The 72,089-nt window shown below is 41.7% G+C and overlaps 2 protein-coding genes across 3 annotated transcripts; both read left to right on the forward strand.

Moving 5' to 3' along the window:
* The first annotated feature begins 4,888 nt into the window (after window positions 1–4,888).
* LOC126334798 (cuticle protein 18.6-like) lies at window positions 4,889–52,561 on the forward strand. Of its 2 annotated transcripts, none has more exons than XM_049997428.1 (2): window positions 4,889–4,932; window positions 51,876–52,561. In XM_049997428.1, the coding sequence occupies exons 1-2, from the start codon at window positions 4,921–4,923 to the stop codon at window positions 52,464–52,466; spliced, it is 603 nt and encodes a 200-aa protein (XP_049853385.1). In that variant the 5' UTR covers window positions 4,889–4,920; the 3' UTR covers window positions 52,467–52,561. The 2 variants fall into 2 exon arrangements, with proteins under 2 accessions (XP_049853385.1, XP_049853386.1); XM_049997429.1 differs by lacking the exon at window positions 4,889–4,932 and adding an exon at window positions 50,671–50,712.
* A 15,973-nt stretch (window positions 52,562–68,534) lies between these two features.
* Window positions 68,535–70,071, forward strand: LOC126334797 (cuticle protein 18.6). The gene is made up of 2 exons (XM_049997427.1): window positions 68,535–68,577; window positions 69,396–70,071. Exons 1-2 carry the CDS (start codon window positions 68,566–68,568, stop codon window positions 69,984–69,986), a joined length of 603 nt encoding a protein of 200 aa, XP_049853384.1. The 5' UTR covers window positions 68,535–68,565; the 3' UTR covers window positions 69,987–70,071.
* Window positions 70,072–72,089: the final 2,018 nt, after the last annotated feature.

Raw genomic sequence — 72,089 nt, forward strand, 5'->3', positions numbered from 1 at the left:
TGATACGTTGCCATGTTAGTGATTATTACTCCAGAAAGGGACATCCAACACTCAACAAATTATTGGCCACACTTCAGGTAACAAGTCATTTTCCAGACAGTTGTACATTGCTCATTATATTTCAGTATAATGTTGGTTTTCACTCCGAACATTTCTGTAGCTGCAAGCTGTTGAAGGAGAAAGAAACGATGGCTTGCTGACGACGCCAGTAGCATTACTAAGGGCTGAAATTAAAAATGACACTGCCATTAATAATAAAAACCGCTCTTTCTGTAGTCGAAGTGCTGGCGAACGAAGCTGTCAGGAGAGTCGTCACTGAAGACTGGAAGAAAGCCGCCACTCATACATACATACATATCATTGTAAAAAATGGTAGAATAAAGATGTTTTGGAAGATCCAACAGAGGAAATCAGTGTCACTTCAAGGATATGTGATGGCAAAGACAGTAGTGTTAGTGCGGTTCTTCCATTGTCACCACAAAACATGATGCACAGGTGAAGTCAGCTGAACCTTTGGAATTAGCAGTTTAAGTGACTGCATTATATTGTCGTACATCTTAACTCTTAATAACAAGGGTATTGCTCGACATCTGAGTTAAAATAAAGTTTATCACAGAAATTCAGTCGTTGCCATACAGAAGAGCTCTGTCGCAATGTTTACAACATGAGCGCTGCAACAATGAAGTATCGCATTTTGTATCACTATCGTTGTTTTCTACAAACTTATAAGACACGAATTGTCACCTCGATTAGCACTCATAATTTTTGGGTGTTATAAATAAGTACAAAATCTGTTCAGAACAAATAATAATAAGGCTATTGTAAATCTAGCTATCTGCATCTCGTAATGAAATCAGACAGGCTACATTTTGCACAAATTATCTCATTTTGTAGGTATCTGACAGAGTTCTTGATTCAACCAGACGAAAATGTAGGGTCTAAAGTATTTGTAAGATTCTGTTAGCAGAAACGCTCACTGAAATTCAAATGCAAATGAGTTTCTCGCAATTTGAAAATTTGCTAACATCAGCAGGAAATCCATTTTCGTAAAATTTCCATGCATCATCTTAAAAAATATGTTGCCGTACTAGTAAATAAAACAAAAATAAAATACAGTGCAGTTCTTACAGAACACAGGGATGTCAGTTTCATCTTTGTACATTGAATTGTTTGAGAGAGTTAAATGAAATGCATTCTCTGCAGGAGACAACTCTGCTCCGTGCCTCCGTGTTCTCATCCTGATGTATCAGTTCTAAAATGATTTCGAACAGAGTACAGAAGAAACTGTAAACCATTATCAAATATTAGAGCATTTTTAGCAGGTTATATAATTTCACACTGCATTTTCATTTGATCATTCGACCAGAATAAAAAATAAATTTTTTTCATCTTAGGGCATCACATCGCTGCATAATATCGAAATGATCCTTCTATTCAAAAGCTTATAGTAGGCATATAAAAAGGAATCTTTAATAGTTTTATGTTGTGTTTGTCGCCAGCTGCTGTTTTTAAATTGTAACCACTACAGTTGAATCAGTCGTTTTTTAAGATTTAAATGGTAGTGATAACCACGGCACTCAGACAATCATAGCAAATTAAAGAATTCTCAGTCGGCCACCCTCATCTGCCTCATGGCCTTGCAGGCTACAACTGTCCATACAATAGAATTCATTTGAAATGTAAATTCCCAAGACTCCTTCAGGAAGAGTAACTGAGCAGCCTACAGTTTCCACTAAATTCGCTAGTTGGCGGTAATCATGCAAGAAAGTGCAGACTCAGCACTTAACGCTGGGTGCTGCGCTCTTACTGAAATCTCTATTTGCCACCCTGGAACTTGGTTGGCATACTTAGGTATGATGACTGTCTATATTTACAGATAACACACCTTTTTCCCGGGTGGTACTGAGATGAAACAGTATAAAGAATAGTACCAGGCAAAGCCCATCAAGGTGTGCTGCTGAGGTGCTTAAAATGTTTAGTTTGCGATGACCCAGCTTTAAGATATAAATTACAGAAACAAGTTAGCAACCGGTCTATTATGAGACTTAGGAAGAAGACCACAGATGAAAATGATGAAAATCTTAATCTTTTATTGTTGATCATGACGGTTAGAAGCATTCTTCGTACGAATATAAAAGGCTTTTAGACCAAATCCTTATTTAAGGGCCCTAGATGCCACTTTAAATGGCAGCTTGCAGAGTGAAACTCACCCACTTGTTGCTCTGTGACTTATATTCTCTGAATTCATAAACCTAGGGATATATTTTCCTCTGCTTTGAGCTGTCAGCAGTTCTTGTTCTCTTATTCAGTTGTATCCTAAAGCAATAAGTAACACGTGGGTTTTTTGATCCTACGCAAAGAAATACCGAGGCTGACTTCCAAAGATTTCAAAAAAATAATCTGAAGGATTTGTGTGTGGCATGCTTACCACTGGAATGAAGTCAACACTTTATGTGCCATTATGAACCTACCAAGTCTTCCTACAATATTTCAGAAATATAATTGTTTACTGCTTGGTGCTTACAAATCGGTGGCAGTAGAATCTATGACCAATGCGGTGAAAGACACTGTGAATTTAAATGAGTTCAAAGCAGGAAAATATTACAGACACTGTACGTCCAATAAAATTTTAAACTTAATTTCCCGTAACCTCCTCCTTTTCCTAGCCAAATGTGCCTTTTCTCTGAAATAATTTATCCCAGAGCAATGAATTACTACAGTCAGTCGTCTTACTATTCGTGCATGAAGTGAGATCTTTTTAGCTTTCTAGCTCTATTATAAAGGGCCTTTTATTTTAAAAATGTGTCCCAAAACGGGTCACTATTAAATTTTTTTGAAATTATAATTTAATGTATTACTATGTATGTTAAAAAAATTAAGTGTCCTACTATTAACGCTTCCAGAGAACGGATACATTTAAAATGGACAATTTACCAAGGCGGACATAGAAAGTACCTTCTCTCCTTAAAATTTGGAACGACCTCTCCTTTTGCAACTAATATTAAGTATAGCAAATGCTGAACTTTTAAAAAAATATTTCTTTACTTTTAAAATAAAGAAGTTTCAACTTTCCTGGTACACCAGCAAGAGGACGAGGAAAGAAGGGAAGAAGATTCTTAGCTTCGATATGATGAAGAACAGACTGTCGTGTCTTGTGCAGGAGCGCATCTAGGAAACTGCGTAAGTCGGGATGCCCAGTTTAGGATTTTGATCCTGATAATCGGGAACGTCGACACCTGTAGTTTACAGAAATATTTTAGGAATAGTAAATTGCACATTTTGAGTACAGCTAACTTCTGAAGAGTTCCAATAAATAATTTCGGTGCCAGATGAACTATTATGATCTCTGTAGAAAAAGTGTAGATATATTAAGGTTGATATTGTTTCGTCACATTCGGGTATCTTGGGAGTACGTCCGTCCATTATTTACTAATAACCATAGAAGTTAACAAAACGGTGTACAAATTTATTATTGTCCCATGGCTTCTTCTTCGAGGCTGTTGAAGGAGGTAAGAGAAAACGGATTAGCTCCTTGATGGCTTGGGCGGTGTCAAAATGGCCTCTAGCGGATTACGTAAAAATTAAGCGAGTATAATTCTCGCCCTTCTTAAGAGCTTGCAGTATTTAACTTTCCGATTCCACGATCAAAACATAAAAGGGATAATATTTTCTCCAAATCAGCTCATCAGAGAAGCCCTCGCATACTGCATGGCAATCTAAGGAGAAACAGATATTTTTTTCTAGATCGCAAAACTAACTAAAATCAATGAAATATGGCACAAGGGGATAACCCGTTCGTATCTCTATCGCTAAATTAAATACATTTTGTGCACTGTGACTAAAGGTTCTCTCGAGGATTGTCCTCAAATTGCGTGCGTATCTGATTTTCAAAATCATTAAATTATTTTTCTCACACTAAGCAATCAACAATTTTATACCCCTTTCAGTAAACGGAAGTCACACTAGAAACACATACACATATTGGGAAATATTTCACGTTCGTTTTCTTAACGACATTATAAGAATGTGGAAAACAAGAGAATAATTGCACCTGTCAGTGACCACCGTTTACCTCTCCATATTCATATATAACTAGGAAGCAGTGCTGAAACGAAAATTTGCTGTACTCTGAGCCATGAGAATTTATTTATAGAAATGAGTCCACCTTTTATACTCAGTTCTGTCTGTTCTGCGAGGTTCCTCTTAATGTCTAAGGACATGGAATAGCTAGGAGAGAACAGTGTAACTTTCCTTGTGTCAGACCATGCACTGACTGTCGCATCGTCTACGGAACATACTGACAGCAACGAGTCTCATCTGTTGCACTGATGCGGATATCCATAAACACGTGACCACGGTGCTTCGAGCGACTCCACAAGATGCGTTTGCTGTCGGTTTGCAACAGCCATACGATAAATGTGAGAAGTGTGTTGAAGCTAATGGTGATTACTTTTCAAGACCAGTAAAAGTATTCTGTTTGTAACTTTTCGTTCCTTTATTATCTGAGACAGTTCACCGAAGTTATCTGACCAACCATGTAATTTGTGTTCTTTTGAACTAACGTATCAATATATATATATAAAATGTAAAAAGAATGAAAGTGAGTGTAAAATTATTTTTTTTTAAATTTTCGTCCAGCACATTTTGAGCAAATTGCATGGTTTTATTCAAATGTACTCTTAAAAAGTAAACATTAAAGGTAATCTGTACTTTCTTTATGTCTCCTGACACTCGCCACTGACTTTTGCAATGTAGAAAGTATGCACGCGACAAGCGCGACAGGGGTCAGGTTTACCGCGGTGAACGGCAAAAATTTTGCGCCGCGGGGGAGACCAGGCGGCTCCGGCTGTGGGTATATAATCAGAGACCGCCGCCCAAGCAGGCACACAGCAGCGGAACGTAGCAGCAAACAGCAGCAGCATGGCGTGCAAGGTGAGGCAACCGGCAGCACCGCACTCTCGTGTTTACCTGGCGCCGTGGCAGCGGCTTTGCCAAGCATTAATTTGAGTTTACTTTCACCTCTCTTATACTCGTAAACGATTGGCAAGAAATCTGTTCATCACGTATAATGCAGAAGAATTGAACACAACGGACGGTAATGAACGACAGACACACTTTAAACGGCGATTTTTTTCTTGCTTTTCGTAACACAATAATGAGATCGTGTTGTAAAACATCGTCTGTTAAAACATTATTACAAGTTCTCCCATGTCTAATTTTTAGGCTACTTGAGTCAGGACGATTATCAAAGAAACAATGGACATGGCGCTATTCAGAAGAAACAATAATTATTACATTATGCAGAGATATCTGAGAAACGTTTTGAATTGTAAGACATTAGTATACAGCTTTGCATTACCATTTAAATGAGGATACGCGCCTTTGACAAACAGTGTTAACTACCTGTACTTCCTTTCCTATTTTTTGAAAAAAGGGTGAGAGAGACAGGGGGGGGAGGAGGGAGATAATAGAGGGAACGGGAGAAGGTAGAGGAAAATGGAACGGACACATAGGCTAAGGTCAACGATGAGGGTGTTTGTTCCCCACTGTATACTTTCCTGTACAGAAGTTGTTTGTGCCTTTTGGCACTATATAGTATGAATAATTACGGTTAATAGCAATGTGTATGTTTTGAGAATAGGCGTGTCAGGGCAAAATCGGTAACCACTATAGCTGAATTTTATATCAGTGCAACTGAGACGGACGAAATTGAAAAAAATATCCAATTTCCTCTGTACTGAAGAGTTGCGGATCTACCATCTCGTGGCAGAACAAGCCTCGAATAATAAAAATAATAAAAAAAACACTGTAGAATCTCGTAGTATGTCAGCCCAACGGATGCAGATACAATTATAGATTCTATAGAACTGCATCTAAGGCACATGTTCTACTGGCCATTAGCGCTTATCAAAGAGCAGTGTGCCGGCCGCTGTAACCGAGCGGTTCTAGGCGCTTCAGTCCAGGACCACTCTGCTGCCACGGTCGCAGGTTCGACTCCTGCCTCGGGCATGGATGTGTCTGATGTAATTAGGTTAGTTAGGTTAAAGTAGTTCTAAGTCTAGGGGACTGATGATCTCAGATTGTTAAGTCCCATAGTGCTCAGAGCTATTTGAACCAAAGAGCAGTGTCCCTGCGTTAGTTCTTTTGCTTCGAATGGACTCTTCATGCAGTAGATAATGTCCACTTTATTTTGGCCAAAGTTTTCTCCACTTCAGATTCCCACTTACAAATATTGCAGATATCTTCTACCATGCCATACCAATACTGGAAAATATGTTCTACACAGGTAGCAGGTTTTATCTGAGACTGAGACGTCAGCAGGAACGATAACAGTGATCTCTTGCTCTGGCAGTTGATCGTCCTGTCCGTGGTGGTGGCCGTGGCTAGCGCCGGCTACCTGGGCGCCCCCGCCGTCTACGCCCCCGGCGCACCTCTAGCTGCCCGAGGATACGCCGCCCCCGCCTACGCTGCCCCCATCGCACGTTACGCCGCCCCCGTCGCTAGGGCCTACGCCGCCCCAGTAGCCAGGGCCTACGCTCCAGCTGTCGCCGCCGCCCCCGCCGCTGTGGAGTACGACCCGCACCCCGAGTACAGCTTCGCCTACAACGTGCAGGACGCCCACACCGGTGACTCCAAGACGCAGCACGAGAGCCGCAGCGGAGACGTCGTCCAGGGCAGCTACAGCCTGGCCGAGCCCGACGGCTCCATCCGCACCGTCGACTACACCGCCGACCCCGTCAACGGCTTCAACGCCGTCGTGCACAAGGAGACCGGCGCCCACCCCGCAGTCGCCGCCCCCGTAGCCGTCGCCCACGCCCCCGTTGCCGTCGCCGCTCCCGCCAGGGCTTACGCCGCTCCTATCGCCAGGGCTGCCTACGCCGCCCCCATCGCTAGGGCTGCCTACGCTCCCGCCCTGGCCTATGGTGGCGCCTACCATGGTTAACGACTGACGTGGACCAACCAACCAACTACTCATCCTCACTTTGTACAAATTTTTGTATCCATTACAAAACATCAATATAATATTTGTCTAAACTATTAAGTGGTTTCCTTATTACGTATTTTCATTTTCATCCAAATCCCAACACTTCCAATGCACGCTAAAATAGATAGCTCTGCCAAAGGTACGTAATTGAACTACAGTATTATAAATATTTCAGTACTTGGAAAGTAATACTTAGCCAATGTTGTATGCCATGTAGCACATGTTGCAGAATGTCTACACCATAAAGCATTTCCAGCAATTTAACCAATTACAGGAAAATAATGTAAATGTGTCACCATGTAAAGGGTCGTCTGAACACTACTGTGCCTTACTACCACTGGCCCTGAACAGGTCTCGAAAGACCCATAGGTTCCGACCGATCGCCGAGTCATCGACAGCCAATGGGCTTCACTGGATGCGGATACTGAGAGGCATGTAGTCAGCACACCGCTCTTCCGGTCGTTGTCAGTTTCCGTGATCGTAGCCGCTACTTCTCAGTCATGTAGCTCCTCAATTGGAGCCGGTGTTACTGCTGCGACAAGGCCATTGGCACTGTGCTCTACTAGGCATGGTTTTATTGGAAGCGGTACGCTCTGAACGGACTTATCCAACATGTTATACAGAAATTTTTACAGGGTGACTTGGAGTCCGATTCACGGCACGTTGCAGCTCAGCGTTTCCGCATTAACAAACATAGTCAGAGGGGACAGATGTCATAATTGACAGATAGGAATTTGAAGACATTGGTGGGAAGTAGCAGCAGTGTGGTGCGCAAGGTGAGAACCAGTTGGATTGAGCCATCGGGAGAGAACAACACAGTTTATCCATGTTGCAGAAAGAAATTTCAAGTCATGTACCATTATTAGAGAAAGAGCTCAAGGTGACATAGTAATCTGCGTTGTTCTACCATGTAGGTATGTTTTATTTTTTGAAGTAATTGTTTCACAACGGTGCAACCACCGCTGCAGAGTGTAAGATTAATTCTGTATCAGGTCTTGTAGACTGTGACCAAGCCATTTCTCCGCAGTATCATATTTAAGGTTCCGTGACTCATTCGGTGAAACCGAAACTCTTAAAGGACCACTTTGTTGCCTGTCTGTTTGTATATCCGTCTGGTTACCCGACTGTTAAAACCTTTTACCTCAGTAACGAGTACATGTATCAAGTTCAAATTTGTGTGATGTACTAAGGTCTATGGTTCCCTGGTGGTGTAATAAATGTAACCTTCTAAATTAATAGAGTCAAAACATACGGCAATTTTGTAAGTAGGCCGTTTAGGTTTTTTATATTGGTAACACCACGTAGCGCTCTGAAAATCACTGGCTGTGCTGTGTGCAGCCTGTGGCTGGTTTGAATTGTTGTCTGCCATTGTAGTGCTGGGTAGCGGCAGCTGGATGCTAACAGCGCGTAGCGTTGCGCAGTTGGAGGTGAGCCGCCAGCAGTGGTGGACGTGGGGAGAGAGATGGCGGAGTTTTGATATTTGTAAGAATTTGTGTCATGAACTGATATATATATATATATATATATATATATATATATATATATATATATATATATAATGACTATTAAGGTAAATACATTGTTTGTTCTGTATTAAAATCTTTCATTTGCTAACTATGCCTATCAGTAGTTAGTGCCTTCAGTAGTTTAAATATTTTATTTAGCTGGCAGTAGTGGCGCTCGCTGTATTGCAGTAGCTGGAGTAACGAAGATTTTTGTGAGGTAAGTGATTTGTGAAACGTATAGGTTAATGTTAGTCAGGGCCATTCTTTCGTAGGGATTTTTGGAAGTCAGATTACGTTGCGCCAAAAATATTGTGTTTCAGTTTAAGCAGAGTCGTGTATAATTTTTCAAAGGGGATGTTTCAATTTATATCACATATTTTGACACCCGCAAACTTATCAAAACCTTTAGGGTTCTTCCCGTTGACCTAGAATCACAAATTTGGCAAGAAGCACGGCTTCACAGTTCAACTAAAGGAAAAACAGTTTTCGACAGTGTTGAGCCACTTTCAGGCAATAATTTTTGAAAGGTTAAACCGCCATTTGACAGTGTGCCACTATATGTATCCTCCGTAATATCAAGATTTCAGCAGCCTAAATGTAGATATTACGGAAGATAAATGTTGTAATACATGGACAAATGTCGGTTTACTCTTTTAAAAGTGAAGGAAAAACAGCAAAAATTGTGATTTTGTAATTATATCACACGAAAAAAATTTTTATCATTTGTTGTCTGACTGTCTCTCCGTGCGTTAAGAACCATTTTTCTCAGGACCGAGTAGATGTATGAACTTTAAATGAATGTCACATACTACGGTGTGTGTTTCCTTAGTGCAATAAATCTAAGCTTATAAATCAGTGCGATACAAAAATACAACCTATTTATGTCGCATATAGCTATAATCGCAAACTCTCTCATGAAAATCTACAGGGTACTTCCCATTAGCCTAGAATCATGACATTTGGCAGGAAGGAAGGCTTTACAGTATAAGTAAAGGAAAAGTCGGAAATCATTAATTTGTAATTATATCACTCAAAAAAACCTACCGAACCACAACCGCCTTTCTACTCACCTATATGGCGGTCGCAAGACGCAGTTCATAGCGCTCTCCCAGGACTGGCACAACCAAAGGCGTCACAGCACCTTGCCACCGACAGTGCTGTCCGTTAACATAACTTCCAACAGGACACACCTACACTCGAAGTTCACAAGGATAGCCGTGAGAGCCTTATGCAGACTGAAGAGCGAATTATTCCAGCCGCGGCGTTTGTACCGGAACGACGCGAGTCTCTTCTTTCCTCAGATACCGTCACACACTGTCGGAAGAAAAAGTAGCCCAAACGCCGCAAGACATCAGAATCGGCCACTGAGTCAACTTCGCAGGACGAAGAGGTGCCGCAAAAATCTGACTGCGTACACGCGGATATGGAACACAGGCGTAGGACCAGCCTCGTCCGAGAAGATACTGCAATTTCCGATGCCAGAGATCCACCAGCGGTGCCAAATGTGGCCCTGACAGCTGAGGGAACCAGCACCATATAACTGCACACCCCAAAAGGCACGGATAAACAGAGGGATCGCTCCCATTTCCGTGCAAAAGATATCACGCCTTTATTTTGTCGGAAATACAATCTCCTCGTCGTGGGTGGAAATTTCAGATGTGTTCTTAATCGTACAGGCCAATATCCACATTTCACCACATGCCCGGAACCACGCATCTTCGTCCACCGCCTTCACCTCTGACACTTGAAGACTGAGAGTGGTACACAGTAACCCCTGGGGTATACACATTGAAAGTCGCGAGCTTTATCTTCTTATCTCGTGTTTTCTACTGAAAATCTCGTGCTTGTACTCTTGGTAACTTTGCTATTACAGACATCGCCTAAGCTTTATTTATTTTATTGGTCCTGTGCGCAACAAATAACTTACTCGGTCTTTCTGCTGCCACTGCTTGATATGCTACATTCCATTATTTAACAAAAACATTAAAAAAACCTATTACTCATGCTGAGTGCAATGCATGCTCTGTGTGGCGGCTCCTGGTGTTGCTGCTGCTTACTACAACTACATATAATCCAAGAGAAAGGGTTTGGTCAAATCTAAACTCGGTAAATGATAACCCAAACACTTACTTCTTTTTTTTCTAAACTATATTCTGAAAGCGATTCTTTCTCATTCAATTAAAAACAACGCTAGAAGCTCTTTGAACAATCGCTTTGTTTGTAAATCTGCCTCCAGTGGCATTAAAGCAATATTACAAATTAATCAAACTCTTGAGACACACTGAAATACTTCTCAGTTAAATGCATAGTGAAACAATTCCCTGACAATTACAAAAGAAATCAATGACAAAAATCAATACTTAATCTAACACTGGCTTCCCTTAAGAATTCTACTCCTATCATTATCAAAATTACCGTCTGCTGCTACGCACATACACAAACACTTTTCTTTAAATTAATAAGCGCACTGAAAATTATAAAAAATATCAACTAAATACTAAATCCTGTGTCGCTGCTGGCGGACACGGCAGTACGGCAACTCGGCGACGACCCCTCGCCCAACACAAATGCGCACGACAGCAGGCGGGCTCCTACACTGGCCTCCTAACTGCCACGTGCGCTGCGAAGATTCCAGAGCTTGTGTATGCGCGCCGTACCCAACCTTTACATCCTATGAGAGTATTGCCAACTCTCAACATATCACGAGCCACTCCCTCAGCCGACTCGATAGATTATTTATTTCTGACACTCTAACACTCAATCTTCTCGTCGCGGAACGTTGCCTTTCTGGATTATGACATCTACTTCTGTACAATCGACCTTCGTAGATAATCTATATGGCGCAGTGCTATTGTGAGACCCCGAAAGTCGAAAACGGATTACAGAAACGCGACATGCATGTGTGAAAAGCATCATGAGTCATGAGACCTTACTGCAGTGGTGGATCATGAACGCCAAACAGGTCATCCGCCACACCTTGACACAATACGGTAGAGGCAGAGTCAGGTGGAACTACCTCACAACAGATTTCTACTATAGCGCTCAATGCTACCTCATGAACCACCTCCGTCCCCAGATTGTCTAAAAGAAGCTCAATGCATCAAGGTAAAAATTTTAACCTTGACCAGGTGCCGACTGGAAGAATACATTATACGATAACGAGGCCATGACATGTTAAGGGTAAGAACTTCCTATACATCATAACGTTCAAAACGTTTGTCGACGTCGACAGACATTACTGTCAACTTTAGACCTACCTGATGGACGACGGCTGTTATCGAAAGGTGCGTCGCCGATATCTTCACAACGCACAACAGATAGCACCATTAAGAAGTACTGATGGTGCAGATGTTATTGCTGGGGTTCCCCAGGACATCCATCGTACACTGGACGCGGCCCCAACAACCCTCCTTATTGCGGTAGTGATGGCCGACGATATCCTTGGACCTGTGGCCAATGGATCAGTGAATCTGTCTCCCAGCCCGGACGGTTTACCGCTCGAGTTTTACAGAACGTTCCAAGATCTGATGTTGCCACGCTTGAGAGACATGTACTAGGAACTTCCTTTGGCACTGTACTGCCGCCACCAACGTCCTTGAAACGCTTACTCATACCAGTCTATAACCTCCCCCTTCCTAACGGCCTGCTGGATTGCCATGTAATCGACTAGAGCCCCGAGTCGTCTCCAGAGCCACGGATAATTATGGGACAGGCAACAGTTAGACTTGCAGATTCCTCCGCCTGTCCAAGCCTATCGTCCTATAAATACTAGCGGATTAACGAATCAGGCGCGTCTACGCTGGTGCGAGCATAGCTGCACACTGCGTCGGCGTAAACGCCCCACAAACACTCATGAAAGGGTGTTCTGTCTCCTCTCTGCTCGCAACGCGGCAGAGACTCTCCATACGCAAAGATGAACAACGGCACAGCTACTGCCATTTCGTTGTTACGATGGATACATTTAAATAAAGGTGCCTTGGTTATTACTGAGCACTTTACAATATTTTCATTATATTTACAGTCAATTATATACAGTTAGAAATAAATGCACTATTACATCGATTACGTATGAAATATAGTTTTGAAACGTCCCCTTAGAAAAACCATACATGACTGTGCTTAAACTGGCACACAATATTTTTGGCGCAACGTAATCTGACTTCCAAAAATCCCTACAAAAGAATGGCCTTGACTAACATTAACCTATACCTTTCACAAATCACTTACCTCACAAAAATCTTCGTTACTCGAACTACTGCAATAGAGCGAGCGCCACTACTGCCAGCTAAATACAAGATTCAAACTACTAAAGGCACTAACTACTGATAGACATAGTTAGCAAATGAAGGATTTTGATAGAGAACAAAGAATATATTTACCTTAATAGTGTTCAAAAGTGGCTAGTTTGCATTGTTGGCTGCCCAACACTACAATGGCAGACAACAATGCAAACTAGTTGCAGACTGCACACAGCACAGCCAGTGATTTTTATATCGAGCGCTACGTGGCGTTACCAATAAGAAAACGTAAACAGCCTGCTTACATAGCCCCCATGCACCCCACGAAACATTTTACAAATTGTTTTGGGCACTGGCCAATACATATTTGTTAATTTTTTTTCAAAATTACGATAACGAAGAAATCATATGCACACACTTATTGATACAATGTTGGTCAAAAGGTAAAACAGTTCATAAAGACAGTCTTGGTTATTCATCACAGTAATATTGCAGTGCTTTTTTTTTCTCAAAGTCTGAGCAGTAAAAGAGAATGCAGACGGAAGTAGTGGAATTCCATGCAGTCTTGAAGAAGTAGTGTTGTCCTTCCAACGGAAAGACAGTGCTGACTCTTTCAAAGCTGTCATAGTATCACAAAGGTAAAAAAAAAAAAGTTCAGAAAGTACAGAAAAAATACAATTTATCCAACTGTGTAACTGCGTAAACATCTGTCACTGATGTAGTAAAAAAGACATGTTTGTCTCTCTCAGTTTAATGATCAGATAACTGTGTAATTTATGTGTTAGAGAAATATGGTACCGATGTGTAAAGTCGTACAAGCACATACCACATTAGCTAGGGCTCCTTGTGCTTGCCAAACACATGGTACACAAAGTAGGCGTGTACCCCCTGAGGATTAATGTAATTATACCATCAGGTGTTACAGATTACAGCAATGGAATGAAATGTATCGCGGAAAACCTTTGTATCATTGTACTTCAAATATCTTTAAAAAGAAATGTCTTAAGTACAAAATTAATCACTCAAATACGTGTACTGTAGCGCTAAACTGTGCGTCTTGTTGTAAGATAATCTCTGTGGAAGTGTCGTAGTTGTCGTCCTCCGAAAGCTAGGTTCTGCAGAAGTCAATGTAATTACCTCATGATAAACAAAAGTGAAATGCTTTGCGTATAGATATCTTAGTTATTACGCTTATTGCCGTGACGAAGAAAGTACTGTGCTGTAACGTATTGTTGTGCTATGGAAAAGGCTGTCTCGTTGTAGCTGTACCACAAAAGTTACTACTAAAACATGTTTTACTTTCCAAAAGAATTTAGAAAAACTTTGCAGATAGAAAGCAGATACAGCACAAAAGCAACAATGTAAATTGTGTCACGCATAAGTAGTGTCGTGATATAATTGTGTAGCTGCCAAAGAAAAATGCTAAGTCATCTTTAATCCCACAGAAAGTACTTCAAATAAAGAATGTCTTTTCAAGTAAACCAAAATGTTGCATTAAAATCTCGTCAGCAGTACTGGTAAATACTCTGAGTATGTGAACCTTATAGTCGTTACGTAATCATACAACTAACAAGCAAGAATGTACACACACAATAACACTGTGTCATCTGTTCACGATAACAATGCATTTGTAAATACTATCTAAGTATGTTCCCTAGGCAGACTGGATAGCTAACTTCAAAACATTGTTGCATGTTAACAGTTTCTCAGTGTGACAAATTGTACTAGTAGCGTGAAGTGAAAAATTTTATAGCAAAGACTAAGTTAAAAGGCAGATTATCTTTCACTAAAGAGTTTCAACTTGAATACAATTATCATGCGGTATACGTCAGTAAAGAATACTGGAATCTTTCCCAATGTTAGCGTCAATGTTATTTTTCTCTGAGCCAGCCGGCGCACATAGCTGCCTGTGGTGCGAGTCATTGTCTGTTATCTCTTTGTTGGCGTGCGTCGTTATTGGGATTAGGAGACCTAACTTCTACAAATTCACCTCGCCGAGAGGGCCCAGCCATGTTTGAATCCCGCCAGTTCTGATGAAATTCAGGTCTGTCGTTATGATTATATCGTCTGTCGTCATGTCGGTAGTTCCTGTAATTTCTTTCTTGTCGGTTAAGTGGTGGAGAATTTCTCCCTGAATTATCGCTGCACGGTGGACCGTTGTGTCTGAAGTTATTCTGTCTTCCGTGATAATAATAGTTCTTGTTGCCATATTGTCTGTTTCTATGATTGTCTCTGGCATATCCATTACTACGGAAATGCGATCTTTCTCTGTAACTATTACTATGCCAGTGGTTGTCATATGGGTGGTGTCTGTTTTGTTCACGATTTGCGTTGTAGGAATAACCTTGTCGTGTCCAGTTATTATTTCTGTCATCGCGGAACTGTGACAGATGTGGATGAATGTCGTTGCCAGAATTCTTAAATGTTTTGAATTTACGTGTAGTAATGAACAGCTTATAGTCAAAATCATCGTGTCGGCGAGTAGCATATCGGTCATCGTTACGTCGTGTCGGCGATTCCATCTCAAAATTCGGTGCACCTTGCCAATTTCTTTCATAATATCCGAAATGCCCTGTGTCATTATTTTGTGGCTTTTCCGTATTTCTAAGTCCCTCTTCCCGTGTTGGCGCGCGAGTGTCCTCTGAAATATGTAATTTTTGTATTACTTGTGCCAACTGATCTTGTACTTCCCGGATTTCTCTGTTGTGTTACCTATTAATTCGATTCTGATTTTGTTTGAATTTTCTAATTTGTTCATACTCTGTTGTGTCAGTGATGGCTACAGGTCTTGTGTCATTCAGATAATCATCTACCTTTGCAGATAAGTTAGTGAACTGATCCGAAAGTTCGGCTACTTTCTCCGATAGTATACTTATTTCCTCAGTGTGTTTTTCTGAACCAAGTTTCAGAGTGTCCACATGTGTTGAAATCGTATCTACTGTGTCCTTTAAGTTTTCCTAAGTTTTTGCAAGTTGCTTAACCGAATCGGTAGATGCAACTGAGTCAATCTTAGCTTGCAAGGTCTCATGAGTTTCGTGAACAATAGTTTACAGTTCTTTTATGGCTGCTTCGTAACTCTGTAATGTGTTTTCATGCCGCGAAAAAATAGGTTGGAAATGCTCACAAATTTGTGTTTTTACGTTATTACAGACTTTTTGACATTTCGATTCAATGTTATGTAACTCAGTAGTTAAATCTTCAAGTGTTTGTTCAAGCGTGGTGTCTAATTTTTGAAGCTTTTGCTGTGTTTGTCTCTGATTTTGTTCCATTGTGTCTAACTTTTGAAGATTTTGTTCCATTGCGTCTAACTTTTGAAGCTTTTGTCCCATTTGTTGCATTAATTGTAGCCCGCATCTCGTGGTCGCGTGGTAGCGTTCTCGCTTCTCGCGACCGGGTTCGATTCCCGGCGGGGTCAGGGATTTCCTCTGCCTCGTGATGGCTGGGTGTTGTGTGTTGTGCTTAGGTTGGTTAGGTTTAAGTAGTTCTAAGTTCTAGGGGACTGATGACCATAGATGTTAAGTCCCATAGTGCTCAGAGCCATCTGAAGCCATTAATTGTAATAACAATGCACTGGTGTCTGCAACATGTTCCTCAGTGCTATTCGGCAATGCATTTGAACCGGCGATATTCGCATTTTGAAGAGCAGAAAATGCGTCTTGACTTATTTGAGAAAACGGCGAGGACGCAAAACCTGAATCTACAGTATTTGCAAGATTGTGTCCTGTAATTTCGGATTCCTGAGGCAAGCTGTTCCCGACCGATCGAACGATAATGCTTCCCTGTTCACTAATCGCTTCACTGCCTACATCATTATTTGCAGCCCGCTCCATTTCCCTATGCACAATTACCAAATTACTACTTTGAATGCCTGTGGTGCTGATAAGCTACGCTCGTGGTCACTATTATTTCTCAGTTTACTTTGTAGCCTTGTGTTACGTTTTTCACACGCCATAATTATCACGTATTTGACACGATAACACAGAAAAGCACAATTTGAAGAGCAAAATAAGAAAACACATTAAAATAGCACTAAAAATAATATTTAGTTAATCGCAAGCGCAGCTGTGAAATACTTGGACTAACTACTGATAGGCATAGTTAGCATATGAAAGATTTTGATAGAGAACAATGTATTTACCTTAATAGTGTTCAAAAGTCATAATATGTATATCAGTTCATGACATCCTGTCTTACAAATTTCAAAACTCCGCCATTTCTCTCCCCACATCCACCACTGCTGGCGGCTCACCTCCAACTGCGCAACGCTACACGCTGTTAACATCCAGCTGCCCAACACTACAATGGCAGACAACAATGCCACCTAGCCACAGACTGCACACAGCACAGCCAGTGATTTTCATACAGAGCGCTACGTGGCGTTACCAATAAGGAAACCTAAACAGCCTACTTATAGTTTCTGTAGTGAAGTTTACATATCATAAGATATAAAACGGCGAAAAATTTTGCATGGTGCAGGAGGTATTTTATCTACATTTTCGATATTACAAATCCTGAAACCTGCAGGAGGGACACGGCTTGATAGTTACCGGCCGGTCACGTTGCAAAATTACGATTTTAAGACTTCCATGTGCCTTCTAGCTGTGTTATCTGTCCCATGGATAAATCTGCTCAGGTGGCGATAATAACATCCAGACTGCCCTCGCTGAGTATCGAGATGTGATCGCTGTAGAAACACGCTTCCGACTGACACGCGTTTCAGTCCTCGTCGACTTCAATCAAACGTTTGACCGTGTCAGAAACGCATTTCTCAACGCAATGAAGGACTGGATAGTTATTGCCCCGACGTTCACGCACATGTGATCACTCACCTCCTCGAAGGAGAGGTGTCCAGGCTTCTCGTTATTAGACGATCCAGATAATCTATACGGATGGAACGCTCAGTAGGACAGGATTGCCCACTATCGACCTCGCCTTACGCCAAGTCGATGGGACCATTTATCTGCGGACTAGGACGACGCTTGACGGGTATTACACCCTGGGAGCACGTGTTCTGCTGCCGTGCCTACGCGGACGACTTGCCACCCGTTCGTTGCATGTTCAGTGGCCGAAATAGAAGCCACGATGCAGTGGGTTACCCGTTACAGTGCAGGGAGAGGGAGTACCACGAACGTCGAAAAATCACGTGCCCGTAAGAACGGCCGTGGCCTTCCCACAGATAGCGTGGCTCTCTTTCAGCCAAGGCTATCTCACAGCGGTGTACACGTGAAACATTCACCGTACCTCGACGATCAGTTTTCGGGCGCTATTGCAACATATTGCTACATACAGAGCCACCTACTAGGCCTAAGTAATATGTGCCAGAGGATCACCTTTCACAATATACAACTGGCAGTCCGGATATCGCAGATTATGCCCATCACTGCGACAAAGGCAGCCAGACTACAGGCAGCCTTCGGGTATTTTATATGTCCCGGAAACATCTTCAACGTCCAATATGATGTCCTTATCTTACCGAAGCGGGATGGTTGCCTCACTCTTGTTGACATAAGAGCTAGGACCACGGCACTTTACAACAATACTATCCTCCAGTTGTGGAGAAGCCAGGATATTAGTTTCATTGGAATGTTGACCACCGAATTTGCATACATTTGTTGGTACATAGCCCACTTCCAAAGCCACACACCGCACTTTCATTTCTGTAATACTGATATATATGCACCGCGCTCCCCAGGCAGGAAGACGAATACCCCCGCATCTACCGCCTTCTACGACCGTACCCACGCGTAAATCCTGTTGAAGCACGTAGGCCCCTTGTTTTCTGACCTACAGTATGAAAAACGAGCCGTCAGCTATACCACAACACTGACATCACCGCGACGAGGTTCTTTCTCATCAACGGCAAATATACTACAAGGCAGGAAGTGCACCGCATCGCGGTCGTGGGGTCACTCCTGTACCTCAATTACAATGTCGAAGATACGGATTTACACCATTTTCAATGTAGTGCAGCAGCAGCTGTCTGGACCATTGTGCAGAAGATTGTGGCTTTCTACCTCCGACTAACCTCACATCACGTCTCTCCTACCATGCCGATATATCCTGATGCGACTTATTTTCCATCGTCTAAATGGCACGCCATCACACGGATCAGTGGCTTGGCTTTCAAATACCTCTTCTGGGGCGACATCAATACAGCGGACTTATGGTCACGTATCCAAGTACAATACCACACTCTGCGCCGACATCGACACTGTAGGGGCTCTTTCACGAACTATTTAAAACCTGCCCAGAAGCTGGAATCACGACGAAATGTGCCACCAAGACAGGAAACGCCCCCACTCCCTCCAACGATAGAACGGTCTGAGTACTGACCTCGAGACGACGGGAAGCATGGCATAGCAACTCTACCTACTTGGTTCATATTCCTTTTTTTCTTCATCTGCTCAACATTTTTCCTTACACGTGCTGACTTCACGGATGCTTTTGCAACAGCAGGCTCAGTTGTTTTTCTTTCGCATGTGCTCTGCTATTGCAGCCATTTACTAATCATGTAAAACAAGAAAGAAAAAAACATGATTACAGACAAAGATCATATACTCTGTAAAACGTCTCCTCATGACTAGTTTTTTTGCTTCTAAAATATAAGAATACACCGCACTGTGGCGGCTAGAAAGAAAGAAGAGCCATTGTGCCCTGAGGTTTTTAGTTCTTGTACCCTAGCTAATATTTCATTTTCTCGTGAGTTTAGAAAAGAAGACTGGTAAATATTACTTAATTAAAATAACAAATCAATGTAAAAATTGGAAATGTCAACAATTCTTATTTAATTTGGCTTGAAAAAATAAATACCTAGAAAGAAAAGTTGGTAGGAAAGACAGTAAGCAGGAGATCCCTGTTTTCTGGTTCGAGTCATGGTAACAAAAAAAAAAGTACAGCAAAATGCAGGGAATGGTGCATATCCGATGTTACACAGTCGACGCTGTGAAGATATAGCTTAGGATTATTTACATGACATCTGCTGGGACACTTCGAATGTTCACTAATTGCAGATATGTGGACCCTCATATTCAGATTGTCTTTCTTACCGCGTTTTGATTTTATACCAAAACAGTGGGACTGGGCGCGCTGAAATACTCTTGGAGAATTTCAATAATTTCGTAACACTGAAGTGTGCAATATCAAAGGGAGCGGTAAATCAGTTGTGGGATGTGCCGTGAGTAGTTTGACTTCAGTCTCTTCACAAGCTATAAACAGCTCTCTGGATAATAATCTGCTCGATCTTCTTTTACTCTGGACATTTGTTCTTTCTAAGAAGCTCATGTTTGTGTGAGTCACTTACGTAAAGTCACTTTTGAAGTTAAATACGTAGTATACATACCGTTGCGTTCAAACACGTGATCACAGTACTGCCTAAGCTCGGATTTACTAATGCATTCTGCCAGAATGGCATTTGTTGCTTCCACGACAAATGAATGTCTATAGCTTTGAATCAATCGCAGCGGACGCTAGCCTGTAGACTAACCTGTCCAAGTTGTCCACATTGGGTGGAGCAAACTTCTTGCGCTGCTCGTTCCAGACTGCCTTCGAGGCTTCTGTGTTGTTAGACCTACACTGAGTGTTACAACTGAGACCCGCATTCACAGCCATCAACGATAAGGTATATCTACTCATGCCGAAGCTGTACTTCGTCTGAATGTTTAAAAGTTTGTTTGTGATTATGTAATAGACATAGTTTAGTTCTACATTATGAAATTATACTTAAACATTGGATGTTAATTAGCATGCTCACTGTTTCTGCGGGAGACAGGTATATCGTTACACTCACAAGGAACATTCCCAAGAGTCAATGAAAAATTTTGATGAAATCTGGCAGGTGTTTGTATGGAGCAAAATAAATCAATAAGTGTTTTTGATTTTGGCCAGTTTCACGTTTAAGGCGTAAAACACACACCGAAAGCTAATTTGACGTTTTAAGTTTAGAAGGAAAGCTTCGAAACAAAGAAATATAAAAAAGGTTTTTATATACAAGTTGAAGCCTAACTGACGTTCTCGAAAGCTGTATAATCAACTTTTGAAAGAAATCAGAAAATTTAGCAATCACCCCTACACCATTAATGAATGCTGCGAAACAGAAAAACATAAAGAAGCTCGCATTCCATATACATCCATGTTGTAACCTCCCCACAAAATAAAATCATATGAATAATATTCTCATTTAGTGTAACCTCAAAACAGAAAAATTCCTAAACCTCTCAACAGAAAAAAAAAAAATTATGTCGTTCACATTCAGTATAACCTACCAACAGGAAAATTGCGTAACGTATCAATAATAAAATGTGACTAATCTCTCAATAAAAAAATGTGGGTCAGTTATAAACTTTCAATAATTGACAGTCAACTTAACCTGGTAAATTTTGGACGTCAGCAATGGTGCGTCATGGCCCTGATACATCATTCTGAATAAACTGAAAAATCTTACCTTAATTAGATGGTCGGATAACGCGTATATATCTGCTCCTATAAGAAATTTTCCTGGCGCAGCTAAGTGCAATGCTTGCCGATAGATTTGTCTTATATGAAAGGAAATAACTGATTTTTGTTTTCAATAATCGGGATGGTCAAGGATTGGAGAAATTAGTGAATTCTTTAAATTGAGATGAATGTCAAAAGTTACTTTTACTTTTTATGAGAAAGATTATTATTAACAGATTTTTTTTAAACATTTACATGGGACTTGATGTAACAATACTACATATGCGCGAGGCTGCTTTTACCTCATCCTACAACGCTCAGGCTCCGCCATCGCTACACAAGACTGGCCCAGCCAACACGATACACCAGACACGACTGCTCGCTAGCAACAACTTACTGCTACTAACACACAGTTCTTACTGCAGTCAATACTGCTCTTTGGTCTCAGATTCTCTTCTAGCTTACATATCGCAGGCAGCGCGTGAGCAATACATCGAAATTACATCAGTTCGAGTGCGCCAGCACAACAAATTCTTTAATTATGGACCTCTTACATAACCCTCCACTGGGGGGGGGGGGGGGGGCAAAAATTTGGCAGCGATGGTGAGTCAATTGGACTTGCCATGAGTAACAAATTTTTCTATAATCCATTTAGTTTACTAAGGCTACAATCACAGACTATATACATCATTGATAGGTGGAGAACATATTAAGAAATTAAATAAAGTACACACGCACTGAGTACAAAATATATTCAGAAATGACAAAGTATATACGTAATGAGTACAAAATATATTAACAAATGACATAAAGTGCACATGCACTGTATACATGTTTAGCATTTTTACATGAACTGAAAACGATAAGAAATTAAATAAAGTTCGCACGCACTGCATAAGTCTCAATGTTTTACAAAAATTTAAACGCACTGTAGAAGTCTTCACCATATTATAAAAACTAGGAAAGTAATGGGAAGGATTGCATCATGGTTGTAGCACAGTAGGTTGCACGTAGCTGCACTGAAAGTCCATATCTTTCTACAGAAGCACAACACCAAATGAGACAATCTAAAGTTCTCTTCCCTGAAGTATTTATCAGTGTAGTCAAGACACTGAAATGTTGTATTAATATTCAGTGTTATCATTGTGGTAGTACATTAGGTACACCAAACAGTAGGACCATATTAATATCTCCATCGTTCAAGGTGGTGGACAGCTTGATATGTCAACACCATATCCTTGTAGAATCCATACTCTTACAGCAACATTGAATTTGTGCAAAAACCAATATAGTGCTCCATGATCATGAGGATGGACAGAACAAACGGATATTGCAGTAATTGCTGGTAATTAAGTCAGAAGGTGAAGGATACATTACGTCTTATGCTAGTCATCATAGAATTACATTAGTGTATCAACCGATATGAACAATTTTTGGCACTCATTGGCTAGGTACTAAAGATGTAGTACGTATTGAGTATTACAAAACACTATACATAACTCATCTGATTGAATCAGTGGCATTCATTGGCCAGTTACAAAGAATTCATATAGTGTTACAAAACATTATTCAGTGTTATTCACAAGTCGTCATTTAAAACAGGAGCTATTGAGTGTTGCATCAAGCTACTAGTGTTTATATATGATATCATGTAAGTGGCATAAGACATATTTAAAATGTAAGACATCGGAACTATTACTCAAGGTCGGTAGTCCAATAATACATAGACATAATGGAATCAATACACAGAAAATTTGCATTATCTTTAGGTCTAAAAATATATCTTAAACTGGTAGCATTATTTAGTTGTATGCTGGTAATAGTTGGGACTAGTAATAATTTTTTTTAGCAATGTATTGCATTGGGATCGATAGTTGCTGGGGCATGAAAATATTTGCTTTTGACTTATTGCTGGAAATAAGGATTATTAACGTCATTCGTCATGAGTCAGCTGTAGCAAGGTTATGAAACAAGTACAGTATATGTGATCACATTCATAAATGATAGACACAACTGGGTAAAAAAAAATGTAAGTACTAGAACAGGTTTAATTACTAACTACTTATAGCATATTATGTCACGAAAAGCTTCTCCTGGAAAACATACAAAGGGGATTATTGAGCTGAAAGAAGAAATGCATATTATGCTGAAAAATAGTGAACTACGAATTAACAGGTAATGAAACGTGTACTTAATATGTATGTACTCTAGCTGTCTTTTCCAAAACATTCAGTCGTTATACTATGCGACATCAAACATACTGTCAAAAGGAACTGCAACAAATACTTAAATAACTACGTAGCATTTCTTAACTAACAGTAAATACATAAATTTTATCACTATCACCTTCTGCAAAGAAAAACTTCTTTATTCATATTAGAATATTCTTCATATAACTATCCACTATCATTTACTATCATCTGCAAAAATAGACATTTCATTATGCATATTCATTGTTTGTTGTTGTTGTCTTCAGTCCTGAGACTGGTTTGATGCAGCTCTCCATGCTACTCTATCCTGTGCAAGCTGCTTCATCTCCCAGTACCTACTGCAACCTACATCCTTCTGAATCTGCTTGGTGTACTCATCTCTCGGTCTCCCCCTACGATTTTTACCCTCCACGCTGCCCTCCAATGCTAAATTTGTGATCCCTTGATGCCTCAAAACATGTCCTACCAACCGATCCCTTCTTCTAGTCAAGTTGTGCCACAAACTTCTCTTCTCCCCAATCCTATTCAATACCTCCTCATTAGTTACGTGATCTATCCACCTTATCTTCAGTATTCTTCTGTAGCACCACATTTCGAAAGCTTCTATTCTCTTCTTGTCCAAACTAGTTATCGTCCATGTTTCACTTCCATACATGGCTACACTCCAAACAAATACTTTCAGAAAGGACTTCCTGATACATAAATCTATATTCGATGTTAACAAATTTCTCTTCTTCAGAAACGCTTTCCTTGCCATTGCCAGTCTACATTTTATATCCTCTCTACTTCGACCATCATCAGTTATTTTACTTCCTAAATAGCAAAACTCCTTTACTACTTTAAGTGCCTCATTTCCTAATCTAATTCCCTCAGCATCACCCGATTTAATTTGACTACATTCCATTATCCTCGTTTTGCTTTTGTTAATGTTCATCTTATATCCTCCTTTCAAGACACTGTCCATTCCGTTCAACTGCTCTTCCAAGTCCTTTGCCGTCTCTGACAGAATTACAATGTCATCGGCGAACCTCAAAGTTTTTACTTCGTCTCCATGAATTTTAATACCTACTCCAAATTCTTCTTTTGTTTCCTTTACTGCTTGCTCAATATACAGATTGAATAACATCGGGGAGAGGCTACAACCCTGTCTCACTCCTTTCCCAACCACTGCTTCCCTTTCATGCCCCTCGACTCTTATTACTGCCATCTGGTTTCTGTACAAATTATAAATAGCCTTTCGCTCCCTGTATTTTACCCCTGCCACCTTTAGAATTTGAAAAAGAGTATTCCAGTCAACATTGTCAAAAGCTTTCTGTAAGTCTACAAATGCTAGAAACGTAGGTTTGCCTTTTCTTAATCTTTCTTCTAAGATAAGTCGTAAGGTCAGTATTGCCTCACGTGTTCCAACATTTCTACGGAATCCAAACTGATCTTCCCCGAGGTCTGCATCTATCAGTTTTTCCATTCGTCTGTAAAGAATTCGCGTTAGTATTTTGCAGCCGTGGCTTATTAAACTGATAGTTCGGTAATTTTCACATCTGTCAGCACCTGCTTTCTTTGGGATTGGAATTATTATATTCTTCTTGAAGTCTGAGGGTATTTCGCCTGTCTCATACATCTTGCTCACCAGCTGGTAGAGTTTTGTCATTACTGGCTCTCCCAAGGCCGTCAGTAGTTCTAATGGAATGTTGTCTACTCCGGGGGCCTTGTTTCGACTCAGGTCTTTCAGTGCTCTGTCAAACTCTTCACGCAGTATCGTATCTCCCATTTCGTCTTCATCTACATCCTCTTCTATTTCCATAATATTGTCCTCAAGTACATCGCTCTTGTATAAACCTTCTATATACTCCTTCCACCTTTTTGCCTTCCCTTCTTTGCTTAGAACTGGGCTGCCATCTGAGCTCTTGATATTCATACACGTGGTTCTCTTCTCTCCAAAGGTCTCTTTAATTTTCCTGTAGGCAATATCTATCTTACCCCTAGTGAGATAAGCTTCTACATCCTTACATTTGTCCTCTAGCCATCCCTGTTTAGCCATTTTGCACTTCCTGTCGATCTCATTTTTGAGACGTTTGTATTCCTTTTTGCCTGCTTCATTTACTGCATTTTTATATTTTCTCCTTTCATCAATTAAATTCAATATTTCTTCTGTTACCCAAGGATTTCTAGCAGCCCTCGTCTTTGTACCTACTTTATCCTCTGCTGCCTTCACTACTACATCCCTCAGAGCTACCCATTCTTCTTCTACTGTATTTCTTTCCCCTATTCCTGTCAATTGTTCCCTTATGCTCTCTCTGAAACTCTGTACAACCTCTGGTTCTTTCAGTTTATCCAGGTCCCATCTCCTTAATTTCCCACATTTTTGCAGTTTCTTCAGTTTTAATCTACAGGTCATAACCAATAGATTGTGGTCAGAGTCCACATCTGCCCCTGGAAATGTCTTACAACTTAAAACCTGGTTCCTAAATCTCTGTCTTACCATTATATAATCTATCTGATACCTTTTAGTATCTCCAGGGTTCTTCCACGTATACAACCTTCTTTCGTGATTCTTAAACCAAGTGTTAGCTATGATTAATATTAGCATTTATTTCATGCAACTATTCATTATCATTCATTACTTCATATAGTACAGAGTTTCTTACTTCTAGCATATTTCATCACTAAAATTAACATCTGTAGTTCTGTCTGACAGTTTGCATCAATCGCCTTGTATTCTGAAAGAAAAATAATTAGTCAAGACTACTATCATACGATGTGTACAGTATATTCTGGTTAATGCTTGTTAATTCTGATCCATTTACTCTTCGTGACAAGGTATTGCATTTTCTTTCCTTCATTCTGATGGTAAAATTTCCCTTTCATAGTAAACCACTGTGGTTGTTTAATTCATTTCTTTCACACGGTATTGCTTTCTGAAAAATGATGAATAAAGATTAATATCATGCATTTACTTCATATACCCATTAAATAAAAACTTGTTTCTAGTTATATAATTAAGCATACAGCATAGCATGACAGAAAACATATTAGGTCAAAAACATAGACAGTTTTCAAGTGCAAAAAATGTACACACAGTATCATAATGTAGTAGCAAAAAATGTAAAATAGTCAAGATGTTGAGATATCATAATGCAAAATGTCAATGTCAACTGGTCTTTGTTACATCTTAAACATTTCATAGTGCATAGAGACAAAAAATCTACTTTCGATAGGAAAACAATCAAACATACACAAAATCGAAAATGTGCACGGTCTGATATATAACGACAAGAACAGCGACCTGCTAACCTTACCTTGCCGGGAACTTGCCAGGAAAAAAGATGATAATCATCAGTAAGTGTTCATATCAATAACCGGAAAAGGCATTACAATGTGATAAATCATAAAGTATGTTCATTCAATAAAGGGTTTAATATTGGAGACATGGTGATTGCCTTTGCTATTTCTGGTTCTCAAAATTTCAACATGTACCACATTGGGATGAGGAATGATGCGAATTCTGTATGGACCTGCGTATAGAAGTTCAAATTTATTGCATCTACTCTTTCCTCTGTTGGATAAATAGTGTGTGCGTACTAATATCTTCTGTCCAATGTGAAAGTCACGACTTGTACAAACCTGTTTTTGCTGTCTTCTCCGGCGCTCTGCGGCACGTTTCATGTTGTTGACCGCAATCTCAATTATTTCATCGTGGCGTAGTCGACGTGATGTAGGAAAGGATACTAATTCTTTAATTTTGTTAGGTGGTTCAACATTTTTCAATATAACAGTCGGAGATAGCATAGTAGATTCATTTGGCATGGAGTTAATTACATCCTGGAATGAGAGTACGTGTGCGTCCCAATCAATATGTCTTTTATGGCAGTACATTCTACACAGTTTACCAATTTCTTTCATCAGTCGTTCACAAGGGATCGAAGAAGCGTGATACTTGGATATATAGATCGGAGAAATGTTTCTAGCTCGTAACATACGTGTCCATATCGCAGATCGAAATTGTGGTCCATTGTCGGAAATTACTTTCAATACATGCCCTACATGAAATAAAAAATGTTTTACAAATGCATTCGAAATAGATTTCGCAGTAGCTTTGCGCAGTGGAGTGAAGGTAACAGATTTCGAAGTGAGTTCAACAGCGACAAAGATGTAGCAAAAACCTCTATTAGTTCTGGGAATCGGTCCAAAAATGTCTACAGCGGCCATGTGTCTCAATTTAACAGTTACAATGGGATGTAACGGAGGAATTTGTGAAGTCGTGTCTGATTTAGCTTTCTGGCAGATTTTACATGACGATAAAACTCGTCGAATACGTTTCTCCATGTTGGCAAAATAACAGTTCTGTCTCAGTATAAGAAAACATTTTCTGGCTCCGTAATGTGCGTAACTCAAATGAGTATACCAAATTAATTTGTTATAAACTTCGTCAGGAATGCATAATAACCAGTTGTTGCCGTCAGGGTGAGAGCGGCGGAACAGAATATTATTGCGTACTGTGTAATGGTTTCTAATGGTAACGTTATTCTTATTTTTGCCAAAGGTGTTTAATTTCTTTCCATACGTTGTTTTTACTCTGCTCTTGTGCTATGTCTCGTAATGACGATGAAATGAAATTTTCAAATGCGACATGTTGAATATACATGACGCTAGCTAGAATTTGCTTGGCAGAAGTTAGTCGCGATGTTTGCTGATTGTTGCAGAGAGAAAGGGATAGTGCGTCTGCTACAATATTTTGTGTACCGGGAATGTGAACAATTGTAAAATTAAATTGCTGTAAATAAAGTTTCCATCTGCTTAATCTGTCATGTGTAAATTTAGCGGAAAGTAAAAACTGGATAGCTCTGTGGTCTGTGTAAACGGTAGTATGTCTTCCATAAAGAAAATGCCTAAATCGGGTAAATGCCCATACAACACGTAATGTTTCAAGTTCTGTAACAGAGTAATTGCGTTCAGCAGGTGACAGAATGCGACTTGCAAAGGCGATGTTTTTAATTACTGTATTACCGTCTTCTTCAATTTCCTGAAAAATGTGTACGCCTAAAGCTGTGTTAGAACTGTCGGTGGCAATGGAAAAATTTCTAGTGAGATCTGGGTGTGATAAGAGTGGTGCGTTCAACAAAGCTTGTTTCAGATTGACAAATTCAGACTGCGCTTGGCTATCCCAGGATCAAATAGTGTTTTTACCCGTCAGTTGACATAATCTAGGGGTGTCTAAAGCAGAGTAATGAATAAATTTACGGAAAAAGTTAATTAAACCCAGAAAGCTGCGTAATTGTTTCTCCGTCGTTGTAACAGTAATGTCACGTATAGCTTGAAGTTTTTCCGGGTCAGGCGCAATGCCTTCTGCTGAAATTACATGTCCAAGAAATTTTATAGACGTTTTGCCAAAGTGTGATTTGTTAAGATTAACTGTCAGTCCTCGTGCACGAAAAGTTTGCAACAGTTGTTCCAGAATCATATTATGTTCAGACCAGTTAGCTTCTGCAATAAGAATGTCGTCTACATACGTTGTGATTCTGTCTTTGAATTCTGTCGGAAGTATAGTATTCAAACCGCGAATAAACGCTGCTGAAGAAATTGTTAAACCGAACGGTAATTTGCAAAATTGATAACAGTCACCAAAACAGAGAAATGCTGCGTACTTTCTGCAGTTCGGATGGAGGTGAATTTGCCAAAATCCCGATTTCAAATCTAATGTGGAATAAACAGCAGTACCATGAAATTTCTGTAGAAGTTCTTCTAGTGTTTGAGTGCGATCTGTTTCATTAATAATAATGTCATTGATGTGACGCGAATCAAGTACGAGGGGAAGTGAGCCATCCTTTTTCTTAACAATATGGAGCGGGTTTATGTACTGACTAACTGCTGGTTCAATAATACCTTGGTCAAGCATAGCTTGCAATTCTTTCTTAACCTGTTCTCTGTGAATATACGGAATGGGATAATGTTTGGCTTTAAATGTGTCGTGCTGTTTAACTTGAAATTCCTACATGAAACCGGACATAGTACCAGGGATGTTGTCAAAAACTGGAGCTTGCTGTAAAAGAATTTTGCGTAGTTGCATACGTTCGTCGTCTGTAGTTCCACTGCTCTGTTCAACCTTATCCGAAATCATTTATATAACGTCATTGTCGGCTTCTTCTGGTGTATTGTGGTTGTGAACATACGTATCTGTGAACAATGTGAAATGACAGTTTATATTACGTGATGCAGAAATGACCTCTGTCCGATTAATTGCTTGTTCTTCTGCAGATAAAGAGTGCTGAAATTCTAATGCCAGTTGTACATTTTTATCCTTTAACATTAAATAGGAATTTTGAAAGTTAATAATTGGGTCGTGTTGTACCAGAAAATTCGTATCTAAAATAACGTCTGTTGTCAGTAAGGGAACAATCCAAAAATTTGAATGGAACGTATGAGCTGCAATACAAAATGATAAGTTTCTCTGTAATTTTACATCTACTCCTTTACCAGATACTGCTCCTTTTACTTTAGTTTTGCCTAATGCTAACGTAGGATAAGTATTGTCTTCGTTACATTCGTTGAAAGTTTCCTCATTTATAACTGACATAGGTGATCCAGAGTCGATTACTGCTGAAAATGTGGATGATCCAATCTTTACTTCAATGACAGGGTGGGAAATGGTTTTTTGAATAACCGATTTTTAATGCAAAAGAGTGTCTCGGATGTCGTCAAAAGTAATAGCATTCTCGTGAATAACATTCTGCGTGTCAAAAGTAGTCCTTACGTTGTTGGAAGATGCCACCTGTACTGTATCTAGTCAAATTCTTTATGACGTGCTGTTATTTGCGGGAGGATGCTGTGGTGTTTCGACTATTTGTACTGTTCTGTTATTTCTCCCTGACGTATTACGTTCGGGATGATATCTACTGTCTGGTTCATTCATGATGATCTGTTGTTGCCGATGATTCTGCTGCTGGTAAGACCGACTGTTACGCTGAAAACTGTGCTCATTACTTTTACGTCTCTCATAATAATCGTTGCTATACGGCGCATTGCGATATGAGTTGAAATGGTGTGTTTTCTGTACGTAGAGATTTCCTTTTTGCTGTGCGTTACTCTTTGGTGGAGCAGACGCTATATGTGTAGGCGGCGAAACATTAAAGCTTGGTTGACCTTGCAGACTATATTGTTGGTTAGGTATGCTAACCGACTGGTTTTGTTGATGTTGTGGGGAAAAGCCTCTATTGTTGCCATATTGTCTTTGCTGTTGCTGATAACTATGTGGATACTGATAATTAAAATTTTGTCTGTTATTAAAATTACGCTGGTAGTTCTTGTCATTTCGGGAGTGTCTAAAGAAAACTGTCACTTTCGGTAAAATTTGTCATATCAGGTTTTCTTTACACATTCCTAATACTAGACAGATCGATAGTTGAAGAGCTGTTTTGATAGATATAAAGGATAGTAAAAGAGAAGGCAGCAGTGCATAAAACTAAAGAGGAAATAGCACTACTACGGCTCGGGGCCCTGTGCACGCTACGGCACATATTCATCGAAGTGTAATGAATACACTGAGATCACTTACGCGCTGCAAATAAATTTTAGTTCCTGCGTTACAGGCAATACCGGTGAAAATTCAAAAACAAATTGTTGTATCCAGGCCAATTCTAGTTTCTGCATTACAGGCCAAGCTGATGAAAATACAAAAACAAATTGTCGTAAGCAGTCCAAAGCATGTATTTGTGTTCTGTCATTTTTAAATACCTTATATTTTTTTTACGGATAAAAATTGCTTATAATCAACGTTATTGTCTCTGAATGTGTGAACTGGTTCAGGATTGTATGATAATGCGTTTGTCTGTGTGTGATTGGAATCTAAGTCACTTACTCTCTGTAAATTACCTAAATTGTACTGGCTCTGTGAGTGTGAGAAATGTTCGGAATGTGGCGTATGCTCTGCCGTGTTAGAGGCTGAAACATTTTTCATCTCTGTCACTTCTTGCTGTAAAGACGACACTTTTCTACGCAATGTATTATTGGACGAACCTATCTCACTGATTGTCTGCTGTAAATTTTGGAATTCGGGTGTTTGATTGAACGAAACTGGTGACGTATCGTCTGATTTGGTATCATTATTATTTTCGATAACGTCAATACGACTGGCCAATTCATCAAATTTTTCAGTCAGTGCTTTTACCTGATCGTCATTTTTAGTGTCACAAACATTAACTTGTTTTTGGATTTTACGGGTAGTTTTGTTCAATTTCTTAACGTCTGCTTTAATGGCATCGGGATCCTGTATTAATTCCAATTGTTCAAGTCTGTTGGTCACTGTCTGAAAGTCTAATGTGTGTGTGTCTGTTTTTGTTTTAAGATCGGAGATTTCATCATGCAGTTCGGTGTTCAACTGTTTGATTTCGTCTGATACTGTAGCAATGTTGTTGTCTACGTATGTTTTTGCTTACGTAAACAACTTTCGCTTATCTTCTTCTCTCTGTGCAGTAACTGTTTCCGTGACTTGTTTCTTTACTTTGTTCTGTTCCTGTATGAATTTACGGTAATGCGTTTCACTGTTTTGTAGGTGGTGATTAAAACGTTCGTCAATTAGGCTGTTCTGTTGTTCGAATTTCTTGTCTACTTTCGCATCCAGTGTGCGTGAAAGTTCAACTGACATTAATTTAAACTCGTCGTGTAACTGTGTTGCGTTTGCAGAACATTGTTTAGCGACTGCACTAATTTCATCTCTAAGTAATTTAGTTGTAGCTGCATGTGTATTACTTAATTCTTGTGCTACAGATCTAATTTCTTCACTTCTGTTCCTAGCACAAGCCTTAATTTCCTCACGTAATTGTTCTTTAGTATCATGACATTGCCGGCAACGGCTGTAATCTGTTCACTACGTTGTTTGGAATTGTTGTCTAGTTTTTCATTAGGTTGTTTGTAATTGCTGTCTTGTTTTTAATTCGACAGTTTGGAATTGTTGTCCAGTTTTTCATTAAGTTGTAGCAATAACGCCATAACTCGATCCATGGCAAAATTAGCTGCTGTATTCTCTGTGCTGTGTGATGGTATATCTGCATGTGTCACGTTTTGTATAACCATTTGGTCATTGTCTGTTTCACAAAAAGGTTTGCTAATCGGATGTGCTCTGTTGATCACTTCAGCGGAATCAAATAAATCTGACGTGTTTTGTGTATATTGGTCACCTTCGTTAGAAACAATTATCTGTTCGCTACGTAAATTTTGCAAATCAGGTGTTTCAAACTGGACAGCGTTCATTGTAACGGAAAGTGCTGCGTCATCAATTGTCGTTAAATTTACATTGCACAATTGAATTTGTTTGCTCATCATTAGCATCAAAATCATTACTAGTGATCGGCACGCACTGATTATCTGTAATTAGAGGATTATCACTATTACACTGAGTGTCGCTGGTATAATCGGTCAAATTATTCGAATCGGATTTTTCACTCATTGCACATCGCGATGAACTTTTAGCAGTTTTTCGCGGCATTTTCACAGATCAAAGCTAAGCACAAAAACAAACAAGGACAAAACAAAATGGAACAAATACAACTACAACAAAGAGCAATAAATTGCCGAAGATCTGTGAAAGAAAGAATGACAAGTTAGTAAATGCGTTGCGCCAGATGCAAACTACTTTTAATATTAAGTAAAGAAGAGCAGATATATAACTGACTACTTCTCAGAAATTCACAAAAATACGATCCTGGCCGGTTGTTGACAAGTGTAACCTCCCCACAAAATAAAATAATATGAATAATATTCTCATTTAGTGTAACCTCAAAACAGAAAAATTCCTAAACCTCTCAACAGAAAAAAATATAATTATGTCGTTCACATTCAGTATAGCCTACCAACAGGAAAATTGCGTAACGTATCAATAATAAAATGTGACTAATCTCTCAATAAAAAAAATGTGGGTCAGTTATAGCCTTTCAATAATTTAACCTGGTAAATTTTGGACGTCAGCCATGGTGCGTCATGGCCCTGATACATCATTCTGAATAAACTGAAAAATCTTACCTTAATTAGATGACCGGATAACGCGTATATATCTGCTCCTATAAGAAATTTTCCTGGCGCAGCTAAGTGCAATGCTGGCCAATAGATTTGTCTTATATAAAAGGAAAGAACTGATTTTTGTTTTCAATAATCGGGATGGCCAAGGATTGGAGAAATTAGTGAATTCTTTAAATTGAGATGAATGTCAAAAGTTACTTTTACTTTTTATGAGAAAGATTATTATTAACAGATTTTTTTAAACATTTACATGGGACTTGATGTAACAATACTACATATGCGCGAGGCTGCTTTTACCTCATCCTACTACGCTCAGGCTCCGCCATCGCTGCACACGACCGCCCCAGCCAACACGATACACCAGACACGACTGCTCGCTAGCAACAACTTACTGCTACTAACACACAGTTCTTACTGCAGTCAATACTGCTCTTTGGTCTCAGATTCTCTTCTAGCTTACATATCGCAGGCAGCGCGTGAGCAATACATCGAAATTACATCAGCTCGAGTGCGAAGGCAACAAATTCTTTAATTATGGTCCTCTTACAATGTGTGATGAAGATAGTTTCTGCAATACCATTTTTGAAAAATAAATTGTACACAATGTGCTGTTGGAGATGTACCATATATAAGCGGAGCTGAAAAAGAAACGAACGGGAGGCATAATTACAGAAACCAGTAGCTGTATGTTAGAAGTATTGGCCCTGGCTGTTGAGACACTTGTCCCACTGTGAGACAAGGCGGTGAATGGCTGTCTCATAGAATTCCAGGGGCTGCGATGTTAACCAGTTGGACGTCGTCTTCCGATGTGAATCGTTTGCCCCTCAGAGCCTTTTTAAGGGGACCAAAAATGGTCGTAGTCGAAGGAAGAGAGGTCCGGCCTGTATGGAGGGTGGCCGAGAACCTCCCATTTGAATTTCTGCAGGATTGCCGAGACTGTGTTGGCCGTATGAGGTTTTGCATTGTTGTGCAGCAGAATGACCCAACTGGTGTGACTGCCTGGTCGTTTTGATCTGATTGCTTGTCGAAGGGTGGTCAAGGTTTGCGAGTAACGCTGGGCATTCAATGTTGTCCCGTGGTGCAGGAAGTGAATCAGAAGGGGGCCACCTTGGTCAAAGAAGAACGTCCGTACAGCTGTTCTTGCACTCGTGTGGACGGCGACGTCCAGCTGTAAGTGCGGAACTGGTTAACATCGCAGCCCCGGGAATTTTATGAGACATCCGTTCTCCGCCTTTTCTCAGTGGAACAAGTGTCTCAACAGCCAGGGTCAATACTTATAACATACAGGTACTGGTTTCTGTAATTATGCCTTCTGCTCGTTTCTTTTTGAACGCGACTTATACCAAATTAAAATGTTTAAACTTTCATTTTTATTCCAGTTATATGGTGTACATATTTTGTTGTATTATGAAACTGTTATTTCACTCTGTTCGTATTTCTTCTTTTTTTTGGTTTACCCTTTCACATACGTGTTTTTTGTTAACAGAAAATAATGAGCAACCAATTATTATGATACAAAATCGTTGCAGTAATGATTATCGGTAAAGAAATACTTAAAACTTGTTTGTACCAGTCATATTTCAGTACACTGGAAAACCTCGACGAAGAGATCTGCCAATGCACTAGTGACTGCAGCTTAATTATACTATTTCTCATGTCGAGGTCGACCTCATATCATACAGCAGAACTAGATCTCAAAATCTTTTCACAAAGTCCTTCCAATAATGAAAGCCGTATGCCCCGTCGTGCCTTTTGGGATCACCAGATCACTGAGAAACACTTGTTTTGTTGTGTTATTGAACTATGAATGAATGAAATATGTACAAAGACAGAAATCACCTTGTATGAAGCTAATTTGATGAGAGATATGTTATGCGATGTAGTTAGATGCGTTAGAATGATTTTTTGTGTGTCTAGACAGTATTGTGAGTGTTACTACGGATGAAAGAACAGAACGACAGACCATTTGATGTCACTGTAAAAATTTATATTTGAAAGTACCACGTACGAGGTAACCAAACATGAAAGCAACGTAGACAACAATGAATACTAAGATTTTAAAATACCCACGAACAGTCTGGCACAAATGAAAGATAGTATGTGACAAACATTTTGTAAATGGACCCAGCCGTTTGAGAGTGGACTGCACAGACTTCGCCCAAGGGAGCAGTGAAGATTTACACTAAATAATTTCGGTGTCAGATGAAATATTACGATATCTGTAGAAAAATATTAGATATTCTAATGATAAACATGTTTCGTCACATTCGGGTATCTTTACTTTTTAGCGCTGAATGGAACCTTTCCAGTGAATAATGTTGTCCTGTAACTTCTTCTTCGAGGTTGTAACAGGAGGTAAATGAAAACGGATTATTTCCTGGAAGCCTTGGACAGTGTCAAAATGTTCAAATGTGTGAAATCTTATGGGACTTAACTGCTAAGCCATCAGTCCTAAATTATCCTAAGGACCAACACACAAACCCTTACCCAAGGGAGGACTCGAACCTCCGCCGGGACTATCCGCACAGTCCATGACTGCAGCGCATGAGACTGCTCGGATAATCCCGCGCGGCTTGGACACTGTCAAAATGGCCTCTTGCGCAGTACGTAAAAATTATTCGAGTATAATTCTCACCCTTTTTAAGAGCTTGCAGTCTTTAACTTTTCGATTCCACGATCAAAGCGTAAAAGGATTAATAGTTTTCTCCAGGTCAGCTCATCAGAGAAGCCCTCTGCCTCCTAAATCTAAAGCGAGACAGGTATTTAGCGACCGAGGTGGCGCTGTGGTTAGCACACTGGACTCGCATTCGGGAGGACAACGGCTCAATCCGGCGTCCGGCCATCCTCATTTAGGGTTTCTGTGATTTCCTTAAATCTCTCCAGGTCAATTCCGGGATGGCTTCTTTGGAAGGGAAGGGCCGACTTCCTTCCCCGTGTAAGAGGTCCATGACTAAGGAATTTGTTGCTAGCGCACAATTTCGATGGATTGCTCAAGCGCTGCCTGCGATATACAAGCTATAAGAGAATCTCAGACCAAAGAGCAGTGTTGTATGCAGTAGGAACTGTGTGGCAGTAGTAGTAAGTAGTAGCTAGCAGTCTGGTGTATGGAGTTGGCTGCGCCGGTCGTGGGGAGCGATGGCGGTGCCTGAACGATGTAGTATAACGCAAAAGCACATGTACTATTGTTATATCAGGTCCCATGTAAATGTTTTAAAAAATCTCTTGATAATAATCTTTTTTATAAAAATTAACTTTTGACAATCTTTCATCTCAATTTAAAGAATTTACTAATTTCTCCAATCCATGGTCATCCCGATTATTGTAAAGAAAAATCAGTCGTTCCTTTTATACATGACAAATCTATTGGCCAGCATTGCACTGGGTTGTGCCAGAAAACTTTCTTATAGGAGCAGATATACACGCGTTATCCGGCGACTTCATCGAGGAAAGAATTTTCGATTTATTCAGTATGATCTTTCAGGGCCATGACGCAGCACTGCTGACGGCCAAATTTATCAGTTAAAATTCAGTCAGATAATTATTGAAAGGTTATATATGAGTCATAGTTTTTATTGGGAGGTTAGTAACGATATTATTGCGAGGTTACGGAATTTATTTATTGGGAGGTTACGCTAAATGTGAGTGCTAAGCCGGCCGGAGTGGCCGTGCGGTTCTAAGCGCTACAGTCTGGAGCCCAGCGACCGCTACGGTCGCAGGTTCGAATCCTACCTCGGGCATGAATGTGTGTGATGTACTTAGGTTAGTTAGGTTTAAGTAGTTCTAAGTTCTAGGCGACTGATGACCTGAAGTCACATAGAGCTCAGAGCCATTTGTGAATGCTATATATAATTATTTTATCACTTGGGAGGTTACACTTGGCGACAGCCGGCCAGGATCATATTTTTGTGGATTTCTGAGAAGTAGTCAGTTATATATCTGCTCTTATTTACTTATTGTTAAATGTAATTTGCATCTGGCGCAACGCAATTACTAATTTGTCACTCTTTCTTTCACAGATCATCAGCAATATATTGCTCTTTCTTCTTATTGTATTTGTTCGATTTTTGCTTTGCCTTTATTTTGTGCTTATCTTTGACGTGTGAAAATGCCGCGAAAACTGCTAACAGTAAATCGCGATGTGCAATGAGTGAAAAAGGCAACACTCAGTGTCATAGTGATAATCCATAATTACAGATAATCAGTGCGTACCGACCACTAGTAATGATTTTAATCGTAATGATGAGCAAACCAATTCAATTATGTCCACACTAGAGTTAACGACAATTGATGACGCGGCACGTTCCGTTACAATGAACGCTGCCCAGTTTGACACACTTGATTTGTAAAATTTACACAGTGAACAGAAAAATGTTTTTACGAAAATGAACACTATACTCAAAATATGTCAGATTTATTTGATTCCGATGTAGTAATCAACAGTTCACACCCAATTAGCAAACCTTTTCGTAAGTCAGACAATGACCACATGGTTACACAAAACGTGAGACATGCAGATACACCATCACACAGCACAGAAAATACAGTCGCTAATTTTGGCATGGACCAAGCTGTGGCATTATTGCTACAAATTAATGAATCGTGCAAACAACTTAATGAATCCTACAAACAACTTAATGAATCGTGCAAACAACTTTATGAATCCTACAAACAACTTAATGAATCGTGCAAACAACTTAATGAATCGAACAACGATGTAATGAAAATCTGAAACAGTGGAATGAAAAACTAGACAACAATTTCAAACAGCTTAATGAAAAACAAGACAACAATTATAAACAACTTAATGAATCGAACAAACAACTTAATGAAAGTTTCAAACAGTCGAATGAAAAACACGACAACCGTAATGAACAGAACAAACAACTTGGTGAAAAGATTACAGCCGTTGCCGTGCAACGTCATGATACTAAAGGACAATTGCGTGAGGAAGTTAAGGCTTGTGCTAGGAACAGTAATGAAGAAATTAGATCTGTTGCACAAGAATTAAGTAATACACGTGTAGCCACAACGAAATTACTTAGAGATGAAATTATTGTAGCCGCTCAACAATATTCTGAAAACGCAACACAGTTACGCGACGAATTTAAATTAATCTCAGCGGAACTTTCACGCACTCTGGATGCGAAAGTCGATAAGAAATTTGAACAACAGAACAGCCAAATTGACGAACGTTTTAAAGTGACAGAAATGAAAAATGTTTCAGCCTTTAACGCGTCACAGCATACTCCACTTGCGAATATTTCTCACACTCACACAGCCAGTATAACTTAGGTAATTTACAGACAGCACGTGACTTAGATCCCGAACAGACACAGACAAACAGATTATCATACAATCCTGAACCTGCTCAGACATACAGAGACGATAATTTTGATTATAAGCACTTTCTGTCCGAAAGAAAATTTAAGGTATTTAAGAATGACAGAACACAGATTCACCCTTTGGACTGGATACAACAATTTGCTTTCCCATTTCCACCAGCTTGGCCTGTAACGCAGAAACTAAAATTTATTGCAGCGCGTAAGCGACCTCAAGGGATTCATCACACTTCGATGAATATGTGCCGTAGCGTGCACAGAGCTCCGAGCCGTAGTAGTGCTATTTCTTCTTTAGTTTTCTGCACGGTTGCCTATTCTTTTACTATCCTTTACATCTATCAAAACAGCACTTCAACTATCGATCTCTTCTAGGATTAAGAATGAGTAAAGAAAACCTGATACGACAAGTTTTACGTGAAAGTGACATTTTCATTAGACACCCCCGAACTACCAGTAAAACTTTAATAAGTGAGAAAATTTTAATTATCAGCATCGTCAAAATTATCAGCAACAGCAAACACATGTTGGTAACAATAGAGGGTTTTCCCCACAACAGCAAAAAAACCAGCCGGTTAGCATACCTAACCAACAATGTAATGTGCAAGGTCAACCAAGCTTTAATGTTTCGCCACCTACACGTATAGTGTCGGCTCCGACAAATAGTAACGCACCGAAACAAGGAAATCAGTACGTACAGAGAACACATCATTACAATTCCTATCGCAATGCGCCGTATAGCATTTATTATCATGGCAGACGTAAAAGTAATGAGCACAGTTTTCAGCGTACATTTAATAACAGTAGGTCTTATCAGCAGCAGAATCATCCGCAACAACAGATTATCATGAATGAACCAGACAGCCGGTATCATCCCGAACCTAATACGTCAGGACGAAGTAACAGAACAGTACAAATAGTTGAAATGCCACAGCGTACTCCCGCAGATAATAGCACATCAGAAAGAAGTTGACTAGATGCAATACAGGTTGCATCTTCCAACAACGTAAGCAATACTTTTAATACACAGAATATTGTTCACGAAAATGTTATTACTTTTGACGACATCCGAGACACATTTTTACATGAAAAACCAGTTATACTAAAAAACTCATTTCCCACCTTATCATTGAAGTAAAAATTAGATCATCCACATTTTCAGCAGTAATCGAGAAAGAATCAGAAGCTATGCTAGACCAAGGAATTATTGAACCGGCAATTAGTCCGTACATAAACCCGCTCCATATTTTTAACAAAAAGGATGGATCACTTCGGATCGTACTTGATAAGCGTCATGTCAACGACATTATTATTAATGAAACAGATCGCCCACAGACACTAGAAGAGCTTCTACAGAAATTTCATGGTAGAGCTATTTATTCCACATTAGATTTGAAATCGGGATTTTGGCAAATTCAGCTCCATCCGAAGTACAGGAAGTTCACAGCATTTCTCTGTTTTGTTGATTGTTATCAATTTTGCAAATTACCGTTCGGTTTAACAATTTCTTCAGCAGCATTTATTCGCGGTTTGAATACTATACTTCTGACAGAACTTAAAGACAGAATCACCACGTATGTGGACGACATCCTTGTTGCAGAAGCTAATTGGTCTGAACACAATCTGATTCTGGAACAACTGTTGCAAACATTTCGTGCACAAGGATTCACAGTTAATCTTGGCAAATCACACTTTGGCAAAACTTCTATAAAATTTCAGCAGAAGGCATTGCGCCTGACCCGGAAAAACTTCAAGCTATAGTGACATTACTGTTACAACGACGAAAAAACAACTACGCAGCTTTCTGTGTATAGTTAACTTTTTACGTAAATTTATTCATTACTCTGCTTTAAATACACCTAGATTATGCCAGTTGACCGGTAAAAACACTATTTGGTCCTGGGATAGCCAAGCAGTCTGAATTTGTTTATTTGAAACATGCCTTGTTGGATGCACCACTTTTATCACACCCAGATCCTACCAGAAATTTTTCCATTGCCACCGTCAGTTCTAACATCGCTTTAGGCGTATACATGTTTCAGGAAATTGAAGAAGACGGTACTACAGTAGTTAAAAACATCGCCTTTGCAAGTCGCATTCTGTCACCTGCTGAACGCAATTATTCTGTTACAGAACTTGAAACATTATGTGTTGTATGGGCTTTTACCAGATTGAGGCATTTTCTTTATGGAAGACATACTATCGTTTACGCAGATCATGGAGCTATACAGTTTTTCTTTCCGCTAAATTTACACACGACAGGTTAAGCAGATGGAAACTTTATTTACAGGAATTTAGTTTTACAGTTGTTCACATTCCCGGTACACAAAATATTGTAGCTGGCGCACTATCCCGTTCTCTCAGCAACAATCAGCAAGACACCGCGACCAACTTCTGCCAAGCAAATTCTAGCGTCATGTATATTCAACGAGTTGTATTTGAAAATTTCTCATCGTTGTCATTACGAAACATAGCACAAGAGCAGATCAAAGACAACGTGTGGAAAGAAATTAAACATCTCTGGCAAGATAGGAATAACGTTACCATTAGAAACCATTATACTGTACGCAAGAACATTCTGTTTCGCCGCTCTCACCCTGACAGCAACAACTGGTTATTATGTATTTCTGACGAACTTGTTAACAAATTAATTTCGTATCCTCCTTTAAGTTACGCACATTATGGAGACAGAAAATGTTTTCTTATACTGGGACAGAACTGTTATTTTGCCAACATGGAGAAACGTATTCGACGAGTTTTATCGTCATGTAAAATTTGCCAGAAAGCTAAATCAGACACGATTTCACATATTCCTCCATTACATCCCATTGTACCGATGAAATTGAGACATATGGCCGCTGTAGATATTTTTGCACGGATTCCCAGATCTAGTAGAGGTTTTTGTTACATCTTTGTCGCTGTTGAACTCACTTGAAAATTTGTTACCTTCACTCCACTGCGCAAAGCTACTGCTAAATCTAGTTCGAATGCATTTGTAAAACATTTTCTATTTCATATATTGCATGTATTGAAAGTAATTTCCGACAATGGTCCACAATTTCGATCTGTAATATGGACACGTGTGTTACGAGCTGGAAACATTTCTCCGGTCTATATATCGAAGTATCACGCTTCTTCGAACCCTTGTGAACGACTAATCAAAGAAATTGGTAAACTATGTAGAATATACTGCCATAAAAGACATATCGATTGGGATAGACACATACTCTCATTCCAGGATGTAATTGACTCCATACCAAATGAATCTACTATGCTATCTCCGACTGTTATATTGAAAAATGTTGAACCACCTAACAAAATTAAAGAATTAGTATCCTTTCCTACGTCTCGTCGTCTACGCCACCATGAAATAATTGCCATCGCGCTCGACAACATCAAACGTGCCGCAGAGCACCGGAGAAGACAGCAAAAAAAGGTTTGTACAAGTCGTGACTTTCACGTTGGACAGTAGATATTAGTACGCTCACATTATTTATCCAACATAGGAAAGAGCAGATGCAGTAAATATGCGCTTCTATACGCAGGTCCATACAGAATTCGCAGAATTCCTCACCCTAACGTAGTACACGTCGAAACTTTGAGAACCAGAAAAAGCAAGCGCAATCACCATATTTCCAATATTAAACTCTTTATTGAATGAACATACTTTATGATTTATCACACTGTAATGCCATTTCCAGATATTTATATGACCACTTACTGATGACGATCATATTTTTACTTGGCAAGTGCCCGGCAAAGTAAGGTTAGCAGGTCGCTTTTCTTGTCGCTATATATCAGACCGTGCACATTTTCCGTACTTTTTATGTATATATGACGATTTTCCCATTGAAAGTAGAATTTTCTCTGTATCCGATATGAAATCTTTAAGATGTAACAAACAAGTTGTCATTGGCATTTTCGCATATGATAACTCAATATCTTGACTATTTTACATTTTCTGCTACTACATTATGATATTGGGTGTACATTTTTGCACTTGAAAACTGTATATGATTTTGACCTAATACGTTTTCTGTCATGCTATGCTGTATGCTTAATTATATCACTAGAAACAAGTTTTCATTTAACGGGTATATGATTTAAATGCAAGATATTAATCCTTATTCTTCATTTTCAGAAAGCAATACCACGTAAAAGAAATAAATTATACAACCACAGTGGTTTACTACGAAATGGAAACTTCATTATCGGAATGAACGAAAGAAAATGCAATACCTTGTCATGAAGAGTAAATGGATCAGAATTAACAAGCATTTAACAAAATATACTATACACACTGTATAATATCAGTCTTAACTAATTATTTTTCTTTCAGAATACTAGGAGATTGATGCAGGCTGTCAGACAGAACTACACATGGTAATTTTAGTGATAAAATATGCTAGAAGTAAGAAACTCTATAATATATATTAAGTAATGAATGATAATGAATAGTTGTATGAGGAGAATGGTAATATAAATATGAATAACAAAGTGTTTGTTTTTTGCAGATGATAATAAATGATGATGAATAGTTATATGAAGAATATGGTAATATGAATAATGACGTTTTTCTTTGCAGATGATGATAATGATGAAGTTTATGTATTTTCTGTTAGTTAAGAAATGCTATGTAGTTATTTAAATTTTTGTTGCAGTTCCTTTTGACAGTATGTTTGATGTCGCATAGTACAACGACTGAATGTTTTGGGAAAGACAGCTAGAGTACATACATATTGAGTACACGTTTCATTACCTGTTAATTCGAAGTTAACTACTTTTCAGCATAATATACATTTTTTCTTTCAGGTCAATAATCCATTTTGTATTTTTTCCAGGAGAAGCTTTTCATGATATTAATATGCTATAAGCACTTAGTTATTAAACCTGTTCTAGAACTTGCATTTTTAATGCATTTGTGTCTGTTATTTATAAATGTGATCAACAATACTCTACTTGTTTCATAACCTTGCTACAGCTGAATCATGACGAATGACGTTATTAATCCTTATTTCCAGCAATAAGTCAAAAGCAAATATTTTCATGCCCCAGCAATTGGCTATCGATCCCAGTGCAATGCACTGCTAGCACAACTTTTTTTTATTACCAGTCCCAACTATTACCAGTATACAACTAAATAATGCTACCAGTTTAAAACATATTTTTAGTCCTAGATATAAGCATATTTTTCTGATGTATTGATTCCATTATATCTATGTATTATTGGACTAAACACCTTGAATACTAGTTCCGAAGTCTTACATTTTAAATATGTCTTATGTCACTTGCATATCATATATAAACACTAGTAGCTTGATGCTACACACAATAACTCATGTTTCGAATGATGACTTCAAAGTAATACTGAATGATATTTTGTAATACTACATAAATGCTGTGTCAATTATTATTGTATTGAGATGACTTATGAATAATGTTCTGTAATACTCCATATGTGTTACATAAATGTTTAGTAACTGGCCACTGAGTGCCAATAATTACTTCTTAATTACGTTTTGTTATACTCTATAAATGCTATGCCAATGATTATTGTAATGAAATGACTTATACATGAATGCTATGCCAATGATTCCTGTAATGAGATGACTTATGAATAAAGTTCTGTAATACTCCATACATACTACATAAATGTTTAGCAACTGGCCAATGAATGCCAATGATTACTGTAATGAGATGACTTATGCGTAAATGCTACGCCAATGACTACTGTAATGAGATGACTTATGAATAATGTTCTGTAATACTCCATACATACTACATAAATGTTTAGTAACTAGCCAATGAGTGTCAATAATTATTCAAATCGGTTGATACACTAGTGTAATTCTGAATGATTACTAGCATAAGACTTAATGTCCTTCACCTTCTGACCTAATTACCAGAAATTACTGCAATATCTGTATGTCCTGTCCATCGTCATGATCATGGAGCACTATATTTGGTTTGTGCACTAATTGTACATTGATGTAAGAGTATGGATTCTACCAGAATGTGGTGTTGACATCAAACTGTCCACCACTCTGACCAAAGGAGATGTCATTATGGTCCTGCTGTTTAGTATACCTAATGTACTACCAAAATGATAACATACAATATTAATACACTTCAGTGTCTTGGCTACACCGATAAATACTTCAAGGAAGAGAACTTCAGATTGTCTCACTTGGTGTTGTGCTTCTGTAGAAAGATATGGACTTTCAGCGCAGCTACGTGCAACCCACTGTGATACAACCATGATGCTATCCTTCCCATTCCTTTCCTAGTTCATGTAAAAATGCTAAAGACTTTTACAGTGCGAGTGCACTTCATTTCACTCCTTGATATGTTTATTTCATGTAGAAATGCTAAAGACTTTTACAGTGCGTGTGCACTCTGTTTCATTTTTAATATATTCTGTACTTATATTATTTTTCAATAATGTTATATATGTATATACTCTGTGACTATAGACTTAGTAAACTAAATAGATTATAGAAAAAATTGTTGCTCATGGCAAGTCCAATTGGCTCACCATCGCTGCCAAATTTTTGGCCTCCCTCCAGGGTTATGTAAGAGGTCCATGATTAAGGAATTTGATGCTAGCGCACTCGAGCAGATGTAATTTCGATGGATTGCTCACGCGCTGCCTGCGATGTTGTTGTTGTTGTTGTTGTGGTCTTCAGTCCTGAGACTGGTTTGATGCAGCTCTCCATGCTACTCTATCCTGTGCAAGCTTCTTCATCTCCCAGTACCTACTGCAACCTACATCCTTCTGAATCTGCTTAGTGTACTCATCTCTCGGTCTCCCTCTACGATTTTTACCCTCCACACTGCCCTCCAATGCTAAATTTGTGATCCCTTGATGCCTCAAAACATGTCCTACCAACCGATCCCTTCTTCTAGTCAAGTTGTGCCACAAACTTCTCTTCTCCCCAATCCTATTCAATACCTCCTCATTAGTTACGTGATCTATCCACCTTATCTTCAGTATTCTTCTGTAGCACCACATTTCGAAAGCTTCTATTCTCTTCTTGTCCAAACTAGTTATTGTCCATGTTTCACTTCCATACATGGCTACACTCCGCACAAATATTTTCAGAAATGACTTCCTGACACTTAAATCTATATTCGATGTTAACAAATTTCTCTTCTTCAGAAACGCTTTCCTTGCCATTGCCAGTCTACATTTTATATCCTCTCTACTTCGACCATCATCAGTTATTTTACTTCCTAAATAGCAAAACTCCTTTACTACTTTAAGTGTCTCATTTCCTAATCTAATTCCCTCAGCAACACCCGATTTAATTTGACTACATTCCATTATCCTCGTTTTGCTTTTGTTGATGTTCATCTTATATCCTCCTTTCAAGACACTGTCCATTCCGTTCAACTGCTCTTCCAAGTCCTTTGCGGTCTCTGACAGAATTACAATGTCATCGGCGAACCTCAAAGTTTTTACTTCGTCTCCATGAATTTTAATACCTACTCCAAATTCTTCTTTTGTTTCCTTTACTGCTTGCTCAATATACAGATTGAATAACATCGGGGAGAGGCTACAACCCTGTCTCACTCCTTTCCCAACCACTGCTTCCCTTTCATGCCCCTCGACTCTTATGACTGCCATCTGGTTTCTGTACAAATTGTAAATAGCCTTTCGCTCCCTGTATTTTACCCCTGCCACCTTTAGAATTTGAAAAAGAGTATTCCAGTCAACATTGTCAAAAGCTTTCTGTAAGTCTACAAATGCTAGAAACGTAGGTTTGCCTTTTCTTAATCTTTCTTCTAAGATAAGTCGTAAGGTCAGTATTGCCTCACGTGTTCCAACATTTCGACGGAATCCAAACTGATCCTCCCCGAGGTCCGCATCTACCAGTTTTTCCATTCGTCTGTAAAGAATTCGCGTTAGTATTTTGCAGCTGTGACTTATTAAACTGATAGTTCGGTAATTTTCACATCTGTCAGCACCTGCTTTCTTTGGGATTGGAATTATTATATTCTTCTTGAAGTCTGAGGGTATTTGGCATGTGTCATACATCTTGCTCACCAGCTGGTAGAGTTTTCTCAGGACTGGCTCTCCCAAGGCTGTCAGTAGTTCTAATGGAATGTTGTCTACTCCAGGGGCCTTGTTCCGACTCAGGTCTTTCAGTGCTCTGTCAAACACTTCACGCAATATCGTATCACCCATTTCGTCTTCATCTACATCCTCTTCCATTTCCATAATATTGTCCGCAAGTACATCACCCTTGTATAAACCTTCTATATACTCCTTCCACCTTTCTGCCTTCCCTTCTTTGCTTAGCACTGGGTTGCCATCTGAGCTCTTGATATTCATACACGTGGTTCTCTTCTCTCCAAAGGTCTCTTTAATTTTCCTGTAGGCAGTATCTATCTTACCCCTAGTGAGATAAGCCTCTACATCCTTACATTTATCCTCTAGCCATCCCTGTTTAGCCATTTTGCACTTCCTCTCGATCTCATTTTTGAGACGTTTGTATTCCTTTTTGCCTGCTTCATTTACTGCATTTTTATATTTTCTCCTTTCATCAATTAAATTCAATATTTCTTCTGTTACCCAAGGATTTCTAGCAGCCCTCGTCTTTTTACCTACTTTATCCTCTGCTGCCTTCACTACTTCATCCCTCAGAGCTACCCATTCTTCTTCTACTGTATTTCTTTCCCTATTCCTGTCAATTGTTCCCTTATGCTCTCCCTGAAACTCTGTACAACCTCTGGTTCTTTCAGTTTATCCAGGTCCCATCTCCTTAATTTCCCACATTTTTGCAGTTTCTTCAGTTTTAATCTACAGGTCATAACCAATAGATTGTGGTCAGAGTCCACATCTGCCCCTGGAAATGTCTTACAACTTAAAACCTGGTTCCTAAATCTCTGTCTTACCATTATATAATCTATTTGATACCTTTTAGTATCTCCAGGGTTCTTCCACGTATACAACCTTCTTTCATGATTCTTAAACCAAGTGTTACCTATGACTAAGTTGTGCTCTGTACAAAATTCTACTAGGCGGCTTCCTCTTTCATTTCTTAGCCCCAATCCATATTCACCTACTATGTTTCCTTCTCTCCCTTTTCCTACACTCGAATTCCAGTCACCCATTACTATTAAATTTTCGTCTCCCTTCACTGTCTGAATAATTTCTTTTATTTCATCGTACATTTCTTCAATTTCTTCGTCATCTGCAGAGCTAGTTGGCATATAAACTTGTACTACTGTAGTAGGTGTGGGCTTCGTATCTATCTTGGCCACAATAATGCGTTCACTATGCTGTTTGTAGTAGCTTACCCGCATTCCTATTTTCCTATTCATTATTAAACCTACTCCTGCATTACCCCTATTTGATTTTGTGTTTATAACCCTGTAATCACCTGACCAGAAGTCTTGTTCCTCCTGCCACCGAACTTCACTAATTCCCACTATATCTAACTTTAACCTATCCATTTCCCTTTTTAAATTTTCTAACCTACCTGCCCGATTAAGGGATCTGACATTCCACGCTCCGATCCGTAGAACGCCAGTTTTCTTTCTCCTGATAACGACATCCTCCTGAGTAGTCCCCGCCCGGAGATCCGAATGGGGGACTATTTTACCTCCGGAATATTTTACCCAAGAGGATGCCATCATCATTTAATCATACAGTAAAGCTGCATGTCCTCGGGAAAAATTACGGCTGTAGTTTCCCCTTGCTTTCAGCCGTTCGCAGTACCAGCACAGCAACGCCGTTTTGGTTAATGTTGCAAGGCCAGATCAGTCAATCATCCAGACTGTTGCCCCTGCAACTACTGAAAAGGCTGCTGCCCCTCTTCAGGAATCACACGTTTGTCTGGCCTCTCAACAGATACCCCTCCGTTGTGGTTGCACCTACGGTACGGCCATCTGTATCGCTGAGGCACGCAAGCCTCCCCACCAACGGCAAGGTCCATGGTTCATGGGGGGAGCTGCCTGCGATATGTTAGCTATAAGAGAATCTCAGACCAAAGAGCAGTGTTGTATGCAGTAGGAACTGTTTGGGGGTCATCCCGATTGTTGTAAAGAAAAATCAGTTGTTCCTTTTCTACATGACACACTATTGGCCAGTGGGCTGAGCCAGAAAAATTTCTTATAGGAGCAGATATATACGCGTTATCCGGCGACTTCATTGAGGTAAGAATTTTCAATTTATTCAGCATGGTCCTTTAGGGCCATGACGCAACACTGCTGACGTCCAAATTTATCAGTTAAGTTTCACAGTCAGATAATTATTGAAAGGTTATATATGAGTCATAGCTTTTATTGGGAGGTTATCACGTTATTCTTGCGAGGTTACGGAATTTATTTATTGGGAGGTTACTCTAAATGCGAATGCTATGTATAATTATTTTATCACTTGAGAGGTTACACCCGTCCTCCCTAATCCGATGAGACCGATGACCTGGCTGATGGGTCTCTTGCCGCAAACAGCCCCACCCCCGAGACAGATACTTTTTTTTCTAGGTCGTAAAAATAACAATAATCATGAAATATGGCACTAGGATATAACCCGTTCGTAGCTCTTTCGCTAACGTAAATCCAGTTTGAGTGCTGCGGCTAACAATTCTATCGAGAATCATCCTCAAATTGCGTTTGTATCTGATTTTCAGAATTATTATTTTTCTCTCACTAAGCAATCAACAACTTTTCCACCTCCTTCAGTAACGCGAGTCACTAAAAGTAAACTGCGCCCGAACAAGCCATGAAGGCTCAGCGGTACTGATCGGCCGCCGTGTCATCCTCAGCACACAGGCGTCACTGGATGCGGATACGGAGGGGCGTGTGGTCAGCACACCGCTCTCCCGACCGTATGTCAGTTTACTAGACCGGAGCCGCTACTTCTCAATCAAGTAGCTCCTCAGTTTGCATCACAAGGGCGGAGTTCACCACGCTTGCCAACAGCGCTTGGCAGACCGGATGGTCACCCACCGGAGAACTAGGCCAGCCCGACGGCGCTTAATGTTGGTGATCTGACGGGAACAGGTGTAACCACTGCGACAAGGACGTTCGCAAACGGGAGTCACACCGAACATGATTTTACACTACTCTGGAATCCCACACCCATATTGTGAAATAGTCCATATTCCTTTATTAATGACATTAGAAGAATATGCAAAATAAGAGAATAATTGCACCTATCAAAGACCGCTGTTTATCTCTCCATTTCCTTTTATAACACTGCAATGGTGCTGAAACGAAAGATCGCAGTAATCTAAGCAATGGGAATTTATTTAGGCAAATGAGTCTACTTTTTATACACAGCTCGTACTGTTCTGCCAAGTTCCTCTTATTGTCTAAGGATATGGAATACGTGCGTGTGAACAGCGTAATTTTCCTTGTGTCAGACCATGCATTGACTGTCGCATGGTCTACGGAACATACTGACAGCACTAGGTGTCATCTCCTGCAGTGATGCGGATATCCAACAGCACGGGGCCACAGTGCTTCGAGCGACTCCAGAAGATGCGTTTGCTGTCGGTTTGACACAGCCTTGTGGCAAATGTAAGAACTGTGCAGCTAATGGTGATTGCTTTTCAAGACCATTAAAAGTATTTTGTTTGTAACTTTCGTTTCCTTTATTACCTGAGACAATTCGCTTAAGTTTTCAGACCCACCATGTAATCTGTGTTCCTTTGCACTAACGTTTGCAATAACGCATCAATGCATATAATGTCAAAAAAGAAACTGAGAGTAAAATTAATTTTTAAAAATCTACTCTTAAAAAGTAAACATTAAAGCTAATCTGTACTTCCTTTATGTCTCCTGACACTCGCCACTGACTTTTGCAATGTAGAAAGTATGCACGCGACAAGCGCGACAGGGGTCAAGTTTTCCGCGGTGAATGGCAAAAGTTTTGCGCCGCGGGGGGGACCAGGCGGCTCCGGCTGTGGCTATATAATCAGAGACCGCCGCCCAAGCAGGCACACAGCAGCGGAACGTAGCAGCAACAGCAGCAGCATGGCGTGCAAGGTGAGGCAACCGGCAGCACCGCACTCTCGTGTTTACCTGGCGCCGTGGCGACGGCTTTGCCAAGCATTAATTTGAGTTTACTTTCACCTCTCGCATACTCGTAAACGAGGGTCAAGAAATGTCGTAAATGATGAAGAATTGAACACAATTGCCGGTAATGAACGACAGATGTGTCTTACACGGCAATTTTTTTTTGTTATTTTCGTAACACAATAATGAGATCGTCTGTTAAAACATCGTCTGTCAAAACATTATTCCAGGTTCCTCCATGTCTAATTTTTAGGCTAGGTGAGTTAGGATAATTATCAAAGAAACAATGGGCATTCGCACTGTTCAGAAGGAAGATTAATTACTACATTATGCTGAGATATCCTAGATACTTTTGGATTTGGAATACATTAATATAGTGCGTTGCATTGCCATTTGCGCGCCTTTGACAAGCAGTGTCAGCTACATGGACTTCCTTTCTAGCAAAAAAAAAAAAAAAAAGCGGTGTGGGGGCGGTGGGGGGTGAGAGAGGGAGAGAGAGAGAGAGAGAGAGAGAGAGAGAGAGAGACAGAGAGAGAGAGAGAGAGAGAGAAAACAGAGGGAGAAGGTAGAGGAAAATTTAACGAACACATAGGCTAAGATCAATGATGAGGGTGTTTGTTCCCCACTGTATACTTTCCTGTACAGAAGTAGTTTGTGCCTTTTGGCACTATATGCATATTGTGTGAATAATAGCGGTTAATAGCAAGGTGTTTGGCTTGCGAATGGGCGTGTCAGCGTCAAACTGGTAACCTCTACAGTTGAATTTTATATCAGTGCAACTGAGACAGACGAATAAATAAGTAAGAGAAAATAAATTAAAATGATATAATATATTAGTCCAACGGATGCAGATGCAATTAAATATTCCATAGAATTACATCTAAAGCACACGATCTACTGGTCACTAGCGCATATCAAAGAGATATGTCCCTGCGTTAGTTCTTTTGCTTGGAATGGACTCTTCATGCAGCAGAAAAATCTCCACTTTACGTTTGCCAAATTTTTCTTGACTTCAAAGTCCCACTTAGGGAGTATTGAGTACGAAAACTGTTCTACACAAAAGAGGGAGCACTTTTTATCTCGGACTGAGATGTCAGAGCTGGAATGTTAACAGTTTTCTGTTTCTTTGGCAGTTGATCGTCCTGTCCGTGGTGGTGGCCGTGGCAAGCGCCGGCTACCTGGGCGCCCCCGCCGTCTACGCCCCCGGTGCACCTCTGGCTGCCCGAGGATACGCCGCCCCCGCCTACGCTGCCCCCATCGCTCGTTACGCCGCCCCCGTCGCTAGGGCCTACGCCGCCCCCGTAGCCAGGGCCTACGCCCCAGCTGTCGCCGCCGCCCCCGCCGCCGTGGAGTACGACCCGCACCCCGAGTACAGCTTCGCCTACAACGTGCAGGACGCCCACACCGGTGACTCCAAGAGCCAGCACGAGAGCCGCAGCGGAGACGTCGTCCAGGGCAGCTACAGCCTGGCCGAGCCCGACGGCTCCATCCGCACCGTCGACTACACCGCCGACCCCGTCAACGGCTTCAACGCCGTCGTGCACAAGGAGGCCGGCGCCCACCCCGCCGTCGCCGCCCCCGTGGCCGTCGCCCACGCCCCCGTGGCCGTCGCCGCCCCCGCCAGGGCTTACGCGGCTCCCATCGCCAGGGCTGCCTACGCCGCCCCCATCGCTAGGGCTGCCTACGCTCCCGCCCTGGCCTATGGTGGCGCCTACCATGGTTAACGACTGACGTGGACCAACCAACCAACTACTCATCCTCACTTTGTACAAATTTTTGTATCCATTACAAAACATCAATATAATATTTGTCTAAACTATTAAGTGGTTCCTTATTACGTATTTTCATTTTCATCCCAATCCCAACACTTCCAATGTACGCTAAAATAGATAGCTCTCCCAAATGTACGTAATTGAACTACAGTGTTATGAATATTTTCTGTACTTGGAAACTGTAATACTTAGCCACTGTAGTATGCCATGCAGCACATGTTGCAGAATGTCTACGCCATAAAACATTTCCATCAATTTAACGAATAACCAGAAAATATGGTAAATCTGTCACCATCTAAAAGGTTGTTTGAACACTGCTGTGCCTTACAACCACTGGTTCTGAACAGGTTGCGAATGGATCAAAGGTACCGACCGACCACCGAGTCATCCTCAGCCATTAGGCTTCACTGGATGCAGGTATAGAGAGGTATGTAGTCACCACACCCCTCTCCCAGTCGCTGTCGGTTTTGCAGCTGCTACTTCTCAGTCAAGTAGCTCCTCAATTGGAGCCGGTTTTACTACTGCGGCAAGGCCATTGGCACTGTGCTTTGCTAGGCATGATTCTATTGATAGTGGTACGCCTTTGCCTTACCTCTGAGCTTTCATCTCTGAGCGGACTTACCCAACGGGTTATACAGATATACTTAAAGGTTGTCTTGGAGTCCGATTCACGGCACGTTGCAGTTCAGCGTTTCCACATTAACAAACATAGCCAGAGGGGACAGATGTCATAATTGACAGATAGGAAGCTGACGACATTGGTGGGAAGCAGTAGCAGCAGTATACAGTGCAAGGTGAGAACCAGTTGGATCGAGCCATCGGGCGAGAACAACACAGTTTATGCATGTTGCAGAAAGAAATTTCTGGTCATGTGGCACTATTACTGAAAAAGCTCAAGGTGACATATAATTCTGCGTTGTACTGCCATTTAGGTCTGTATTACTTTTTCAAGTAATTGTTGCACAACGGTGCACACGCCTCTGCACAGTGTAAGAGTAATTGCGGATCAGGTCTTGTGGACTGTGACTAAGTCATTTCTCCGCAGTATCATATTTAACGTTCCGTGACTCAATTGGTGAAACCGAAACTCTTAAAGGACCACTTTGATGCACGTCTGTTTGTATATCCGTCTGGTTACCCGACTGTTAAAACCTTTTACCTCAGGAACGAGTACTCGTTATCAAGTTCAGATTTATGTGATGTACTAAGGTCTATGGTTCCTTGGCGGAGTACTAAATGTAACCTTCTAAGTTAATACAGTCAAAACATGCGACCATTTGTGTCACATTTTCTGACACTCGAAAACTCATTAAAAGGTATAGGCTACTTCCCATTGACCTAGAATCATGAAATGTGACAAGAAACAAGCCTTAACAGTCCTACTAAAGGAAAAAATCCAAAAAGTCTTAATTTGAAATTATATCACACGAAAAAAAATTTTTTTTTCATTTGTTATCCGACTTCAAAGTTAAAATTAAAGCATTCTCGAAAATCTTGGAATTATTGCACATCGATAACAAGCAAAAATCGTAGAGATTGGCGATTCCCCGACTGCAGAACTGTCTAGACACATAATTAAATTTGTACAAGTGTGAATCGCACTTGCACCTGGCCAATTTGTTTCCTGGACTGTCAGTCCCGGAAAATATGCAGGAGAACTTCTGTTAACTTTGGATAGCAGAAAAGAGGTACTGCTGGAAGCGTAGTTTCGAGGACGTGTTGTGATCACGCGTGGATAGCTTAACGAGCATCCGCCTCAGGCAATTCTGCAGTGCGGATCGCTCACATTCGTCCCCTCCGCCGCACGGGTGTGGTGTTTGTTTACGTCTGCGTCAGAGCGCCTCTAAGTCGAACAAACTGTCGTGGCCAATTCTTACTGGACGAACGCTCTCAAGTTGACCTCTTCACACGAGGCAAAGGGATCGTTGGGTTGTTTGGGGAAGGAGACCAGACAGGAAGGTTATCGGTCTCATCGGATTAGGGAAGGATGGGGACGGAAGTCGGCCGTGCCCTTTCAAAGGAACCATCCCGGCATTTGCCTGGAGTGATTTAGGGAAATCACGGAAAACCTAAATCAGGATGGCCGGACGCGGGATTGAAACGCCGTCCTCCGGAATGCGAGTCCAGTGTCTAACCACTGCGCCACCTCGCTCGGTCGCACGAGGCAATACAATGGCCGTCGAGCACTTCTTACGTGATGATGTCAAGATTCCTTGTGACGATCTCATCGTCGTTGACGTATCGATGGTCAGCAGCGTCCTTTATGTTCAGATGACTCCCGACGTTGCCTACAACGAGATTATCCAACGAAGGCGACACGTACTCAAATTTCGTTACTCCGGCGACTACATAGGGCCTGTGGTCGTGGGCCATGCCGAACTTGACCTTCCAACGATCCCTGTTCTCTAACTGTCTTTTGAGGTACAGGAAGACGTCATCCCGGCGCTAAGCCCGTAAAGAAGAGTACAAAAACATGTAGCCGAAACACGGGTACATTTTAGTAGGCTGCTGCCGAACAGTGATGAAATACAACGGACAACCCCGAACATGTTTTTGGTTCTGACAAAGAGGGTGACGTCCCTAATGAATGCCTGTAACGCCGCATCACACAACCACGGTACGACGACACGAACGCCGACAGAACCACACGTGAATTTCCACTCACCTACGTGTTGGTACCACACGTCTGCCCCTCACAAGGCGCTGTACATAACGCTCTCTCAGTAATGACACAACCGAAGGCGCCACAGCACCTTGCCACCGACAATACTGCCCGTTAACTTCCAACCGGACCCGCCCACAAATGGTTCAAATTCAAATGGCTCTGAGCACTATGGGACTTAACGTCTGATGTCATCAGTCCCCTAGAACTTAGAACTACTTAAATCTGACTAACCTAAGGACATAACACACATCCATGCCCGAGGCAGGATTCGAACCTGCGACCCTAGCGGTCGCGCAGTTCCTGACTGAAGCGCCTAGAAACCCTCGGCCACACTGGCCGGCGACCCACCCACACTCGAAGATCACAACCATACCCGTGAGGGTATTATGGAGACTGAAGACCGCATTATCCCAGCCTCGGCTTTTGTACCGGGGTCACTTTCTTCCTCAAACACTGACACACATTGCCGGAAGGAAGAGTCGCCCTAACGCCGCAGGAAACGCAGCAAGACATCAGAATCGACCATTGAGTCAACTTCGAAAGACGAAGAATTGCCGTAAAAATCTAACTTCATACACGAAATCTTCTTCTGCTGTCAGAGAGACGCATTCTTCACAAGAATTGCATTCTTGCACCAGAGATTGTCAGCAAGAACCACGCTCGGAAGCAGTGGAAATAGCACTCCCGTCGTCGCCGAAGCGGATGTGCCGACTCGGTCAGCGCCGCCACCTCTCACCAATGTTGAAACCTACGAACCGTTGTTATGGGCAGATGATGGGGATTTGCCACTCCCACCCGATGCAGATATGTTCCTCCATTACACTAGCCCTGAAATGAGAGATCATCCCACGACGACTCCTGCCCTATGAGCTTCCACAATCCTCCAGGACAACGATCAGCAGCCATGAGCATATCGTCAGCACGGATCCCCCCACCAGGCATGCCGAATAGTTATTTTCAACACCAATAATATCGGCTCCCTCGTTAAGATTCAAGTACTGCACGACATGACAGGAGCATCTGACATAGACATAGCCCTTCTACAAGAACTGAGGACAGCAAATTGGTCTTGGTCTCATGGGTACGAGAGGTACGCCGCCCTCATGGATATGGAACACTCTTGTAGGACCATCCTCCTCCGGGAAGGGATTGCAGTTTCTGATGTCGCATATCTACCAGCGGCGTGAAGTGTCGCCTGACAGGTGAGGGAACCAGAATCGTAAAACTACACGCCCTATGGAATCGCTCCTACTCCCATGCAGAAGATATCACGCCTTTATTTCTCGGAAATACAACTGCGACTTTGAGCGTACATACGAATACCCACATTTCACCACATGCTCAGAACTTCGCTTTTTTTGTTGGCCGCCTTCGTCTCGTCGACACTTGAAGATGGAGGGTGGTACACAGTGATCGCCCGGGTGGTGCGGCCTGGCGGTTCTAGGTGCTACAGTCTGGAACCTCGCGACCTCTACGTTCGCAGGTTCGAATCCTGTATCGGGCATGGATGTCTGTGATGTCATTAGGTTAGTTAGGTTTAAGTAGTTCTGTGTTCTAGGGGACTGATGACCTTAGAAGCTAAGTCCCATAGTGCTCAGAGAAATTTGAATCATTTATTCACCCGGGGCATCACACATCACGAGACACTGCGCAAGCCAGCTCGATGGAATATATGTTTCTGACTCTCTAACATTCTATCTTCTCCACGCAGAACATTGGTCATCTGCCTTTTCGGAATATGAAATCTACATCTGTACCATCGACCTTTATAGACAGTCTATATGGGGCAGCACAGATAGTCTATATGGCGCAGCGCAGGACCCTGAAAACTCAAGACTGCACTATTGCGAGACCCCGAATGTCGACAACGGGTCGCATAAGCATGATATGCTTGTATTAAACGCATCATGCGTTACGAGGCCACACTGCAGTGGTGGATACTGTGCGTCAAACCGGCCGTCCGCCTCATCTTGATACAATGCGGTAGAGCCAAAGCCAGGTGGAACCACCTCACAACAGATTTCTACTATAGTGTTCAATGCGACTTTATAGACCATCCCCCATCCCGTGAACCGTCAAAAACAACATCAACGCATCAAGGCGAAACTTTTAAACTTGACCAGGTGGTGCCCTCTGGAAGGAGACATCATACAACGACGTGGCAAAGACAGGATTAATAGTGAAGAACCTTCTATGCATCATACCTTCAAAATGTTTGTCAACGTCAACAGGCTTTATTGTCAACTTCAGACCTACCTGATGGACGACGGCTGACATCCCAAGCTGCCATCGCTGATGCCTTCACAACACACTACAGACACCACCATCAAGAAGTACCGATGGTGCAGATGCTATTGCTGAGGTTCGCCACGAGATCCATCGTACACTGGAAGCCGCTGCGGTAACTTTCCTTACTGCAGAAGTGACCACCGACGATGTCCTTGGAGCTGTGGCCAAAGGATCACTGAATCGGTCTCCCCGCCCAGACGGTTTACCGCTCGAGTTTTGCAGAACCTTTCAAAATGTGATGTTGCCACTATGGAGATACATGTACTGCAAACTTTGTACGGCGCAGCACTCACACCACCAACGTCCGTAGAAGGCTTACTCTTACCAGTCCCGAAACCTGTCTGGGGAACACGGCTTGATAGTTACTGGCCGATCACGTTACTAAATTGCTATTTCAAGATTTCCATGAGCGTTCTTAATATGCAATTCAAACACGTCTTACGACAAGTTGAGTACCGTGAACAAACATCCTTAGCTGGCAATAATAACATTCACACTGCCCTCAGTGGAAATCGAGTTGTGATCGCTGTGGCAACACACTCCAGACTGACAGGCGTTTCTATTTCCATCGACTTCAATCAAACTTTTGATCGTGTGAGTCACGCATCGCTCAACCTAGTGACGTATTGGAGAGTGATATCCCCGACGCAGGTGTGATCATGCACCTCCTTCAAGGGGCGATGTCCAGGCTTCTCGTCAATAGAAGGTACAGAGAATATATACGGATTGGACGCCCCTTAAGGCAGGGTTAATCTCTATCGACGTCGCTTTACGCCATTGCGATGGGACCATTTATCTGCGGACTGCGGCGACGCTTGATGGGTATTACACTCTGGGATCAGGTGTTTCGCTGCCATGTCCACTCGGACGACTTGCCACTTGTCGCAAGTTCAGCGGTCGAAATAATAGCCACAATGGAATGGATTTCCCGTTACAGTGCACGGACAGGGAGAACCATGAACGTCGCCATTAAGAACGGCCGGTGCCTTCCCACAGATAGCGTATCTCTCTTTCAGTCGGTGGACACCCTCCGCTCTCTCAGAGTGGTGTACACGCGAGATCTTCGCCGTACCTCGGCGATCAATCTTCGGGCGCTACTGCAACGCATGCGGGCAAACATAGAGAGCCAACTGTTACACCTGCTGAAAATGTGCCAGAGGGTCTCCTCTGTCAATACACACCTGGTAGCCCGAATACCCCACATGGCCCAATGGCCCAGATTCTGCCCATCACTGCGACAATGACAGACTACAGGCAGCCTTCGGATATTTTATATGTTACGGCCACATCTTAAAAAAAGTCGCGTCTGTTGCCCTTACCTTAGCGAAATGGGGTGGTGGCCTCACGCTTGTTGACGTAAGCACTATGATCACGAGACTTTACACCAATATTATCCTCCAGTTGTGGAAAAGCCAGGCGGGCCGCTGTGGTCTCGCGGTTCTAGGCGCTTCAGTCTGGAACCGCGCGCCCGCTACGGTCGCAGGTTCGAATCCTGCCTCGGGCATGGGTGTGTGTGATGTCCTTAGGTTGGTTGGGTTTAAGTAGTTCTAAGTTCTAGAGGACCGATGACCTCAGAAGTTAAGTCCCACAGTGCTCGGAGCCATTTGAACCATTTGATTTGGAAACGCCAGGATATTAGTTTCACTGGAGTGTTGACCGCCGAATTCGACTTATTTCGAGAACCCTGCCAACGTCATTGGTACATATACAACATCGAATGCCACTGATCGGACTTCTCGTTTTGGAATACAGCTACATATGCACCGCGCAGCCCAGAACCAGGAAGACGTTTACCCGCGCATCTACCTCCTTCTTCGACCGTCCCTACCCCGAGACCCTGCCGAAGCACGTCACCCCAGCTTTCATAGGGAAACGAAGCATCAATCGTACCACAGCATTGACGTCACCGCGACATGGTGCTTTCTCGTCAACAGCAAATATACTACAAGGCAGGAACTGCACCGTACGGCGCTGGTGGATTCATCTCTGTGCCTCAATTGCAATGTCGAAAACACGGATTTACACAGTTTCGAGTATCGCGCTCCAGCAGCTGTCTGGAACCTTGTACAGGAGATTGTGGTTTTGTGCCTGCTAGTGCCCTCTACCACGTCTCTCCTATCATGTTGATATATCCTGATGCGACTTACTTTCCATCATCTAAGGGGCACGTCATCACATGGATCAGTGGCACGCCATCACATCGTCGATCCTGCGGACTTCTGGACACGTCTCCAAGCACAACACCACACCTTGCGCCGACATCGACACTATCTGGAATCGAGACGAAACGCGCTACTAAGGCAGGAAACGCCCCCTTTCTCCTCCGACGATAGAACAGCCGTTGTTCTGACGGCGAGACGACGGGAAGCATGGCGAAGCAAGTCTTCCTACCTTCATTATCTTCCTTTTTCTCTTCATCTTCTCAGCATTTTGCCTTACACGTGTTTAATTCATGGGTGGCTTTTCAACAACAGCCTCATTAGTTTCTCTTTTGCATGTGCTGTGCTATTGCAGCCATTTACGTATAGTAGAAAACAAGTTAGAAAAATGGATCAGAAACAAAGATCGTATATTCTGTATAACGTCTCCTCATGACTAGTTTTTTGTTTGTTTCCGATATATAAGAATACACCGGACTGTGACGGCTGGAAAGAACAGAAAGGCCCTCTGGCAGCCAGAGGGTTTGTTTGTATTGTTTCGTATTGTTTTCTTTACCCAAGTTAATATTTCATTCTGTCGTAGAAAAGAAGACTGATAAATACACTCCTGGAAATTGAAATAAGTACACCGTGAATTCATTGTCCCAGGAAGGGGAAACTTTATTGACACATTCCTGGGGTCAGATACATCACATGATCACACTGACAGAACCACAGGCACATAGACACAGGCAACAGGGCATGCACAATGTCGGCACTAGTACAATGTATATCCACCTTTCGCAGCAATGCAGGCCGCTATTCTCCCATGGAGACGATCGTAGAGATGTTGGATGTAGTCCTGTGGAACGGCTTGCCATGCCATTTCCACCTGGCGCCTCAGTTGGACCAGCGTTCGTGCTGGACATGCAGACCGCGTGAGACGACGCTTCATCCAGTCCCAAACATGCTCAATGGGGGACAGATCTGGAGATCTTGCTGGCCAGGGTAGTTGACTTACAACTTCTAGAGCACGTTGGGTGGCACGGGATACATGCGGACGTGCATTGTCCTGTTGGAACAGCAAGTTCCCTTGCCGGTCTAGGAATGGTAGAACGATGGGTTCGATGACGGTTTGGATGTACCGTGCACTATTCAGTGTCCCCTCGACGATCACCAGAGGTGTACGGCCAGTGTAGGAGATCGCTCCCCACACCATGATGCTGGGTGTTGGCCCTGTGTGCCTCGGTCGTATGCAGTCCTGATTGTGGCGCTCACCTGCACGGCGCCAAACACGCATACGACCATCATTAGCACCAAGGCAGAAGCGACTCCCATCGCTGAAGACGACACGTCTCCATTCGTCCCTCCATTCACGCCTGTCGCGACATCACTGGAGGCGGCGTGCACGATGTTGGGGCGTGAGCGGAAGACGGCCTAACGGTGTGCGGGACCGTAGTCCAGCTTCATGGAGACGGTTGCGAATGGTCCTCGCCGATACCCCAGGGGCAACAGTGTCCCTAATTTGCTTGGAAGTGGCGGTGCGGTCCCCTACGGCACTGCGTAGGATCCTACGGTCTTGGCGTGCATCCGTGCGTCGCTGCGGTCCGGTCCCAGGTCGACGGGCACGTGCACCTTCCGCCGACCACTGGCGACAACATCGATGTACTGTGGAGACCTCACGCCCCACGTGTTGAGCAATTCGGCGGTACGTCCACCGGCCTCCCGCATGCCCACTATACGCCCTCGCTCAAAGTCCGTCAACTGCACATACGGTTCACGTCCACGCTGTCGCGGCATGCTACCAGTGTTAAAGACTGCGATGGAGCTCCGTATGCCACGGCAAACTGGCTGACACTGACGGCGGCGGTGCACAAATGCTGCGCAGCTAGCGCCATTCGACGGCCAACACCGCGGTTCCTGGTGTGTCCGCTGTGCCGTGCGTGTGATCATTGCTTGTACAGCCCTCTCGCAGTGTCCGGAGCAAGTATGGTGGGTCTGACACACCGGTGTCAATGTGTTCTTTTTTCCATTTCCAGGAGTGTACTATTTATTTAAAATAAGAAATTTATGTAAAAATTGGAACGTCAATCTGTTCTTATTTACTTTTGCTTAAAAAATAAATACATAGAAAGAAGATGGTAGGAACAACAGTACGTATGAGTCCTGGGTTTGAGTTACGGTAAAAGAAAAGAAAACCGGCTACACTTTGTCCAGAAAACGTAAAGTTCCGTATTGGATTCCTGGTATGACACATTGTTTTAATTTTGCCATTAAGTTTATAGTGCATCGTAACTGCAAAGGAGCACATTAATATCATATGTAAATAATAGTTTGACGCTTCAAGTAACTGATTGACCAGCACTCATGGTGTACCTTGCCATGAAAATCAGCACATAAACTGGCACTCATTGTATCAGTGGTCATAAATAGATAGATTGTTAATTATATTCATGCTGACATCAGTTCTTCGAAGAATGATTTCAGTTTATCTCAGGGTACCAGAATAGTTGCCTTGCCTCATTTGTTCGATACTACTTTATAAATTTGTTTTCTGTGCTGTATTAGCTGAGAAATGTCATACAGTCGACGCTGTGAAGATATACCTTGGGATTGTTTACATGATATCTGCTGGGAAACTTCGAGTGTGGGATTGAGGTGTTCACTGAATTGATTGTGAAATGCTTGTTGTTTGCAGATATGTGGAGACCCATATTCAGATTTCAATAATTTTCAATAATTTTGTAGCACTGAACTGTGTACAGTATCAAAGGGAGCGGTACAGCAGTTTTGGGTTACAACGCCAGTAACCTGACTTCACAGTCTCCTCACAAGCTGTAAGAAGCTCTCTGAACAACAATCTGCCAGATCTTCTTTTATTCTGGACATTTGCTCGTTCTACGATGCTTAAGATTCTGTGAGTTATAAACAAACTAATATTTTTTTCTTATTGATAAATGTACGGATAATTTTTCGACTATAACACGAAAGATTCATTTGAAAAGTATTTAACTGTGATGGACAAAAGAAGAGATACGCTCTTCGTTTTTTAGGTTTAGTAATAGTTAACTTTCGTTGTTCTTATATCCTGGTGATAAGACGTGCTGTTTAGTTACTAGTGCAATTGTGCTAAATAATGAAATCAACTTCCGAAACAGAACGATTTTCTCACATCGATATCATGGATCCCAGCTCCTGTAACTCTGGGAGATTATTATTATTTTAATTTTGTATGGAGAATTTAGATGGAGGCGACGATCTTCACGACGGCACTGCTCAACAATAGAGGTACTGAATGTGTTCATCTCTTTACCTTCGCAGTTGCCAATGTCAATTGCAATATATAAGTCATATTTGCCACGACATTCAGAGCCTGCAATCTTTATTTGCATTTACTTAAGAAGTCCGATTATTTCTTTCTTACATGGATAAATGCATTTTAACCACAATTCTTTTTACCCAGGTCACAAGGAATGACAGTACTTAGAACGAACGTGCCTCTATACCGATCGTATGTTCGCATACAACCGAGTGTATACAGACGTAACTATACTATATGACCAATTTCCGTTACAGTATTAATTCTTTTTTTGAACCACTCACTCGCGAATGTAGATGCTCTCTTATTTTGTGTTGTCAATCGGGTGTATTCTTTAATAACGTTACTTTTAATATTCAGTGGCTTCGTTTCCACAATTGGCCTTTGCCTGCGTCGCAACGGCGCTTCAAGCGAAATATTTAGTACGCTACATTTATACGAACTCTCTTTTGTGACTAAGATTCTAACAATTTAACAAGACGGTTACAGAGTCAATTACGTAGAAGTCACTTTTGAAGCGTTCTAGACTGTTTTTCGAGGCTTCTTTGTGTTGCGAGATTTACAATGAGTTTTACTACTGATAACTTGCATTCCCAGCCATCAGGGATAAGGTGTCTATTTATGCACGATGTTGTACTCGGTGGAATTTTAAAAGTTTGTAGAAAACAAAGTTTAGTTCTACATTATGATATCAAACTTCAACATGCGATGTTATGTATGCTCACTATGCCAGCAGGAGGCAGGAATATCGTTACATTAACAAGGAATATTCTCTAGAGTCAATAAACGATCTTGATGAAATTTGGCAGGTGTTTGTAGGGATCAAAATAAAGCAATAAGTATTTTTGTTTTTGCCCAATTTCATTTTTAAGGGGTAACACAAACGTTATATGATGTCTTAGGTTTAGAGGGAAGAGCTTCGAAACCATGAAATATAAAAAATATATAAAGGTTGAAGTGTAACTGACGTTCTTGAAAAAAGTATAATCAACTTTTGAAAAAATGAGAAAATTTACAAATCACTCCCACATCGTTAATGAATTTTGCGAAAAAGAAATTTTTATTACAGCATAAATTAAGAATTCACGTTCCACATACGTCCACGTGTGATGAAGCTAGTTTCTGTAATCCCATTTTTGGAAAATAAGTTGTACAGAATGTGCTGTTGAGGCATGTGCAACACACATAATTAAAATATATAAACGTTCATTATTATTCTAGTTATTTGTTGTGCATATTTTGTTGTTTTATGGAAACTGTTATTTTAGTTTTTCAGTTCATACTTCTTTTGTTTTTTTAGCTAACCGTTTCACATACGTGTATTTTCTTAACAAAAAATAATGATAACGAAATATTATCATATAAAATCTTTACAGTAATGATAAGCGGTAAATAAATGCTTAAAACTGATGTGTGCCAGTCATATTTCAGGATATTGGAACACCTCCACCAAGATAACTGTCAATGCACTAGTGACAGCAGCTTCCTTATATTATTGTTCAAATAGAGATTCACATCATAATCATGCAGCAGAATTAAATCTGAAAATCTTCTCACAAAGTTCTTCCAACATTGAAAATCGTATACGTCCAACTCCTGTACTTACTCCGTTGAGCTTTTTGGAATCACCAGACGAACAAGTTCCTCATCCTCAGTTACGACATTCACAACAGTTCTTTCCCACAGACCGTCCCAGGAATCTAACAATAATACAGATTTTTCTCCTGCACTGGGAAAGAAAACTTCTGTCAAGAATCATCTCACATGGTCAGGCGTCACAAGCGCATCTGCGGCTTCAAAATGAAGTTCTCTTCTTCTCTGTGAAAAAGTATGAAAAGGCTGGTAAGCAGTTTGCTAGTTGCAGATACTGCAGGCTGAATAGTTTAACTGTAACTGATTACAATGGCTGCGGTATGAATTCAATTTCCTTTACACCATGTGTCCAGAATGCAACTCCAGGTTGAATCCGGTCTGTTCGAAGTTTTACAAATTTTCAGCTTCCAAAACGCTGTTGTACTCCTTAACTTGCGCCAAAAGTCGTAAAATGACTTCGTCGAGATCATTTTCATCGTTTATACAGCGTATACTCATAAATTTATTGTTTTCCGAGATAAAATTCCGTGTACCTTTTTAAAATTCAGTAGCCATTTGGGGCATGCATTGAAATTGTGTAACTTTACTTCCCTGCTCATTTGCAAGGCCCACTTTCGAATGTCAGTATCTTGGATAAACCGTCGATGGTCCATAGCCTACAGACTTCTTGTAAAATCGAACAGTGTAGTATCATCATCTTATCACTTTGTGTGCCATCACGAAGAATATATTTTTCCTAGATGTTTCGTTGACATAACTTTGTGATATTTAGGCTGCACGGATGAAAGCGATCTTTTTCTCTTCTTTCCGTTTTTTCAAAATTCAACTGCAGATTTCTTATAATGGAAATTTAATTTGGTTTCTGAAGAATGGACTCCTCACGTGTTTTACAATGAGATATACAATCACTGTCAATCATTGCTCTATCATGGAGTTCATCCATCAAACTGTAGACCACTATCTTGTTCAATAATGGTCGAGTGTCCATTGATGCAGTCACAAATCAGTGCAATAATGGCGTCTTTCAGTTTCACTTCAGGCAAGCTGGTAAAACTCTAAGGGAATTCCATACTGCAGAGACGATCATTTAGCATTCGGTAAATATTAATGGGGTTAAGGTTGGCACCTTCCCTATTTGTAAATAGATGCACTTTGTACACAATGCAAAATCTCGCGTCAGTTCAGTAACAAGTTTGTTCGACATCATAGGTCCAGTGCATATGGGGACGTACAGGCAGTCCGAAGCAGAATCCGAAGAAACGTTCGTGTTATGCGAATGTAGGCTTTCCCGGTGTATACTGCTGATGAAATATTCTCGGGCTTCCATCCGCGTAGCTGCGCCGAAAACCCGCGACGTTTCGATGAGTGTCATTCTCGTCATCTTCTGGTGATCATCTTCGCCAGGAGATGAGATCGAAACGTCGCGGGTTTTCGACGCACCTACGCGGATGGAAGCCCGAGAAGATTTCATCAACGTTTGTTTGACGGCCACGTCCAAAAATTCTTGCGATGCGTAGTAATATGAAGAGCGCTCCATGAGAAAGAGCTCCTGAAGAGTGTAGCGAGATCCAGAAGTCGAGTGGCCATGTGCACTTTCTTTCAGATTTTTCGGTTATGTAACCCTGAAGGGGGAACAGCTGGCTTTTCTAGAGCTTTCTAAGTTGCTCTTTGTTCGCTTCTGCGTTACAATTTTAACATTTTTTTTTATCCTTTATTTACAAATGATTGCAAGGAGTGCTTGCTACTCATTTATTTTGATAAAAGGAATTTCCACATCATATAATTGTTTATTTCATTTTAGGACAAGTTAATATAAAGGTATAAAAGATAAAGGATTAAATGAAAAACATAAGTACATGCAAGTGAGAATACAATAAGACGTGAGGTATAAAAACGTGTAATATGAGATGACAGTAAGAATATCGAAAAAGTAAAGATGGAAATAATTTTTCAGAAATTTAGGGGAACATATTGTCTACAATAAATGCTACAGTACGGAGGTTCCCTGTTTTTTGAGTATTGTTAGTTAAGATACAATACTTGCAATAGTTACAGTCTTGGGGGGGTGAGGATGGGAGGGAAGTTGTTTAGGGCTGCGGTGTGTGGGTGACTCTTTGGTTGCGGTGAGGTGTGCTTGTTGTGTCCCGCACACTGTACAGGATGCAAGCTGCTTCGTACGTGCTTTGTCTTCCGGAGTGTCGATACTGTTATTTGGTGTGTGTGTGTGTGTGTGTGTGTGTGTGTGTGTGTGTGTGTGTATTTGGGTCATCTGCTGTCACTGTGTTCGCTAGTTAGATGGTTGAGGTTGCTGTGCATCTTGTATTTAATACAGCCCCACAAAAAGGAATCGCATGCGCTCAGATCCGGAGAATTTGGCGGCCAATCGATACCCAGGCCTGTGGCCCCTGGGTACCCCACAGTCAGAACGCAGTCCCCAAAGTCCTCCTTCCGTACATCAGACACTCTCCTGCTTCGATGGGGTCGATCTCAGTTTTGCATGAACCACGTCTTGTCGAACTCAGGGTCACTCTGGATAATGGGGATGAAATCATCTTCCACAAACGTCACGTACCGTCCGGCAGCCACCGTGACGTCAAGAAATATCGCACTGATTATCCCGTTGAGGGTGAAGAGACTTCCCTATTGGGAAATGCGGATTCTCAGTCCCCCAAATGCCCCAATTTTGCTTATTGACGAACCCATCCAAATGAAACCAAACCATGCTTACACATGCTAATTCCCATCATGCCCCGTGGTTAACAGTGCAGTTTGAATATCCTAACGCTAACCGTTCAGAAGTTATGACGATTTTTTTATATAGTTCAATAATTGTCACCTTGTGAGTGTAACATATGGTGAGGAAAGAACAAATAGGGTATAGGGTGGTGAAGTCACCATTCTTGGGTGTCCCTTTTGACGAGAATTTAAACTGCAAAAGCACAGTTTGTAACTCCCAAAACAACTTACTTAGTTCTGCCACATTTGCATGTGGAATCATTGCAAATCTTGAAGAGAATCAAATCAGTAATTTGCATATTTTGGATATTTTCATTTAATTTTATCATGCGGAATCATTTTCTGCGGTGACTCTTTTTTAAGAAAGAAAGTGTTCATTAGCTCGAAGACGAGTTGTGACAATAATATGTAGTGCACACCCACAGTCATCTTGTCCTCTTCCGTTTGAGTTGTTGGGAGTTGTTTGGAGAAGGAGACGAGACAGCGAGGTCATCGGTCTCATCGGATTAGGGAAGGAAGTCGGCCGTGCCCTTTCAGAGGAACCATCCCGGCATTTGCCTGCAGGGATTGAGGAAAACCACGGAAAACCTAAAGCAGGATGGCCGGAAGTGGGATTGAACCGTCAGCCTCCCGAATGCGAGTCCAGTGTCTAACCACTGCACCACCTCGCTCGGTCTCTTCTGTTTGATGAGTTAGCCATGTCGACTACTCTTTCACAGTGTATATATTGCTTCATGAAGTTAATTTTGTTGTACATTATCAACTGCAGTTTAAAAGGAACAATGATGTAGTTAATTACAGAACTAGAAGAAAGAAAATGATGTTTATTGCGCCACATTAAGCCTATCTTTCGCACAAAAACGAGTGCTCAATGCTGCAACCAAACTTTCTGATCCCTTACCCAGTAATATGAAAGACAGCAAAGTAGAATTCTGTAGAAGAATTTCTATTAAGTTAAGGTGTGAAAGGTAGTAGGAACGAATTAACTAGTCACATCTGTGTTTTTCTCCTATATTTACTAAATAATTTGTGATGTTAATATAAAATGACTCGTTTCATATCATTACAATTTAACGTGCAAAACGACACATGGTATATGTTACTAATTAAGTAAGACACTCATATTGGCCACTGACGTTTTGCAATGTAGGAAGTATGCGGCGAACAAGCGCGACAGGGGTCAGGTTTTGTGCGGTGAATGGCGGAAATTTTGCGCCGTAGGGGGGACCAGGCGGCGACGGCTGTGGCTATATAAGCTGTGACCGCCGCCCAAGCAGGCACACAGCAGCGGAACGTAGCAGCAACAGCAGCATGGCGTGCAAGGTGAGGCAACCGGTAGCAGCGCACTGACGTGTTCGCTTGTCATCGCACCGACGCCATCAGCGCAGCTCTCTGTAGAGCTTAGTTTCATCTGTCGTACATCATAAACGAGGACCGCGGAATCTGTCCATCACTTAAACTGGAACTGAACATAGTGGACGATAGTGCGGAGCAGAAATGTGTTAGACGACACATTTTTGTTCCTTTCTTAATAACTTAAGGAGATAACATATTTCAAACATTACGCCAAATTCCCTCATGTCCTTTTTTTTTTTTTTTTGGTACTTGAGTCAGGACCATTGTCAAAGAAACCAAGTACATTCCTACGATTCAGAAGCCACAACAATTAGTACAGTACGATTCAGATAACGCCGGAACATGTGGAATAGATTAATGTAAAGTGTAGCATTGCGATTTAATTGTGGATGTGCGCCTTTCTCAGGCAGTATTGAACCATCTGAACTTCCTTTACTATTTCATAAAAATTTCGCAGTATGTTGTAGCGTATTAATCCACGGAATGTCGATATAATAGTAAGTTTTGAAAGGAGACACAGAATTAATGCATGTTTTTAAAATTACATTAACGCTAATCTTCTTTTTCTCCGAATTTCAATTAGCGAAAATCTCCCCATTACTTTTTCCAAATTTTTCTTCACTTCAGACTCCCATATGGGAAAGTCACGGATACCTACAAAAGAAGATATCTCCTGCAGAGCGACAGCAGTAAGGGAGAACAATTTCTACATAAAAGATGAAGTATTGTTTAATTAGGATTGTGACGATAGCAAGAACGATAACAGTTTTCTGTTTTTTTGGCAGTTGATCGTCCTGTCCGTGGTGGTGGCCGTGGCAAGCGCCGGCTACCTGGGCGCCCCCGCCGTCTACGCCCCCGGCGCACCTCTGGCTGCCCGAGGATACGCCGCCCCAGCCTATGCTGCCCCCATCGCTCGTTACGCTGCCCCCGTCGCTAGGGCCTACGCCGCCCCCGTAGCCAGGGCCTACGCCCCAGCTGTCGCCGCCGCCCCCGCCGCCGTAGAGTACGACCCGCACCCCGAGTACAGCTTCGCCTACAACGTGCAGGACGCCCACACTGGTGACTCCAAGACGCAGCACGAGAGCCGCAGCGGAGACGTCGTCCAGGGCAGCTACAGCCTGGCCGAGCCCGACGGCTCCATCCGCACCGTCGACTACACCGCCGACCCCGTCAACGGCTTCAACGCCGTCGTGCACAAGGAGGCCGGCGCCCACCCCGCCGTCGCCGCCCCCGTGGCCGTCGCCCACGCCCCTGTTGCCGTCGCCGCCCCCGCCAGGGCTTACGCTGCTCCCATCGCCAGGGCTGCCTACGCTGCTCCCATCGCTAGGGCCGCCTACGCTCCCGCCCTGGCCTACGGCGGCGCCTACCATGGTTAACGACTGACGTGGACCAACCAAGCAACTACTCATCCTCACTTTGTACAAATTTTTGTATCCATTAATAAACACCTATTCGTCTAAACAGTGTATTGTTACATTATTACTTTTTATAATCTAAAGTAATATAAACTACTACAATTGCGGGTAGCAACGGAGACCCTCTCTCACTTTTAGTATACATTTGAGTCATTTTATTACGTATACTAGGTGGTCGTAAAGTCCCGTTACAAACTGCCAGAACTTGTACAGCGGTATGAGTATATAATACACTCCTGGAAATTGAAATAAGAACACCGTGAATTCATTGTCCCAGGAAGGGGAAACTTTATTGACACATTCCTGGGGTCAGATACATCACATGATCACACTGACAGAACCACAGGCACATAGACACAGGCAACAGAGCATGCACAATGTCGGCACTAGTATAGTGTATATCCACCTTTCGCAGCAATGCAGGCTGCTATTCTCCCATGGAGACGATTGTAGAGATGCTGGATGTAGTCCTGTGGAACGGCTTGCCATGCCATTTCCACCTGGCGCCTCAGTTGGACCAGCGTTCGTGCTGGACGTGCAGACCGCGTGAGACGACGCTTCATCCAGTCCCAAACATGCTCAATGGGGGACAGATCCGGAGATCTTGTTGGCCAGGGTAGTTGACTTACACCTTCTAGAGCACGTTTGGTGGCACGGGATACATGCGGACGTGCATTGTTCTGTTGGAACAGCAAGTTCCCTTGCCGGTCTAGGAATGGTAGAACGATGGGTTCGATGACGGTTTGGATGTACCGTGCACTATTCAGTGTCCCCTCGACGATCACCAGAGGTGTACGGCCAGTGTAGGAGATCGCTCCCCACACCATGATGCCGGGTGTTGGGCCTGTGTGCCTCGGTCGTATGCAGTCCTGATTGTGGTGCTCACCTGCACGGCGCCAAACACGCATACGACCATCATTGGCACCAAGGCAGAAGCGACTCTCATCGCTGAAGACGACACGTCTCCATTCGTCCCTCCATTCACGCCTGTCGCGACATCACTGGAGGCGGCGTGCACGATGTTGGGGCGTGAGCGGAAGACGGCCTAACGGTGTGCGGGACCATAGCCCAGCTTCATGGAGACGGTTGCGAATGGTCCTCGCCGATACCCCAGGAGCAACAGTGTCCCTAATTTGCTGGGAAGTGGCGGTGCGGTCCCCTACGGCACTGCGTAGTATCCTACGGTCTTGGCGTGCATCCGTGCGTCGGTGCGGTCCGGTCCCAGGTCGACGGGCACGTGCACCTTCCGCCCACCATTGGCGACAACATCGATGTACTGTGGAGACCTCACGCCCCACGTGTTGAGCAGTTCGGCAGTACGTCCACCCGGCCTCCCGTATGCCCATTATACGCCTTCGCTCAAAGTCCGTCAACTGCACATACGGTTCACGTCCACGCTGTCGCGGCATGCTACCAGTGTTAAAGACTGCGATGGAGCTCCGTATGCCACGGCAAAGTGGCTGACACTGACGGCGGCGGTGCACAAATGCTGCGCAGCTAGCGCCATTCGACGGCCAACACCGTGGTTCCTGGTGTGTCCGCTGTGCCGTGCGTGTGATCATTGCTTGTACAGGCCTCTCGCAGTGTTCGGAGCAAGTATGGTGGGTCTGACACACCGGTGTCAATGTGTTCTTTTTTCCATTTCCAGGAGTGTATATTGAATAGGAGCTCATGTCCGGAAACATACCGTTTCCGTTCTACGACGGTTTCAGTTCATATATTTGACTCATCCACTTATCCACTACAATTATTAGGTAACAGTTCGAAACGAAAGGTAACGGTACATCCATTTATCACTTCAGCACATTTTTTTGTATTAACACTCAAACATTCCATGTTCGCAATAAACCCAAACAAAAAGTAATCCACGTACAGAACATAATGGTTAAGCGTTAATACAAATGTACTTCGGTGATAAAGGGATGCTCTATTATACTTCTTTGTTACCTCGTAACAGTACTGCGTCAAGCCTAATTCAGTTCCTCAAACGGAACTGGCATACAAGTGCCCTCTCTCGGCGAAACCATCTGCCCTAGTGCTTTCACACTCTGGTCTCGATAGTTC

The sequence above is a fragment of the Schistocerca gregaria genome, chromosome 2, assembly GCF_023897955.1.
Source record: "Schistocerca gregaria isolate iqSchGreg1 chromosome 2, iqSchGreg1.2, whole genome shotgun sequence".
In the NCBI taxonomy this organism is placed as follows: Eukaryota; Metazoa; Arthropoda; class Insecta; order Orthoptera; family Acrididae; genus Schistocerca; species Schistocerca gregaria.